This window comes from Schistocerca americana, chromosome X (assembly GCF_021461395.2).
Source record: "Schistocerca americana isolate TAMUIC-IGC-003095 chromosome X, iqSchAmer2.1, whole genome shotgun sequence".
Lineage (NCBI taxonomy): Eukaryota > Metazoa > Arthropoda > Insecta > Orthoptera > Acrididae > Schistocerca > Schistocerca americana.
In genome coordinates, this window is record NC_060130.1 from 873298151 (window position 1) to 873370239 (window position 72089).

The following is a 72089-nucleotide window of genomic DNA, read 5'->3' on the forward strand; positions in this document are numbered from 1 at the left end:
ACTAAACTCAGTTTTTGGCTCCAGTCTTGATATTTCGCTGCAACCCACACAAGTGTGCGGATATTTAGTTTTACTATCGCACGTCATGCTAGCCATCGACTGACTGACAGGCCTTGTACACCATTGGCCATTAAAATTGCTACACCAAGAAGAAATGCAGATGATAAACGCGTATTCATTGGACAAATATATTATACTAAAACTCGCATGCCGGCCGGAGTGGCAGTGCGGTTCTAGGCGCTACAATCTGGAGCCGAGCGACCGCTACGGTCGCAAGTTCGAATCCTGCCTCGGGTATGGATGTGTGTGATGTCCTTAGGTTAGGTATGTTTAATTAGTTCTAAGTTCTAGGCGACTGATGACCTCAGAAGTTACGTCGCACAGTGCTCAGAGCCATTTGAACCATTTTAGAACTGACATGTGATTACAAATGGTTCAAATGGCTCTGAGCACTATGGGACTTAACATCTCTGGTCATCAGTCCCCTAGAACTTAGAACTACTTAAACCTAACCAACCTAAGGACATCACACACATCCATGCCCGAGGCGGGATTCGAACCTGCGACCGTAGCAGTCGCGCGGCTCCGGACTGAGCGCCTAGAACCGCAAGAGCACCGCGGCCAGCGCCATGTGATTGCATTTGCACGCAATTTGGGTGCATAGATCCTGAGAAATCAGTGGCCAGAATAACCACCTCTGGCCGTAATAACGTTTTTGATACGCCTGGGCATTGAGTCAAACAGAGCTTGGATGGTGTGTACAGGTACAGCTGCCCTTACAGCTTCAACACGATACCACAGTTCATCAAGAGTAGTGACTGGCGTATTCTGACGAGCCAGTTGCACGGCAATCATTGACCAAATGTTTTCAATTGGTGAAAGATCTGGAGAATGTGCTGGCCAGGGCAGCAGTCGAACATTTTCAGTATCCAGAAAGGCCCGTACAGGACCTGCAACATGCGGTCGTGCATCATCCTGCTGAAATGTAGGGTTTCGCAGGGATCGAATGAAGGGTAGAGCCGCGGGTCGTAACACATCTGAAATGTAACGTCCACTGTTCAAAGTGCCGTCAATGCGAACGAGAGGTGTCCGAGACGTGTAACCAGTGGCACCCCATACCATCACGCCGGGTGATACGCCAGTATGGCGATGACGAATACACGCTTCCAATGTGCGTTCACCGCGATGTCGCCAAACACGGATGTGACCATCATGATGCTGTAATCAGAACCTGGATTCATCCGAAAACATGAAGTTTTGCCATTCGTGCACCCAGGTCCGTCGTTGAGTACACCATCGCAGGCGCTCCTGTCTGTGATGCAGCGTCAAGGGTAACCGCAGCCACGGTCTCCGAGCTGATAGTCCATGCTGCTTCAAACGTCGTCGAAATGTTCGTGCAGATGGTTGTTATCTTGGAAACGTCCCCATCTGTTGACTCAGGGATCGAGACGTGGCTGCACGATCCGTTACAGCCATGTGGATAAGATGCCTGTCATCTCGACTGCTAGTGATACGAGACCGTTGGGATCCAGCACGACGTTCCGTATTACCCTCCTGAACCCACCGATTCTATATTCTGCTAACAGTCATTGGATCTCGACCAATGCGAGCAGCAATGTCGCGATACGATAAACTGCAATCGCGATAGGCTAAAATCCGACCTTTTTCAAAGTCGGAAACGTGAAGGTACTCATTTCTCCTCCTTACACGAGGCATCACAACATCGTTTCACCAGGCAACGCTGGTCAAATGCTGTCTATGTATGAGAAATCGGTTGGAAACTTTCTCATGTCAGCACGTTGTAGGTGTCGCCACCGGTGCCAACCTTGTGTGAATGCTCTGAAAAGCTAATCATTCACATATCACAGCATCTTCTTCCTGTCCTTTAAATTTCGCGTCTATAGCACGTCATCGTCGTGGTGTAGCAATTTTAATGGTCAGTGGTGTAGGTATCCATCGCGGCACTGCTGATGATTCAGTTTGAAGACCCGGTGAATACTGGACGTGACACATTTACAGTGACAGTGTCACTGATTTCAGTCAGATGCACGTACGACAAAAATCATAGCGTACGTCTTCCTCCACTTGAAATTTGATGTGTGTCTTCATCTTAATGCCGAGTAAAGCTAATACGACAAAATGCTGGCTTTCTTGTTATTTTCCCATTAATTTCGAATTATTGTCACACTAAAACCATCGGACTGGTTGGACTACTATATTTACGCCAGGCGAAACAAAATAATCTTTCTACCATTGTTAAAATACAGTTCAGTTCAATGACGTCACATCTACCTAAGCATCGCTTTTCTATGATTAGTTTAGTAAGAACTTAAATCTCTCATATGAGTAGTGAATGCTCTTTGGTACTAGCAACAAGATTGTGCATTTTGCTGTCATAACCAGTCATCAGGTTCTACCCAACGTTCCTAATTGCTAAAAAATGTTTCTCACAATCACCCAGTTGTATAAAGGCGGCTAGATTTAATTTTCCTTTCGTTTTCAATTTCACTTTGTAATTTCGTTTACTTGAAATTGAAGAGACCTCACATGCAATGCTAGTAGAACTGTTAACCGACGTGGAAAGAATGGTTCGAGAAGGGGTCGCTATAACACAGTTCATAATATAGGATGTACTAATTAAAAATTTGAAGAGAGTCGTTGTATATTTGTAGGTATTACTAAGCGACAATTGTAGTACCGTTAACGTGAACACTTTACCAGAGAGGAAGTTTCTGTCCCAGACAGATCTTTTGGACTCGGACATCATCTGTTAAAAATATAACGCACTGCTCTGACATGAAAACAAACTGGTTACGTACGTAAGGCAATTTTTACTTGTGAGCACTATGGGACTTAACATCTTAGGTCATCAGTCCCCTAGAACTTAGAACTACTTAAACCTAACTAACCTAAGGACATCACACACATCCATGCCCGAGCCAGGATTCGAACGTGCGACCGTAGCAGTCCTGCGGTTCCGGACTGCAGCGCCTAGAACCGCACGGCCACCGCGGCCGACTAAAAAAAAAAAAAAAAAAAAAAAAAAGAGGACCGACATCGACATACTTTTTTTCTGTTTTTCTATAATGGATTTTCGTTATCCAAACACGCTTCGTATAATGAGAAGTCGACATACATGTATATTAAATGATACATGCTGCGAAAGCAATGCGTCATCGTAAATCAGCGAAAAATGAGAGCATATAAGGAATAACACTATCAAACTACATACATTAAAGAAAGAGACTGTCTAAAACGGGCCGTAGGAAAGCATCCGATAACAATGAAGCAGCAGAATAAATTTTACTAATGGAAAAAATCTCAATATTTAAACGCTGTATCATTAAAGTGATTTGTGGCAGACACATGAAGGAGGATTATAAAACAGTGACGTACTGTGGATATAATTGTGTCTCACATAGAAGCTGCGTTGTTGCGCATTGAAACAATGGCAACTGTTCTTTTCTGGACTCTACCCGTTATTTCAGACGGCATTTCTGTTATTTTGTGCCTCTATAGCTGGGAATCCTGTCTGTAGCTTATTGTTATTTTCACAGCACTCCCGACTGGTGTCCTTGTGCACTTCCGTAAATGTGTTGTTTTTATGTTCATTAGCCGAGAATGTTGGCAAGCGTCTTCGCCGCCTCCTGCGCGAGCAATGAAATATGTCTTCGTCGCGTTTGTGACGTATGAAGTTCGAGCACTGCCAAGATTTTCCATTGCAACACAACAGAAAAGTAATTTCAATGCGTAGCTTATTTGTCCTTTTTAAGCTTTAAAGCTACACCTTCAAACAGTCGACAGTCGCTGTTGCCCTACTTGCACTTCGAATATTCTGCCGGTTTTAATATCGTGTTATTCTGAGTTCTTCAGAATTTCGATTCGATTGGATTGGATTGGATTGTTTGGGGGAAGAGACCAAACAGCGAGGTCATCGGTCTCATCGGATTAGGGAAGGAAGTCGGCCGTGCCCTTTCAAAGGAACCATCCCAGCATTGGCCTGGAGCGATTTAGGGAAATCACGGAAAACCTAAATCAGCATGGCCGGACGCGGGTCAGAATTTCGAAACACGGTTAGTTTTAAACTGAAATACATTGATGTAAGAAGTACGTTTCTTTAAAGTTATCAAGTGCGATCAATGGTAAAATGGCGTTATTGGAAGCGATTGTGTTGGGGCAGTACTGCGAGTGGACTTCAAAAAGTAAGTTACACATCATTATGGCAGACCATGTAATTTTTATTGGATGCTGCACTACACTTCGGAGTGACACAGATACATGACACTATTTTTCAACATAATCACCAAATCTCTACAAAATGCATTCGGAACGCTTTACCAACCTTTCAGTTCCTCGAAGACAGAAATCCGCTTCTTTTTCACGGATCCAGTCGAGAATCGCTGTGTGAACATCATCGTCGTTGGAAAATCACTTTCCTCCAGACGTTCTTTCAGCTTGCCGAAAAGATGAAGATGGCATGTTGCAAGATGTGAACTTCCTGATCAGTATCACTCACGCCTATGCGGCCATGCTGAAATTGTTGGCCCCATTTCTCTACGGCTGGACACGACACAGCATTTAGTCCATATACCGCCAGAGTACCGCGGTCAGTCTGTGTGCAGTTAAATCGTTTTGCAAGCAGGAATCGCGCTATCACGCGTACGTGAACTTTGGAGACCGTTTCCGGTTGCGGAGCCATTTCATTCCTACGCTGTGACGCACGCGTTATCCGTACAATAGCAGAACGGTGTCTACAGGAAGCCTGGAACATTCTTCTGACAATGCGTTGCTCTAATTGCACAATGGTATTAGCGTGGGATGACATGTATAAGTTACTTTCTGAAGTCCCTACGTGTGAGTACTTACTTGTTCAAATGGCTCTAAGCACTATGGGACTTAATTTCTGAGGCCATCAATCCCCTAGAACTTAGACTAACTTAAACCTAACTAACCTAAGGGCATCACACACATCCATGCCCGAGGCAGGATTCGAACCTGCGACCGTAGCGGTCGCGTGGTTCCAGACTGTAGCGCCTAGAACCGCTCGGCCACCCCGGCCGGCCTGAGTACTTACTCTGTAAATGTACTATAACGTAAACGTTGCGAGCACATTCTGAAAACTATTGCTAATGTACCAGGTGTAGAAGTATTAAACCGAAATTTGGTTGCGATAGTTGCACGTCTGTTATTTGAAACTGATAAACAATGCTTTATTCAAAATAATGTCCATCGCTATTTATACATTTCTCCCACCTCTCCGGCAGGCGAGCCATTTTCGAATATTTTCATACGAATTGAAGCTTTGTTGAGCGAGAGCGTGTCCCAGCGGTGCAAACATGTGATAATCGGATGGAGCCAAGTCTGGAGAATAATCCGCATGCCTTAGTATTTCCCAACTGAACTCCTTGACGTTTCTCTGACCCCTTTTGCTGTGTGTGATGGGACCTTGTCATGGAGCAATATGACTTTGTGTCGCCTATTTCCATATTTCGGACGTTTTACACGTAATGCTCGATTTAAATCGATCATTTGCTGTTGGTAGCGATCAGTATTAACGGTTTCACCAGGTTTGAGCAGCTCATAATAGATGACACCCTTCTGATCCCAGCAAACACAGAGCATTGTCTTCTTTCCAAAGCGATTTGCTCTTGCAGTGGATGTCGATGGTTCGCCTGGATTCACTCATGATATACGACGTTTACGATTCTCAAAAAATATCCACTTTTCATCACCTGTCACTATTCAATGGAGAAACGACTTTCTTTTGTATCTCGTGAGCAGCATTTCACAAAACCCATTTTCTCAATTTCTGCACCTTTTCCATAGTTTTGAATCGAAGAGAAACAGCTTCCTGAGTCATATTCAATTCTCCGTTCCTGTTGACTTTTGAGCATCTTCTTCATCCAATAAGGCCTGTAATTCGTTGTCTTCGAACTTTTGCGGTGGTTTCCCGCGTTCGTCGCTTCTCACGTCAAAATCATCTCTTTTGAATTTTTTGAACCACTCGAAATACTGTATTTTCCCATGAGCATGTTCACCGATAGCTTCGAGAAGGATTCGATGCGAATCTGCAGCAGTTTTCTTCAGATTATAACAGAAAACCAACGCTGTCCGCAAATCGTAGTTCGTAGGCACAAAACTCGACATGTTTACGAGTCTGCAACAGATACCAATGTATGGAACTTGGGTTACTGTGTGTTGATATTCGTCGTCAGCCGTTACAGGAAGCAGATGGCGCTGCAGACACGGTCTCACGGTCTCTACACTGACGGCTAGCACCATCTGCAAGGAAATTCCGGTTTCATACTTCTACATCTGCTAAACGACGATACAAGAAGGATCATAAAAGAAATCAGAGTTTATAATCAAAATTCTGTTGCTGACAGAGAACGTTCGTGTGTACGAAAACGCTGTGGTGGTTTTGAGTAAACTAACAAAAACGTACGTTCATTTTTCTTATGTACATGGGTGTGGTTATATTTTATAATTAGACTGTGGTCAGAAGATTACGGGAATGAACCATAGGTCATAAAAGTGTACGCAGTTGGTGCATATGATCCATCAAATTATGCGCGTTCATATGAAGACAACGTATATGCATAGAAATTACATAAACTCTCTCCCAGTGAACTATTTAACCTTCATTTCACACTTTTCTGTCTATGAAGTTAAATGCTAGCCGTGAACGCCTGTAAATCTGCATTTTTACCTGGATGTTTTTCGTAAGAGTGAATCTTAAAATGCAATCACACGTTCAAATTAATCTATATTCTACTTTGGATGGCATTAGAATCTGTGACCACTCGCAATTCAGAATTTCATGTGTGCGTGTAGAAAACTGTGACCGAGAGGCTTTTCCATGAAATTGCCAAGCAAGGTAACACATTACTTAAAAGCCCTTTCCTGTCAGTGGTTTCCCTAAACAGTTTTAATTTATTAACAGTTCGATTTCTTCCTAGAAGCCATGGCCAATTTCCTATTGTCCAAATGAGTTAGTGTATCGTATTTAACGGTCACGTTACCAACATGACGTTAAAATCTAATTTTCTTTCTTTCATTGGAATAAAGTAGCATTAAGTGAAATTTTTGTACATACATTACAAGCTCCATCAAGGAAGTTTTTTGAATACGTATTTGAGTTTTCTAGAGAGAACGTACGCTGTGCATCACTAAGTTTCCTCTAACGTCACAGTCTCTTGATATTTTCTTACATGTTTTTAATTTCCCAACATAATTATGATTCAGTTGATAATTCAGAAATTATGTTTTGCAGCTTATGTTTATTCGATAACACATCAATGTATATTGTTCTGTATTTTCACATTTCTTTGGAAGTAAGCTTCCATTATCATTTGTTGTTTGCATCTGCTTAGAGAAATATGACGTAACGCATAGCGCTACGAATTCCTTGACGCTGGAAACGAGACTCGCGTACCTAATAAAATCACAGAGAAACTGTTCGATTTCGTTATTCTTCCCACTTCTTCGCGAAGGACGAAAAGTGTGTTCTCTCTTCGTCTGTTTGCCTTCCTCCTTCTCCACCTGTGTGGTGGGGGTTGGGAGGGGGGCGTCTAGATACCGCGGCGAGAGGGTGGGGCAGAGCGAGAGAGAGACAGACAGACAAAGAGAGAAAGAGCATCTAAGGATTATTCAACGAGTGATTAATTATGTTCGGCCTGCGACCCCACTTCTAGCGGGAAGCTCGGCGGCGCTGCGACTGTGGCATCCGGCATGTCTGCCGCACACGCTTCAGACCGGGTGAGTAAACGATAAATTCAAGGAGTTTTGCCCGCGCTGCCCAGGCCATAAAGCGCGTATATGATGAAGATACGTGACAGACACTTTGCTCTAAATAACGTATTTTTCAATATGAAAGCATTATACTCGACTATAGGAATTTAAATCCCATCATCACCATCATATTCATCAGGAAATAGTGCGGAGTTTCAGCTTTCGTAGGTGACGCTTAAACATTTAGCGTCTAATTACCATTGCACTTCTTTTAGTTTTAGTTAGATTTTCTATTGTGTAGTGACTGTTTCTCTATCAATGTGCAACCAAACTCCCGGTTAATTTCGATTTTTCCATGTTATTGCTACATACGAGGCCTCAAAAGTCTATTTGCGAAGTTCTGACGATAAACTAACTGATGGTGAAACATAAACAACTGCCCGAGTCAAAGAAGGGGTAGACCTCGTGCATTGCGTAAATTGCGTAGAGTGACTCCATACGTTGAGATACACAAAGTAGTTTATTGTGGTAATGAGTACCACCACTGTCATTGAATACCAGTCGCTTCCTCGCGCAAGTGGTGACAATGTAACATTGGCCACCAGTACATTATATATAATGTTGACATTTTGCGAACATATTTTTTAAAAACTGCTTATGGTAATTTTTGCTGTAAGTCTTTAAACGTAAAAGCCAGCTCTAAAAAATTGATCAACATTAATTGTTTCTGTGAAAATGTCCGACAAGAGTTTACGTTTCCATGAAAGTTCTTAGAGGATTGACAAGAGGTTCTGCTGTAACCCATAATCGTGTACACCTAATGTTCCAAATTAACGTAACTGTGAGTGCAAACTACTGACTTTGCCTTTTAAAGGATTAAGATTTACTTGTCTCATTGTCACGTTGCCTCTGCTAAAAAAATATGAATGTTGAGTTTTACAGGGATTATTCGAAGAATGAACAGGGTGTCCTTAAAGGCCCTTTACAACTTCAAAATTTTATTACAACGGCAGTTGTTGAAATATTTTAACAACATTTCTTTTACTGTAATCGGTGTTTATAAAAGTTTTTGACAGTGTTTAATAGACCTCTGAATGGGCGCCTTTAGTTGCCCGAAGCACATCAAGACGGTACTCGATGTCTTGCCATGTTCGCTGTAGCATAGCGTCATCAATGGTGGCAATAGCATTACGAATCCTTTGCTTCATGTCAGCAATGTCCCGTATCTGTGTTTGATACACGATATCTTTTACAGACCCCCACAAAAAAGTCCAAGGGAGTGATATCTGGCGAACGCGGTGGCCTAGTAATTGGCCCATCCCTCCCAATCATATGCCTGGAAATGTTTGATTGAGGAACCGACGATCATGCAGTCCCCAATGTGCTGGTGCACCATCTTGCTGGAAAATGATAGTTGGTTGTAAGTCAGTAAATTGTGGTGCTACATATTCGGTCAGAAGGTCTACGTTTACATATCTACATCTACATATATACTCCGCTAGCCACCAAGCGGTATGTGGCGGAGGGCACTATTCGCGCCAAACTCATATTCCCCATCCCCCTCTCTCTCTGTTCCACTAGCGGATCGCGCGAGGGAAAAACGACTACCTGAACGCCTCAGTACGAGCTCTAATTTCCCTTATCTTTGAATGGTGATCATTGCGCGATTTGAAAGTTGGTGGTAATAATATATGCTCTACATCCTCGGCGAAGATCGGATACTGGAATTTAGTGAGCAGACCCTTCCGTTTAGCACGTCGTCTCTCTGCAAGTGTTCAGATGGTTCAAATGGCTCTGAGCACTATGGGACTTAACTTCTGAAGTCATCAGTCCCCTAGAACTTAGAACTACTTAAACCTAACTAACCTGAGGACTTCACACACATCCATGCCCGCGGCAGGATTCGAACCTGCGACCGTAGCGGCCGCGCGGTTCCACACTGTAGCGCCTAGAACCTCTCGGTCATCCCGGCAGGCTATCTGCAAGTGCATCCCACTTCAAACTTTCTATGAAATTTGTAACACTCTCGCGATAGGTAAATGTACCAGTCACGAATCTTGCCGCTCTTCTTTGGACCTTCTCAGTCTCTTGAATCAGACCTAACTGGTAAGGGTCCCATACAGACGAACAGTACTCTAAGACTTGACGAACAAAAGTATTGTAAGCAATTTCCTTTGTTGAAGGACTGCATCGCTTCAGGATTCCACCAATAAACCGCAGTCTAGGGTTCAGCTGACCCGTTACTTGTGTAATCTGATCTTTCCATTTGAGATCATTTCGAATAGTCACACCCAGATACTTGACGGATGTTATCGCTTCTAAGGACTGCAGTTAATTGTTGAGTCGTTGAAGAAAAATGGACCAATTATTCGGTTGCACATGATTCCACACCATACATTCACTTTTGGACTATCCAGGTGAAGCTCCCTAGTGACATGGGGGTGTTCAGATCCCCAGATCCCAGATTCTCACATTGTGTCTGTTTAATGTCCCAGAAACATGAAAAATTGCCTCGTCACTGAAACAAACTCGTTTGAGGAATGCTTTGTCCTCCGAAAGGTGTTCCAGCATGTTGAGTGCAAACTCTGTCCTTTTTGGCTTGTAATTTGGCTCAAGTGTCTGTAACAGGAGCACTTTGTAAGCGTACAACCGTAAGTTCTTGTGGAGGACCTTATGAACAGTTGAACGTGGTAGTTGCAGCTGTCGGGCGGCAGTGCGGATTGACTTCGTAGGTGAACGAGTGAATACGTTTAAAACGCGATCGATGTTTTCCTCGGATGTTCTTGGTCACCCGCTCCTCTGTTTATCCAACACTGTCCCTGTCTCCATAATGGTTTTTTGCCATGCACGGATTGAAGGGCGTGATGGGGGATCTCTTCCATACTTCGTTATGAAGTTTCATTGAATCTGAACATCCGATTTTGTCTCAGTAAACCAGGACATACATTGTGGCTTCTCTTGAGGAGTTGCCATTTTATAGAGGTTCAATTCCTTCCATCAACAGAGTATCTGAAACACAAAATTGTAGTCTATACAAAAACTTTAGTAAACAGTGATTACAATAAAAGAAATTTTGTTCAAATATTTCAACAACTGCCGTTGTAATAAAAGTTTGAATTTGTAAAGGGACTTTATGGACACCCTGTATTTCAAAGAAAACGTGTATTTTCGACACAAAAAACGAAACTTCTTAAATTTTGCCCAGATGAATATCAATTAAAGATGAAGAATAAGTAATTACAGCCATTATGTAGTGGACATAATAATAAATATTAACAACAGTTTATTAAAGAGCAGATCACCAAGGATTGCGATGTGCTTTTTGCGAATTTCCTACTAACACCTTTCAGTAAATAAGGCAGTGATCGCTGTAAGGATCGCTACGGAGGTTAAGTAGTAAGCTAAGCAGTTAACCCAATTTCAACACAAAGCAGTCGGCGTAAGCAGAACTGAAGTTACTACGTGTATTACATTTGACTACCGAAGGTTGAGAGTGGAGCAAATGTAACTGTGAAAACAGTAGTGATTTACTCGCTGGACTCTGAATCGAGTAATAAGAGAAGCTGGAGCACTCAAAAAAGTAATTTTACTTCAGCAGTAAATGTCTAGTGACGGCCTACGTGTATGTAACAATGAAAAATTATGCAAATAAATACAAAAAGGTAGGCCCATATTGCATACGGGCTAACGTAACACGCTTTTATTGGTACGACATGACGGTGTAGGTCGTAAAGATTAATACGAGTAAAAACTGAAGTGTTCGAGGCTTAGTAACCCGAGGTATGAGAAACAATATTGCTGCCGACTTCGACCACTGAATATACTGTAAGGCTGATGATGCGACACTTCTCTGACGTAACTTTAAAATCACCTATAAGCTGTCTAGACGTGATGTTCTAGAATTAAGGACGTTGCGGCTACACGGAACCGTAATTTCAGTTAATGCTTTTTTTACGGAAATATTCATCACTTTTGCTGACTATACACTACAGAAGTCGGAAGTCCCTATAGCCACAAAAATCTTTGCAATACAATCGAGGCTACAGAGAATGTCAACATAGAATCTTTGCTGCAACTTCATACATACATGTTGTTAGTAACCTACTGGAACCACATTCTAACAGGATGCAGAGGCACATTTGCCTTCATCTTAACTATTCATGTGTCGCTAAGGATTGATAAAACGTTGGATTTGGATTCTGTGTTACCTGCGTATTTCGGTTATCCCGGGATTCGTTTCCATAAAACATACGGAGAGTGTTAAAAATATATCTCTATCAAGTATAAGAAATGAAATCAACATTTTCCCAAAAACCTTAAGTGAGATAGATCACCCATCACAGAACGGCAATTTTTTAGCGTTTCTTCCACAGTGACAAGTAATATTGAGTTAAATGGGTCAAAGCCTATGCAGATAAGAGATTAACGTTTTTCATACATCAGTCGATCTACAGATGAGTAGCTCTATGCAAGATCGTCGTGGTTTCAGAGAAGCAGCCATTTACAATATATTCCGCTTGAGTGTGGCAGCAATTGAGTAGGATAGTGTGCGCGTACGGGTTTTAGAACATTGTGCCGAACATCATCGACAAGTGGAATAGAAAGGAGAAAAAAAAATCTGTAAGCCTCAGCCTTACGAAAAGAAATCCATAAGAGTATGTCAGATTGCAGGAAAACTTTGGCCAACTTCTCTAACTAATTGTGCTCACACGCTAAAGAGGTTGTAGAAATTATAATTTGCAGCTAAATACAGTAGAACAAGGTTATATTTTAATAGACCGTTGGTGTCGACGTCATCAAAGATGGAGCAGAAGCTCATAATGAGCAAGGATTGAAAATTAGTCAGCGTCGTCCTGTTTTACGAAAAATCACACCTTGCCTCCAGTTATGTAGTGAAACCATGGAATACCTAAACCTGTACGGCCGAACGGGGAGTTGAACCCCATTCCTCCCGAATATGAGAGACCGAGCGAGATGTCCCAGTGGTTAAGACCCATGACTTGCTTTCGGCAGGTTTGTAGAAGCTCTCTTCTTTCTCCATAAGCCAGTTATATGTTGACTATGTCATCCTGTTCATTTAAGAAGCCTACTAAGCCTTCACCGGTTTCATCAGTAGGTCTATGTTATTCGTGTTCCTAGAATTACATTGTACTGGCTTCCACTGTTATTCCTCGTTCGACTCTCTATCTCTCTCTCTTTTTTTTTTTTTTTGTTTTTTTTTGTTTTTTACTTCCTTTGCCCTGTGACGAAAAATGTAAACGCCATGGGTGATCAGCTATATCCTCGGCTTACACCCTTCTTTACACAACTGCGTCTCCTTTACCAGCCACTTTTAATACTTAAATTTGGGTTATGTGAACATTGTTGAGTAATGATAAGTCTGTGTAATTTATCCTCATTTTTCGCAATATTTCGAACATCTTATTCCACCTAACGTTCTCACCGGCTTTGTGTGTGTCTACAGATGGCTTGAAAGTATCCAGATTTTTCATTACTGTTCCGTCCCAGCACTATATGCGTAGTCAGAATTGTTTTTATGATACTACCAATGTTCCTGTAACCGAGCTAATCTATGACCAGAACCTCTCGTTACTTCTTCTTCTACATATTATTCAAATCGATAGTGTATAAGAATAACACTTCAGATTCGAAGACGAAATTCTTCTTACTTTTCATGGAAATTATAATGTTCCTTCTCTTTACCACATTAACTATACTTGACGCCACTGAAGTGCAAGATCTTCAGTCATTAATTGATATTTTATTAGCTAGAATTTACTACCCGTCTCTTTAGTCAAGGTCAGTAACACACGCCTGTGCGGTAGCACTTGATTCGCCTGGTCATGTGAGAAGTTTTCACTGTCATATTTGGGCAGCAAGGGAAGGAGAGAGGGCATAAAATTACAGATGACCTGTCTTTGTGCCAGTGTCCTGGATTAAATTCCAAACTTCTGTGGAAATTTGTGGTAAGGACTATAGGACCAAACTGCTGAGGTCATCGGTCCCTAGGCTGACGCACTAATTAATCTAACTTAACCTAACTTACGCTAAGGACAACGCACACACCCATGCCCGAGGGAGGTTTCGAACCTCCGACGGGGGGAGGGGGGTACCACGCGAACCGTGACCCGTGACAAGACGCCGAAGACCGCGCGGATACTCCGCGCGCCCTCAAACCTCTGTCCAGCGTCTCATGAAGTGATGGATATGACGTTATCGCGGGTGATCCATCCATCGAATGGGCAACATACGCGCGCACTCATCACAGAAACGTACACGTAGCACATATACGTAGGCACAACTCTCACACTTCGCTAGCTTCTCTCGGACGTTATTTAACTCACGCAACAAAATAACTTAAATGGCGGTTATGCCGTCAACGCGTCGGCCTTTTTCGCGAATTTCTGCACTTCGTCGTTTTGTGGTAGGTTCGTATTGATTGCACCTAGACTTGTCACCCGTGATGATTTTTCCCAGATACGAATTGTCGCGGCAGGAGTGCGCAGGTCGTTATTTTTTGTTCAGGAGTCCAGATGTTCGGGCCAAAATTTGCACACCCATTTCTCTTCTTCAAAACATTCTGGAGAACGTCTTGAACAGCTGACATAGAGATGTTGCTTCACTGCGATTTGTGGCAGAACAACTTCGACACACAACTGTACACGTCCTCTACTCAACACTGCCTGGTCACAACCGACTGATCGAATGCACATATGTTGCTTACCGTTATCAGTTGTCGTTTATACGTCAGGAATAAAATCAGTCTCGTAACTACACTACTGGCCATTAAAATTGCTACACCAAGAGAAAAATGCAGATGATTAACGGGTATTCATTGGACAAATATATTATACTAGAACTGACATGTGATTACATTTTCCGCAATTTGGGTGCATAGATCCTGAGAAATCAGTACCCAGAACAACTACCTCTCGCCGTAATAACGGCCTTGATACTCCTGGGCATTGAGTCAAACAGAACTTGGATGGTGTGTACAGGTACAGTTGCCCATGCAGCTTCAACACGATACCACAGTTCATCAAGAGTAGTCACTGGCGTATTGTGACGAGCCAGTTGCTCAGCCACCATTGACCAGACGCCTTCAATTGGTGAGAGATCTGGAGAATGTGCTGGCCAGGGCAGGAGTCGAACACTTTCTGTATCCACAAAGGCCCGTACAGGACCTGCAACATGTGGTCGTGCATTATCCTGCTGAAATGTATGGTTTCGCAGGTATCGTAATGAAGGGTAGAGCCACCGGTCGTAACACATCTAAAATGTAACGTCCACTATTCAAAGTGCCGTCAATGCGAGCAAGAGGTGACCGAGACGTGTAACCAATGGCACCCCATACCAGCACGCCGGGTGATACGCCAGTATGGCGATGACGAATACACGCTTCCAATGTGCGTTCACCGCGATGTCGCCAAACACGGATGCGACCATCATGATGTTGTAAACAGAACCTGGATCCATCGGAAAAAATGACGTTTTGCCATTCGTGCACCCAGGTTCGTCGTTGAGTACACCATCGCAGGCGCTCCTGTCTGTGATGCAGCGTCAAGAGTAACCGCAGCCATGGTCTCCGAGCTGATAGTCCATACTGCTGCAAACGTCGTCGAACTGTTCGTGCAGATGGTTGTGGTCTTGCAAACGTCCCCATCTGTTGACTCAGGGATCGATACGTGGCTGCACGTTCCGTTACAGCCATGTGGATAAGATGCCTGTCATCTCGACTGCTAGTGATACGAATCCGTTGGGATCCAGCACAGTGTTCCGTATTATCCTCCTGAACCTACCGATTCCATTTTCTGCTAACAGTTATTGGATCTCGACCAACGCGAGCAGCAATGTCGCGATACGATAAACCGCAATCGCTATAGGCTACAATCCGACCTTTATCAAAGTCGGGAACATGACGGTACGCATTTCTCCTCCTTACACGAGGCATGACAACAACGTTTCACCAGGCAACGCCGGTCAACTGCTGTTTGTGTACGAGAAATCCGTTGGAAACTTTCCTCATGCCAGCACGTTGTAGGTGTCGCCACCGGCGCCAACCTTGTGTGAATGCTCTGAAAAGCTAATCATTTGCATATCGTAGCATCTTCTTCCTGTCGGTTAAATTTCGCGTCTATAGCACGTCATCTTCGTGGTATAGCAGTTTTGGCTGGCTCTGAGCACTATGGGACTCAACTGCTGTGGTCATAAGTCCCCTAGAACTTAGAACTACTTAAATCTAACTAACCTAAGGACAGCACACAACACCCAGCCATCACGAGGCAGAGAAAATCCCTGACCCCGCCGGGAATCGAACCCGGGAACCCGGGCGTGGGAAGCGAGAACGCTACCGCACGACCACGAGATGCGGGCTATAGCAGTTTTAATGGGGAGTAGTGTATTTGGACTGACGGCCACGTATACTTCCTGCAATAATGTTATAATCCTTCTGCGGCCTTGTCCACAAAACGTGTAGGATAGACAGACCCGGCTCGGTAGGTCGCATTTTGGAAGCAGGAGCGGCAAATGCAAAGACGTCACAGCTGGTGCGCAAACGCCAGCTGCCGTGAAGCAAGTGCGCAGTAAAGAAGGCGCGCTATGACAGCACAATATGTAATGAGGAATGCACCGCGCTGACCACTCAACCAGTACTAACTCACGTAAACGCAACAAATTCACGTATTTCCCGCCATTGTTCCTGTGATGAGTTTATTACGTAATAAATGAGAAAGCGTTACGGGAAGTGGGTATGAGCGAATAATTGGGATGTAAGTACGCCGGCGCCACACCCAGCCCAATTACTCGACGTCCGCTCGCCACGGTCGGCTCGCCGTTGGCATTCCTCCCACAAAAATCCCGCTCCGCCCGGGAAGTGCCGCTGCCGCTGCCGCCCTGTCCTTATGCAAAGCTGCCGCGTCGTCAAACTTCTGCGCAGATTGGTCAACACTTCGAGAGCGTAATACAGACGGTAGCCGAAGAATGCGGTACTAGAGATTATTAAAGCCACGGATGGAAAACAGCTCCAAGAAATGGCAGAGCAGATCTAAACTACTTCAGAGTTTATGAAATTGTGAGTGCGCCAGGAGATACGAGGCACAGTCATGCATCGAGAGAGCGCCTCAAGGCAAGAACACACTCCAGAGTGACACAACATAGTAAAGGTGAGCCGCCACATAGAGCGCACGGAACAGTGAATGTGTTACGTTTCCGCTCTGCGTCCCGAACGTCCGCCAAATGCGGATATAAGATGGCATCGACAATTAGTTCGCAAGAATCAACTGCGTTCCTCAATACAGTGTCAGGACTTCCATACAGTTGCCGCCCAGAACACTCCAACTGAACATTCTATTAGTTATGTTAGTTACCTTTCACTGTGTTAGGGACTAGACCAATGTTCATAGTTATATCAGCTTCAAATGCTTCAAATTGCTCTGAGCACTATGGGAGTTAACTTCTGAGGTCATCAGTCCCCTAGATCTTAGAACTACTTAAACCTAACTAACCTAAGGACAACACACACATCCATGCCCGAGGCAGCTTTCGAACATGAGACCGTAGCGGTCGCGCGGTTCCAGACTGCAGCGCCTAGAACCGATCGGCCACTCGAGCCGGCAGTTAGATCAGCGCAAGTGAACTTTTAACAACATTGCCACGCATCATGTTCACTCTCGTGGTAAATAATATGCGCCGGCCGGTGTGGCCGAGCGTTTCCAGGCGCTTCAGTCTGCAACCGCGCGACTGCTACGGTCGCAGATTCGAATCCTGCCTCGGGCATGGATGTGTGTGATGTCCTTAGGTTGGTTAGGTTAATTAGTTCTAAGTTCTAGGGCTAAGTTCTAGGGGCTGATGACCTCAGATGTTAAGTCCCGTAGTCCTCAGAGCCATTTGAACCACTTAAGTAATATCCAGCGTGATCAGAAACAGTCTGAGAAGCTTGACTGGGCGCTGCAGGGTAGGTTGTGCTAATAAATAACTGTTAAGAAAAAAATTGAATGCACTGCGCCGTTTCCGAGTTATTTAACATCGAAGTTAGCCAGTCGAATAGCCCCACGCACAAATTCAAGCAGCCTGCCAGAGACGGTCCTGCCAACCATGTTCTTCGTTTGGTTTCCTCATATTAAATTAGAGAGCGATAGTTTGTTGACAGCTGTGGGAAGTGTGAATCAAACCTACCTCTGTCATTATCCTATTACACCTCTATCCGTGTAAATTCGCAGCTAAACAAAAACTTCCGACAGGTTTTCAGCAACGTCCCTGGCAGGCTGCCTGAATTTGAGCACATAACGGCCTCATTAGCCAACTTCGATGCTAATTAAATCGGAAACAGCGAGACGTATCGAATTTTTTGCTTAACAATTATTTCTCTACACAACCTCCCTTGCAACACCCTTACAAGCTTTTCAGATTGTATCTGACCACACTGCATATTTGATTTTAATATATTATCGTAAATTATTAGTGATTTGTATTGTTTCCAATTTTGCTGTAGTTCGCCGAAACCTGTTTGGCCCTGCGACAAGGCTGTATAGTCGGCACATGGAAGCACCTACTTTCGGTGGATGTGGTCTCTCTTCGTGCGACATTTATGTCTGATGCCTAGAGTATATGATAGATTCAAAATACAAGAAAATAGGTGGAAAGGCAACTTAAATAATGTCATCAGGAGAAGGTGAAAAAGTTCTGAGTGGCGGGATGTTGTAATACGTACAATATGTTAACTACCATGGAAGTAAAACACACTGCCTGACAGAAAGCTGTGAAGCACCCACAAGATACGATCGGATGTCAATGTAACTCCGTTAACCATATGTACATAATCAGCGCCTATGTAAATGATGACAGTTGCAGTTCTCTCTGACGGACAGAGCAGCACCTGAGTGCATTATCATAGGTCCCGTTTAATGTTGTTGCCAAGCCTGTTGAAGTATATAAGGGTCACGAATAGCTTTCGAGGCTGTGTGTTCACTGTGACGGACATGGAGATGCTACATAGTCGTTTGAGACAGCGTTATCAGCACCTGGCAGAATTATTTAGAAGTGATTTAATCGAAAAGTTTATGCATTTGAGACAGATAGGTACTAAATAGGACAATATATCATACTGATGTCAGTGGTGGTTAGTAACCACACACTCACAGCTGGCTCAGCAATTTGTGGGCTCATGTCTTGATACACCATGTTCACTACTGTGAATTTTCTTAGTGCTGCATTACATTAATTATAATGTGAAATGTGTGATTAAGGAGGAAACGTAGACCAGTAACCACGGTCAGTCGTTGACAGAATTCGTGAGATACCACACACATTGTTATGGCGAACTGCACAGCATTACTGTTGGTTAACACAGCATACTGTTCAAGGAGATAAAGTGCTACCACCAAATTGTCTACAGCCATCATCATCATCATCATCATCATCATCATTTAAGACTGATTATGCCTTTCAGCGTTCAGTCTGGAGCATAGCTCCCTTATAAAAGTCCTCCACGATCCCCTATTCAGTGCTAACATTGGTGCCTCTTCTGATGTTAAACCTATTACTTCAAAATCATTCTTAACCGAATCCAGGTACCTTCTCCTTGGTCTGCCCCGACTCCTCCTACCCTCTACTGCTGAACCCATGAGTCTCTTGCGTAACCTTGCTTCTCCCATGCGTGTAACATGACCCCCCCCCCCCCCCCCCCCCATCTAAGCCTGTTCGCCCTGACTGCTACATCTATAGAGTTCATTCCCAGCTTTTCTTTGATTTCCTCATAGTGGACACCCTCCTGCCATTGTACCCATCTACTAGTACCTGGAATCATCCTAGCTACTTTCATATCCATAACCTCAACCTTGTTGATAAGGTAACCTGAATGCACCCAGCTTTCGCTCCCAGACAACAAAGTTGGTCGAAAGATTGAACGGTGCACAGATAACTTAGTCGTGGTACTGACTTCCTTCTTGCGGAAGAGAGTAGATCGTAGCTGAGCGCTCACTGGATTAGCTTTGCTACACCTCGCTTCCAGTTCTTACACTATGTTTCCATCCTGTGAGAATATGCATCCTAAGTACTTGAAACCGTCCACCTGTTCTAACTTTGTTCCTCCTATTTGGCACTCAATCCGTTTATATTTCTTTCCCACTGACATTACCTTCGTTTTGGAGATGCTAATCTTCATACCATAGTCCTTACATTTCTGACCTAGCTCTGAAATATTACTTTGCAAACTTTCAATCGAATCTGCCATCACAACAAAGTCATCCGCATATGCAAGACTGCTTATTTTGTGTTCACGTATCTTAATCTCACCCAGCCAGTCTATTGTTTTCAGCATATGATCCATAAATAATATGAACAACAGTGGAGACAGGCTGCAGCCTTGTCTTACCCCTGAAACTACTCTGAACCATGAACTCAATTTACCGTCAACTCTAACTGCTGCGTGACTATCCATGTAAAGACCTTTAATTGCTTGCAAAAGTTTGCCTCCTATTCCATAATCTCGTAGAACAGACAATAACTTCCTCCTAGGGACCCGGTCATATGCCTTTTCTAGATCTATAAAGCGTAGATACAATTCCCTGTTCCACTCATAACACTTCTCCATTATTTGCCGTAAGCTAAAGATCTGGTCCTGACAACCTCTAAGAGGCCTAAACCCACACTGATTTTCATCCAATTGGTCCTCAAAGTGTCTACAGCCGTGAAGTTAAAAACCTACCAGAATATGGTCAGGCTGTATTAGATAATGTGGGAGAATATATTGCTGCTGACTAATTTATCTCTAATGTTTATCAGTTGTCTGTAATAAACTAACGCAGAAACGCTGTTTAGCATGGACTTCACTAATACAAATAATGTGGGAGAACATATCGCTGCTGAACGAAGTTATCTCTTACGTTTATCTGCTGAGTGCGATAATCTAACGAAAAGATATCATGATTACGTTACAGAGAAAGTCTTTTCTCATAAAATATAGTATTCCAAATTGTCATGAATTAGCAGGATAGCCGGCCGGAGTGGCCGTGCGGTTCTAGGCGCTACAGTCTGGAGCCGAGCAACCGCTACGGTCGCAGGTTCGAATCCTGCCTCGGGCATGGATGTGTGTGATGTCCTTAGGTTAGTTACGTTTAATTAGTACTAAGTTCTAGGCGACTGGTGACCTCAGAAGTTAAGTCGAATAGTGCTCAGAGCCATTTGAACCATTTTTAGCAGGATAATACACACATTGGGCTTCGAAACGGTCTGTGTCTACACTCATTCCGCAGTCATACTACTGAAGCATTACAGGACTACCACGAAAGTGTACAAATATACCAGCAGGAGTACATACATAACGAAATCTGATTAACAAATCATTCAGTGCCACAATTAAGCCAGTATAGCTGACAGAAGCAGAAAAAGCAGGCATTAACAAGTGTGCAGTTCAGAAAGAATTCACCTTCAGATCTATAGGGTACAAAATCAAGGTACCGACAAAACTTAAGTTGACAAGCTGCCTTAGGGTCTCTTTGTTGATCGTCGATCTGGCTCCTAGTAGCTATTTCACAGAGGAAGTAAAAATCTAGTCTCCAGAGAGACTAGAACCGAAAAGTAACGCAGTCTTGCGCTTGAAGGGCGAACACTTTACTGTTAAGCTAAGATACAGCTACATCAGACATTACTCCCTTGTTTTCCCAATAATGGTTCAAATAGCTCTGAGCACTATGGGACTTAACTTCTGAGGTCATCAGTCCCCTAGAACTTAGAACTACTTTAACCTAACTAACCTACGGACATTACACACATCCATGCCCGAGGCAGGATTCGAACCTGCGACCGTAGCGGTCGCGCGGTTCCAGGCTGTAACGCCTAGAACCGCTAGGCCACTCCGGCCGGCTCCCAATAATGGCTAAGACGGAGCATTCGCAACGTAAATGGCGAAATAAGTTGCAGTTTCTGTTAGAACGAACTTCCTGGACTCAGAAATGTAAATTTGCCACCTCTATGTCATCCCTTAAGTGGCAGTAATTTAGAATATTTAATCTAAACGACAAGAAAAAATCGAGTGAATTAACCAGGATAATTCGGAATCTCTCCAGAAAGTAAATCGACGGTCACTTAGTTGTCTAATGTATTCTTCAATGTTGCCAGTTCTCCATCAGACTAGTGACAGGCAGAATACGTATCCTCAGCCTGATTGTTTCTTGAGTTGGCTGGCACTGTGGAAGGTCGTCCTTTGAAGACCCGCCATTGCTGGCTGTCACCACGTTTACCGAATGATGGAGTACTTTAAAGTATAGACTAATGACTTTTATTTGCATTTCTGTAGCTATGATTTGGGTCTAAATCGTAGTTACGAATAATATCCAGATGCACCGACTGCAACTCGAACATCATAAATAAAGAGCAGGGAAAGTTATTTGGGTGTCTCTCCTTTTCAGTAGCTGTCATAGGTATTCACTTTTAAGTATCACCCAACGCTATCAACATTATGAGTTAATAACATTCATTGTTATTATACGTATTTGAAAACCTTTTTCCTTATGAATGATTGCATTGGCACTGTCTAATACATAAGAACACAAAGGAAAAGACGACATGTCAATGTTTAGGGATGTTCGAATTTCTGGTAATCAAATTTCATTAAGTACAAATAAGGTATAGATAATTACTACAAAAGCAAACCGCGCAAGACAATCTTTCGCATCGACCGAAAAATAGAATTCAAAATCCGTAAAGATAATTAACCATGTGACTCATTGCTGCTCAAGTTCGATTCCGTCTTCTGATAACGTGTAAGGAGAAGCAGTTGTGATGAGTATATGGAACAAAGAAGAAAAAGTACCGGCTGAATTTGTTGAATATGTCATTCATTCAATAAGAACCAAAGAGGCTCGTTTAAAGATTATAATATAGCTGCTGATGATCCTTTGTCAATAACTGAGAAAAGCACATGCAGACTGATCGTTTCTATTTGAGACAACTTAGTACAAATACAAACCAATGTAATAAGAAGAGGTTACCCGCAGTGAGCGTGGGACGGAATTCCTGGGCAGTATTTCACAGTTAACGCATTATTCTAGGAGTTTCCCACTCGTTTCAAACTAACGACTGCTCTAGGCTACTACATTATTCATATGAGAATTATAGAGGTGTAATTGTTAAAACAGATTGCTATGTTAAATATTAGAACACTTGGGGCCGGATCTGATTCAGAGGATAACGCTAATTGTAATTTCATCTTGAAGACTATGGGAGAGGCTTTAATAATGCTTTTGTGATAGATTCTGCACACATCAACTTTCCTCCTGATACAATCGCTCATTGACTCTTGCTTAGTTAAAAATTAGAGGGTCACATAAAATGAAGGACAAACTGGCATGGAGACCTGACATTTTAGTCGTTATACCACTGTGGAATAACTTGAAAAGCTTAAGCATAGGTAAGGCAACGAATTTAAATGACATGAGGTTGATGAAATCTATTAAACATTTCGACATGAAACCTATATCATTTCTGATGACAGAGTTTATTTTCAGTAACACATATAGTGCTCACCTCTTTTTATCATTAATTCCATTGTACGAGTATTTCTCGATCTCACAAAAATATTGATGTCATTGACGTCACATACTTCCGAGACACCTAAAAAGCAAAGAAAACGACATAAGATTGTATTTCAACATCGCGCTATCAATTCGCTTGGTTTAATGATGCACGTGATAACTGATGAAGCAGTAGGCGAACTGTGACTGTCATTTTCTCAGAAACTATTCAGTGTTAGCACATAAAATAAGTGTGATTTATTTTCTCGCTTCTTTTAGGAAGTTAAGTTTCGACTTCACCGAGTGAAGTTTCGACTGTCATAGACATATGGCGTGTTACCCTAGTAAGATATAGTTTCAGGAATTTTCCGCAGTAACTCCATGCCCGCACATGAAACATGGCGTTCCTTCAGTATTTCCACAGAAGAAACATGTCTCAGCCAATCCCTATGGATCCCAAAAGTCTGTCCTGAGAGACTAATAAGCTATCGAAATGAATCCTACGTTCCTCAGGACTGCTATGATGATATTAGACTTGATAAAATAAGATTCAGCCGCACTCATTCCGTGGAAACTGACGTGTTTCATTTCTTATCATTTGTGGACTTCTTTATTTTATCTTTTCGACTATTTTCCTGAAACTATTTCATTGCTGAAGTTTTCTGTGAAACTGTAGGGTGATGGTTGGGGACTGCATCGCACTGGGACTGGTATGACAGTAGTACCATGTGGTGGACACTCCCCAATACGACCTTGAGTTACAAAAGTGTTTAGGAAATACTTCCAGAAGAAATGATTTAGGTTCCGTCTCGAAACGTTCAATTTATTTCATCAACCTAAGTTCATTTAAATTTTTTATCTTTCCAATGTTCAACTTTTTCAAGTTATTCCACACTGATGTAAATAGTGAGGCGTCTGGGCTCCATATCTACATGTCCTTCTGGTCTTACCCTATTTATGTGACACTCAACTTTTTAGTTAAGCAACAGCCGATGAGCAACTGCATCAGGAGACATGTTGATGTGCGCAGAATGTATCTCGGAAGCGTCTGTGTGTAAATTCCGTCCCACACTCACTGAGGGTAGTCTTTCCTTGTTACAGTGGTTCATCTTTGTATTAAGTTGTCTCTAATGGAAAAGATCAGTCTTCACGCACTTACTGACAAAGTATCACCAGCTGTTATATTGCAGTCCTTACCAGTGGTCGATACTTTTTCTCTCTTTGGTTTTTATTGAATGAATGACGCATTCGAAACATTACTGTCGGCACTTTTTCTTCCTTGTTTCACATGCTCATCACAACGGCTTCTCGATCCATGTTATCAGAAGGTGGAATCGAACTTGAGCAGCAATGATTCACATGCTTGATTGTCTTCACGACTTTTGAGTTCCTTTTTCTTGTATGGTATGTTCTTGTGGTGTGAAATTATATCTTATTTCACCTTATGAAATTTGATTACGAAATTTGGACAACCCTAAATATTGATATGTTGCATTTTCCTTTGTGTTATTATGTATTAGGTAGTGCCAATGCAAGCATTCATAAGGAAAAGTATTTTCAAGGATGTGATATAACAATTTACTCGTAATGTTAATAGCGTTGGGTAATGAAAAGAAGGGAATTACTTCTGGTGAATAAATTTATTAGTTTGCAGTTCCAAGAAGGCAAAAAACAAAAATACCTACGAAAGCTACTGAAGAAGGGAAACGTCTAAATAATTTTCCCTACTCTTTGTTTGTGATGTTCGATTTGCTGTCGATGCATCTGGATATTATTGGCAACTACGATTTAGACCCAAATCATAACTACAGAAATGCGAACAAAAGTAATTGGCCGTACTTTAAGGTACTTCAGAACACAGCCGGCACTGTCACGTCTTCAAACGACGATCTTTCCCAGTGCCAGTCAGTTCAAGAAACACATTGGCTGAGCAAAGGTATTCTACCTGCCATTAGTCTAATGGGGAATTGGCAGCATTGTAGAATACGTTTGGTAACTAAGTGACCGTCAGTTTACTTCCTGGAATGGTTCATAATTATCCCAGCAAATTCGCTCGATATTTTCTTGTCATTTAGACTAAATATTCTAGATTGTTCTCACTTAATGGATGACTTAGAAGTTACAACAGAAACTGCACCTTACTTTCGCCGTTTACGTAGCGAATACTCCATCTTAACTATCATTTGGGCAACAAGGGTGTGCTGTCTAATGAAGATGTATGTTAGCGTAGCAAAAATCAGCAAAGAAACCCTAAGATAACTCTCCCCTTAAGTTTTGTCGCTACCGGAATTCTCTACTCTCTAGTCCTAAAGCTGAGCCGGCACGGTAGCTCAGCGTGTTCGGTCAGAGGGTTTAGCTACCTTCTGTAATAAAAAAAAAAACTGAGTGAACGGATCAACGAGCAACCAGAACGTGTGTCATAGGATGTCCGCAACGAACAAAGTCAACGAACAATATAGAACAAAATGAGATTAAAAAAAAAAAAAAAAAAAGCAGTTCTAGGCGCTACTGTCTGGAACCGCGCGACCGCTGCGGTCGCAGGTTCGAATCCTGCCTCGGGCATGGATGTGTGTGATGTCCTTAGGTTAGTTAGGTTTAAGTAGTTCTAAGTTCTAGGGGACTGATGACCGCAGATGTTAAGTCCCATAGTGCTCAGAGCCATTTTTGAACCTAAAGCTGAAGATATTTTTTTGAACCGCACACTTGTTAATGCATGATTTTTTCCACTTCTGTCAACTGTATTGACTTAATGGTGGCACTGAATGATTTATTAATTGAATTTCTTTATGTATGTACTCCTACTGCTACATCTGCGTACTTTCGTGCTAGTCCTGTAATGCTTCGTCAGTATGAGTGTGGATTGAAATTAGACACAGACCGTTTCGAAGCCGAAAGTGAGTATTGTCCGACTAATTAGTGAAAATTTGGAATATTTTGTTTTACGAAGAAAGACTTACGTTATCACGATAAGTTGTAATTAATTTGTGTAAGTGCAGTGTACACCAACCAGCGTTTTATCGTTAGTTTATTGCACGCAGTAGATAAACATAAGAGATAAGTCTGTCAGCAGCAATATACAGTATTCTCCCACATTATCCAAAACATTCTGTCAATATTAGGGTAGTTTTTCCACTTCACGTCTATAGGAAGTATGTTAGCAGCACTTTTATCACCTTGAATGTCACTCTGTGCTAACAGACAGTAAAACTGTGCAGTTCAGCATAACGGTAAGGCGAGGGGTCTCGCGAATTTTGCTGTACATGGAAGTAAATACCTGAGAATCACACGTAAATTGTCACTGCAACCATTTCACCACAGCGCGAACAGAGCTCTTCCCGTAAACTCTTCGTCAATGATTTGTTGGGTCTGTTTTTTCAAGTTTTCGGAATAATTCAAACCGATGCAGCTTATTTCGTGTAAAGAAGCGGTGATGAAAAAACCAGTGGTACGATAATGCTTACAACGTAATGCGTTTGAAATAGCTACTGTTATTTTCTCACTTTTCCGGCGGTTATTTCACGAGCAATGAACGAAGTGCTGCTTCATGAATATGATTTGAGCCCATGAAAAAGTCAAAGAGAACATATTCAGTGACATTCTGACTTCATTTCACATAATGTAATTCACGTGGAAGGGAAGAACGACAGAGTAGTTTTTCGCGTTTTTTTTCATGTTTACAGATTGGTCATATTTTTATCCTTAAGAAATTGATTTAACGTTAATTAAGACTGCTGAAACATAGCTCCCAGGCAAAAAGGGAAACTCCTGTTAACGACGCGGATGTTTGTGACGGCACAAAGCTTGGATAAGCAAAACGAAACCGCAAGAAATCGGCGGCGTCCCTTTCAAACGTACTATGACGGCATTTACCTTAAGCGATTTAGGGAAACCATGAGAAACTTAAAGTTGCATAGCTGTACATGAATTTGAGCTACTATCGCCCGGAATGCGTGTCCAGTCTCTTCCGACTGCAGCCCATCGCACGGCGCGAAGTCGGAAGTGGGCAATTAATTTTGTATGGTGGCTTCCTGCTTATTGACCGACCATCCTCAAGCCACGTTGGCGCCTGTCTCTCGTCACCTTCCCCACGCGTCCATCCCGCCGTTGTTAGGCTTTACAGCGAGTCCGGTACCATTTCCATTGGTCCTTCGTGCTTCAACAACAGCCAGTTCACATTTGATTTACTTTTAGAATGCTGCATATTAACACCTAACGGAACATCTACGTCTTTCCCGCAGATGAGGTCACATATTCACGACCTACTTTCCCTTTTCACGTGTACGTCCTACAGTTAAACGCTTAGTTTAATTTTATAAAGAGCAACTTGAATATTTGTCTTCAATAACCGAGAAACAGTTTTTATCGTGTAATTACCTGACATTGTCAGAAAGCGTGCGATCTGTACATCAGTGTAAAAAACTTCCAAAACAGAAATTTTATCGCCCAGATCGCAGTTGATACATATCCTCATTACTAGTTTCGACAATGTTATATTGATATCTTCAGATCATCGGATACGTGTTAACAGACAGTAAAGCTGTGCAGTTCAGCTTAATGGTAAGGTGAGGGGTTTATCAATACATACACATCAGACAGCAGATTCACTTCCCTGTTTTTAATTGCCAGATGGCAATGTGCCACATGTATTGGCTTTATAATTCACGTATCCGATGATTTGAAAATGGCAGTATAACTTTGTCGAAACCAGTAATCAGGATATGTATCAACTGAAATCTGGGCAATAAAGCTTCTATTTTCGATTTTTTTTTTTTGCATTTGCATTAGTATCAGCATCCAATAATCTTTATTAATAATTTAAAAATGTTAATTTTTAATTTGTTTATTATTTCAAATTTAATCTTGTGTATTTTTTATAAATGCTCTCGGTTGAAGAGCGACGAGGTATCGCTGTCAGTCCACATTCGCCCGTCAGGACGATGGAATGAAATTACAGTACAGGAAAAAAATTGCATGTAGCTTAATTAATGATCACATTGTTTAAAACGACACCATCTTCAGACACCAGTCTCTACGCTGTGAACTGTAACGGATAACAGGTACATTACAGTGTACGAGTGAAATGGCGTGACAGCTGGAAATGTGGCCGGCCGTTGTGGCCGAGCGGTTCTAGGCGCTTCAGTCCGGAACCGCGCGACCACTACGGTCGCAGGTTCGAATCCTGCCTCGGGTATGGATGTGTGTGATGTCCTTAGGTTAGTTAGGTTTAAGTAGTTCTAAGTTCTAGGGGACTGATGATCCCAGATGTTAAGTCCCATAGTGCTCAGAACCATTTCAACTTGGAAATGTGTTCCAGAGTTGAAGTATGCAGGACTGCGAGATTCTTGTGACACAAAAGTTGCACGAGGTTGAGTGTGAAATTCTGGTGGTGACATATAAACCAAATGCAATGTCGTGTCCAGCCGTAGTGGAATGGTGCCAACAATTACACCAAAGCCGTACTGATTGGGTGTCGCTGATCAGGAAGGAGGGCCATCAACATCGAGCACAAATCAGTATGTCCAGCTAGTCGAAGGACTGATTTGCACCAGCCGCAGAGTGGCTATAGCGGACATCGCTCAGCAAATACACATCTCAATAGACTGAGCTCAATCCACCGTCCCAGATCGTCTGCAGTAACGGATATTGCGTTCACGCTGGGTTTCGCGATCACTGGCACCTGCACACAAAGGCGCAAGTTTTATAGCGTCTCTGGCCTTCGTTGAGTGTCACTCCGTGGAACGCACTGATTTTCTAAACTGCATCATTACGGGCGAGGAGGCACTTCATACTTGAAACAAAGACAGCGGCTATGGAATAGAGGCCAGCCTCCTCGCCTGTACGGAAGAAATGCAACGTTCCATCAACAGGGAAGCTCGTGGCCAACGTTTTCTCGTACTGTGGAGGAACTGTGTACACAGAGATAATAACAAAGGACATACCATTAATGTCGATACTTTACGTGCAACACAGCTCGCAGCGCAACACCATAAAGAAAAACAGGCTTGAGAAATTAAGCAAAAGGCGTTAGTCTCCTGCACCACAATGCAACACATCACACGTCACGCAAAAGACAAGGTTTGCTTCAAAGTTGTAGATGGAAGGATTGAAAGCATCTGCCTCACTGTCCAGCTCTTGCACCATGCCATTTCCTTCTTTTCGGTAAGCTTAAGGAACATCTGGGGGCAAAGAGATTTTCCAACGAGGATGGCATTCACCCGACGGTTCCCGAATGGTTCTATGGTCAAGGAGCGGATTTCTATTTTCGATGAACCGAACGATTGGTAGAACACTCTGGCCTTTGTATACTTAGACTTGGTGACTGTGTTGCAAAATAGTGTCATGTACACTATGTAACCAAAAGTATCCGGACATCTGACTGAAAATGACTTACAAGTTCGCGGCGCCCTCCGTCGGTAATGCTGGAATTCAATATGGTGATGACACCTTCCAAAAAATGGTTCAGATAGCTCTGAGCACTATGGGACATAACATCTGACGTCATCAGTCCCCTAGAACTTAGAACTACTTAAACCTAACTAACCTCAGGACATAACATAAATCCATGCCCGAGGCAGGATTCGAACCTGCGACCGTAGCGATCGCGCGGTTCCAGACTGAGGCGCCTAGAACCGCTCTGCCACAATGTCCGGCCATGCATTACAACTGAGCACTGGATTCAGTACTATTTAGGCACATTGCTTGCACGTATTATTGATGATAAGGATGTAGCTACTGATCCATCACTATGTTTCACACTGTACTCACTGCAATTTGTCCTTCAAAAACAAGTTGTTGGTAGCGTAGCCATAAATATTTAGTTGTATAATCCTACTCGATCTCCTCAAAGTATACTGTGCGAAGAACTTTCTGTTTTGTACCTTGGCCATCTCTCTGTGGCTTTGAACGAACCACATTCTCTTAAATTTATACTAACACCTGCAACGAAATTTTTCTCTGTACCTTAGTTCAGTTTCTGGGAATTACAGCCTCCGAATTTCAAGTTCAACAGTACTGAAGCTGTCATCACATTCGATGTAATTTGAGTGGCAACGTCCTAAGTGACACCGGCCGAAGTGGCCGTGCGGTTCTAGGCGCTGCAGTCTGGAACCGCGAGACCGCTACGGTCGAAGGTTCGAATCCTGTCTCGGGCATGGATGTGTGTGTCGTTCTTAGGTTAGTTAGGTTTAACTAGTTCTAAGTTCTAGGGGACTAATGACCTCGGAATTTGGGTCCCATAGTGCTTAGAGCCATTTGGCAAAGTGATGAACTTCTGTTTTCAGAACTGGGGAAGCGCACAGTGCACAGTCTTTCCGAATGCGTAGACAAATATCAAGCTTGACACCTACGTTACATGTAGGTCGCTTCTCGATTCAGTACAGAGAGAGAGAGACTCTGGAAGCAGTTAATTCCACAAATTATCTGGGAGTAGGCATTAGGAGTGATTTAAAATGGAATGATCATATAAAATTGATCGTCGGTAAAGCAGATGCCAGACTGAGATTCATTGGAAGAATCCTAAGGAAATGCAATCCGAAGACAAAGGAAGTAGGTTACAGTACTCTTGTTCGCCCACTGCTTGAATACTACTCACCAGTGTTGGATCCGTACCACATAGGGTTTATAGAAGAGATATAGAAGATCCAACGGAAAGCAGCGCGCTTCGTTACAGGATCATTTAGTAACCGCGAAAGCGTTACGGAGATGATAGATAAACTCTAGTGGAAGACTCTGCAGGAGAGACGCTCAGTAGCTCGGTACGGGCTTTTGTTGAAGTTTCGAGAACATACCTTCACCGAGGAGTCAAGCAGTATATTGCTCCCTCCTACGTATATCTCGCGAAGAGACCATGAGGATAAAATCAGAGAGATTAGAGCCCACACCGAGGCATACCGACAATCCTTCTTTCCACGAACAATACGAGACTGGAATAGAAGGGAGAACCGATAGAGGTACTCAAGGTACCCTCCGCCACACACCGTCAGGTGGCTTGCGGAGTATGGATGTAGAGAGAGAGCGAGAGTGAGTGAGAGAGTGGGGGGGGGGGGGGGACAGGGCACTATGGCTACTTAGTACACGGGAACAATTACGTGTATTTATAGATGCATATAACGAAGAGCAATGACCGCAAAACGTCAAAAGTAAAAAATATCACAGTAACCATTTTCGTGTGGAGGCACTATGTTGCGTCATTGACAAAGAGAAAAGCTAATTTACCCTTGGCTATTCCGAGAACTAGTGTATAGCTCGCGGGCGTCATCTGTAGTTGCCAGTTGCCACTGGAGCGCGCTGCGGTCGCATATGAGCACGTCACGGCTCACGCACGGTATGAACAAATTGGATCATTTCTGAGCGTTCAGCAGCGTAAAGGGGACCATGTAAGCGCGTAGGACATTGGATGCCGCGCGAAGCGGGCTTAACGCTCGCACCCTAGCTTTCGTTTCAGGTATTTACTTACTATGAACTACTACAACATTAAAATAAAAGTTAACTGGTCGGCTTTGGGTGTCTAATTTGCTCTTATCGTGTACAGTCCATAACGTTGAGCTACAGTGCTGCTGGTAACGTTCGACAGAATCGAGTGATCGTTTAGAACGCGTGGAAAAGAAATTAGGAAATGTTAGCAGAGGGGTATGCGAGAGTGGGCAGGCAGAATGCAGGGATTCCGCGAGCGGGTTGGGCCGGCTAGCGGGACCGCTCCGGAAGTTCGGGGACCCAAAGTACGTGCGGCACATCGGAAACACGGCACACGCTGCCAATAAGGCTGCGACCGGCGCCGCGCCTAAACACGGCCCACCTCCGCCAGCTGGCACGCGACACTGCGATCTGCAGGGAAGCCTTCCTACAGGTTTTGAACGAGGCAAAACCTGCAGTAACAACCTTTGTATGTCCCACGTCTGCCACAACGCTCAAAAAAAGTTTTATACCGCCGACATGATATGCATTGTACGCGTTTTTTGTCTGAAACATCTTTTGAATACTCTTTACGACAGGAAACCGCTATGTTCAACAATCTTTGAAATGAAGGTAAAAGTAAATCTCCTTCTTGGTGATTTTGGTTTTATGGGTACTAGGCCGTGATCTAAGGCACGCTTCAGTGTGTAATGTTTTGCCTCATAATGCTGTAATCACCTTCAAAATCTACAAAGGCGTATTCAATTTTCAATTTAAAAAAGCTCAGCAAGCCGAACTCTTTATACATAAGCGCGAAACGGTCGGGTCGTGACGTCGGCAAACCGCTGCTAAATTCTGCAGATTCACGCCGACGTGTGTTGTAGAGCTTGTATTGCAGAGGCCCGCTTTGAACCACTGACCTTGTCGAAATTTCCCAACGACACCGTAGGTGCAAACACAAGGGAGGGAGTCTCTGCGGAGAAGCCAGAGTAGCATATGGAACCTGAAGAGGGGAGCCGGCCGGTGTGGCCGAGCGCTTCTAGGCGCTTCAGTCTGGAACCGCGCGACCACTTCGGCCGCAGGTTCGAATGCTGCCTCGGGCATGGACGTGTGTGATGTCCTTAGTTTAGCTAGGTTTAAGTTTCTAAGTTCTAGGGGAATGATGATGGTTCAAATGGCTCTGAGCACTATGCGACTTAACTTCTGAGGTCGTCAGTCGCCTAGAACTTAGAACTAATTAAACCTAACTAACCTAAGGACATCACACACATCCATGCCCGAGGCAGGATTCGAACCTGCGACCGTAGCGGTCGCTCGGGTCCAGACTGTAGCGCCTAGAACCGCACGGCCACTCCGTCCAGCGGGAATGATGACCTCAGATGTAAGTCCCATAGCGCTCAGAGCCTTTTTTTTTTTTTTTTTTTTTTTTGTAAGAGGGGAAACAGCCTTTTCAGCACGTCTCGATTTCTGCACGTCTGTTCTAGAGATGGGTAGTTCGCGAACGAACGGCTGCAAAAGAACGGTTCACCAAGGTGAACGAAAGGACCGAAGAACGAATTCCAAGGAACGATCGGTTCATAGTTCACTTCGGTCGCGGCGGTCTACTTATAGTTCCCGGTAACGAGGAACGATCGGTCCATAGCTCACTTCGGTCGCGGCGGTCTACTTATAGTTCCCGGGAACGAGGAACAATCGGTTCATAGTTCATTAGTTCACTTCGGTCGCGGCGGTCACTTCAGCAGTTCTCGTTCCAGCCTCGTCCGCACTCGTCGTTCTTCGCAATGACCACCTGTCTCAGTTCCACTTCCGACTGCTGACTGCTCCTAGTTGTTCAACATCCAGCTGTTCGTTTATTCACTGCGCTCGCCCATTTTTTATGTGTTCCAAACTGTTCTTGCACTTGGTTCTGGATATTCGGCGTCCACGACCCGTAATCAAAAAGTATTTTATACTTACGTAAATTACATAAAAATTACGTTGTATCTAATAGGTACGTCTTTTCAGGTAACAAAAGGGAATATCAGCTCACTTCGTTATATCGATGAACAGCAGAAGACATACTTCTAACAAGGCAAGATTTTTTTGTTATTGATATATTTTTTGGTTTGTGCAAATGTGTGTGTGAAATCTTCTACGTCTGAACTGCTAAGGTCATCAGTCCCTAAGCTTACACACTACTTAACCTAAATTATCCTAAGGACAAACATACACACCCATGCCCGAGGGAGGCCTCGAACCTCCGCCGGAACCAGCGACACAGTCCATGACTGCAGCGCCTTAGACCGCTCGACTAATCCCGCGCGGCATTTTTTGGTTTCATCGAATTGATTTAGCAACTAACTTTCAATAATTGGCTTAATTTTTAGTGTAAGAAAATTCATATAAAACGATTTTCGTGTAACTTTCATACACAAAACATTACATTTAGGAAGGCTCTAATTATTTTTAAGTTTGGTTGTTTCCAATTTGCATTACCTGCTGGTTAGGTTTCTTTGAAAAAAAAAAGTGGGCTGTGGGTCATTTTGGCTCAGTAGGAAAAGCGGTGCCTCTCCATTTGAAAAGACATAGATTGCCATAAAATCGTATTTACTTAATATCTCAAAAACATTTGTTCAGAAGAAACTCCCAAACCAAAAACTTTATTACTGCGAATTAATTATTATTATTATTATTATTATTATTGCTGCATTAACTTTAATAATGCAACATAAAAACCTAGTTTTTACTAAGCGTGTGACGCAAGTATGATGAGAAAACCACATTTTATTTTATGCTTCCATTAAGTCTCTACTTCGCCTACGAACTCAGAGATAACGTGTAGTATATATAGGGTGTGAACGATTATTGTTTACAACGTAGCATAGCTGTGTAGTGGAAATCGAAACGAAGAATTTTATACAAGACACTTGTGGTCTATTAAGTTGGGAAACAGCCACCAACAGGCTTACAAGACTACATGAGCTACAGCCCATGCGCGTCGCGTGAGATTTTCATGTTCTCTTATCCAGCTCTCTACACATCGTCATCGATTGTTTCGCAATTGTTGCTTGCATTAGCTTATTATTTCTTCACTGCCTAATTACTACATGTTTATCTGTTTGTGATGTCTGCTCGTAAAGGGCAACACATCGTCCGTAATTGGCGAGCAGTCTGTACTCGGGGCCGGTTTTCCGTGCACCATCCTATATTATTTCCCTGCGATCAGCCACACAACGCTACAGTTGGCTAAACGAGAGGATCTGCAGAATCATAGAAATTACTTCCAAAAGTGTGTAAGAATTCTGTAATGAATAAAAACTTTATAATCCAGGGCGGAGGCAAGTACCCCCTCTTGGTGCCCTCCTACACGACTAGTTTTCAGTTTTTCATAAGAACCCTATACCAAGCACAAATGAACGGTGAACGAGTAAAAATGAACGGTTCCCAAAAAAGAACGATCAACAGTGAACTAGTTCCCAAGGATGAACGAGTTTGCCCATCTCTAGTCTGTTCTGGCTGGCCTTGTAACATTAGCCAGCATGCCTTTTCTGTACTCGTTCCGTGAACGGCTGAAAACAAGCAGAAACTGCAGCCATAATTGTTCCCTAGGGTATGCAGCTCTGCAGTATGGTTGATCGATGACGGCATTCTCTTGGGTAAAACATTCCGAAGATAAAAGGATCCTCCATTCGTATTTCTGGTCGGGAACTTCCGCTGAGGATTTTGTCATCAGGAAAAACAAAACTGGCATTCTTCGAGTCGGAGCGTGGAATTTTAGATCCCTCAATAGGGTAGGCAAGACAGATAATTTAAAAATGGAAATGAATAGGTTGAATTAGGTGTAGCGCAAATCAGTGAAATGCAGTGATGAAAAAAAAGTCTTCTGTTAGTGTGAATACAGGGTTATAAATACAAAATCAAGTAGAGTTCATGCAGGAGGAATTCTATCAAAGTATAAGAAAACAGGAACGTGGATAAGCGTCTATGAACAGCATACTAAACGCAATATAGTTGCCGTGATAGACATGAAGCCATACCCATTACAGTAGTACAAGTTTATATACCATCCAGCTCCGCAGACGAGGAAGAGATTGAAAGAATGTGTGATGAGACAAGGGAATTATTAAGGTAGTTAAGGTAAAGCAAAAATTTAATTTCCAGATTTATTTTCACTCTGCAGCGGAGTGTGCGCTGATATGATAATTCCTGGCTGATTAAAACGGTGTGCCGTACCGAGACCCAAACTCGGGACCTTTACAATTTAATTATGATGAGGAATCGAATTCGATAGTAGGAAAAGAAAGAGGGCAAAAATAGTGAGAGAACATGAAATAGGCGAAAGCAATGAAAGAGGAAGCCACCTGGTAAAATTCTGTACAGACCATAATTTAATGATTGTTAATACTTGGTTTAAAGTGTCATGAAAGAAAGTTGTTTCTGTGGTAGAGACCTGGAGACGCAGCAATGTTTCAAACAGATTGGATTATGTAAGACAGAGATTTCGAAATTAATTTTAAACTGCAAAACATTTCCAAAGGCTGATATGTAATCTGACCACACTTTACTGGTTATGAACTGCAGAGGAAAACTAAGAAAACTACAGAAAGGTAAGAAATTAAGAAGATGGGACCTCTATAAGTTGAAAGAGCCAAAGGTTCTCGAGAGTTTCTAACGGAGGATCAAGCAACGACTGAAAGAAACAGGAGTAAAGAAAACAATTGAAAGATGAATTAGTGAAGGAAGCAGAGGATCAAATAGGGAAAACAACAAAGCCCAGTATAAATCCTTGGATAGTGCAAAAGTTATTCAATGTAATCAACGAAAAAAGGAGATATGAAGATGAAGCTAATGAAACAGGAAAAAGGGAATACATACGTCTAAAAATATGTGATCAACAAGAAGGGCAAAATGACATAGCAGGAATGTCAAGACAAGAGATGCAAGGAAGTAGAAGCATGCATATCTAGGGGAAAGATATATGATGCATTATCGAAAAATAAAGAGGACTTTGAGTAAAATAGAAGCATCTGTATGAATATCATGTCCCCACATGGCAATTAAATACTAAGCAAGGAAGGACAAGCTGAAAGATGGAAAGAATATATACAAGGACTATACAAAAACTTTAAGGCAATATTATAGATTGGGAAGAGAAAGTAGACGAAGATAAGCAGGGAGATATGACACGGCGAGAAGACATTTACAGAGCACTAGAGGACCTAAGGCGAAACGAAGTCCATGGAGCAGATGACATTCCCTCACAATTACTGAGATCCTTGGGACAGCCAGCCATGATAGAAATTATTCCTTATCTGGTGGAAGATATATGACACAGGCGAAATACCCTCAGACTTCAGGAAGAATCTAATAATTCCAATTACAAAGAATACATGTGCTGACAAGTGTGAATATTTCCAAACGATCTGTTTAATAAGTCATGCTTGCAAAATAACGACCCACATTTTTTACTGGAGAACGGAAAGCCTGGTAGAAAAGAACTTCAGGGAACATTAGACTTATTTGAGTTCCAGAGAAATGTAAGAGCACGCAAGGCAATGCTGACCCTACGATTTACCTTAGAAGACAGGTTGCAGAAACGCAAACCTACATTCATAGCGTTTATAGATTTAGAGAAATCTTTTGCCAATATTGGCTGGAATACATTCTTCAAAATTCCGAAAGTAACGGGGATAAAATGCAGGCAGCAAAACGTTATTTACAACTTTTACAGAAACCAGACTTACACTATAAGAGTCGAAGGATATGAAAGGTAAGTAGTGGTTGAGCAGTGAGTGAGACAGCATTGTAGCCTATCGCCTGTGTTATTGTCTGTACATTGAGCAAGCAGTAAAGAAATCCAGGAAGTAATTTATAGAGGGAGTTATAATTCAGAGAGAAGCAATAAAATATCTGAGGTTTGCCGATAACATTGTAATTCTGTCAGAGACAGCAATGGACATGGAAGAGAAGCTGAATGGAATGAACAGTGCCTTGAAAACAGGTTATAATATGAATGTCAACAAAAGTAAAACTCGGGTAATGAAATGTTGTCGAATTAAATCAGGAAATTCAGAGGGTCCTACATTACGAAATGAGACACCAAAAGTAGTAGATGAGTTTAGTTATTTTGTCAGCAAAGTAAATGAAGATGCCTAAAGTAGAGAGGACATATAAGGCTCACTGACTATAGAGCGGAAAACACTTCTAAGAAAGAGAAACTTTTTAATATCGAATATAAATTTAAACGCTAGGAAGTCTTTTCTGAAGGTGTTTGTATAAATTGTATCCTTGTATGGAAGGGAAACTTGAACGATAAGGAGTTAAGACAAGAAGACAATGGAAGCTTTTGAAATGCGGTGATAAAGAAGAATGCTAAAGATTAGGTGGGTATATAGAGTAACTAACGACGCACTGAAGAGAATTGGGGGAAATGGAAATTTATGGCACAACTCGATTAACAGAAAGGATAAGACACATCTTGAAGCATGTAGAAACCGTCAGTTTGATAATGGAAGGAGAAGAATTATAGATAATTCAGGGGATAAACACAGTGCGGTGGTTGAAATGGATGTAGGTTGCAGTAGTTATTTGTAAATGAAGAGGTCTGCACAGGATAGAGTAACGTGGAGGGCTGGATCAAGCACATCTTCTGACAGAGGACCTCAACTACAACTCCAGAAGAGTTGGTGCCGTTTACTTAGTACACTACTCGCCATTGACATTGCTACACCACGAAGCTGACGTGCTACAGACGCGAAATTTAACCGACAGGAAGAAGATGCTGTGATATGCAAATGATTAGCTTTTCAGACCATTCACACAAGGTTGGCACCGGTGGCGACACCTACAACGTCCTGACATGAGAAAAGTTCCCAACCGATTTCTCACACACAAACAGAAGTTGACGCACGTTGCCTTGTGAAACGTTGTTGTGATGCCTCGTGTAAGGAGGAGAAATGCGTACCATCGCGTTTCCGACTTTCATAAAGGTCGGATTGTAGCCTATCGCAGATGCGGTTTATCGTATCGAGACATTGCTGCTCGCGTTGGTCGAGATCCAATGACTGTTAGCAGCAAATGGAATCGGTGGGTTCAGGAGGGTAATACGGAACACCGTGCTGGATCTCAATGGCCTCGTATCACTAGCAGTCGAGTGTACAGGCATCTTTTCCGCATGGCTGTAACGGATCGTGCAGCCACGTCTCGATCCCTGAGTCAACAGATGGGGACGTTTGCAAGACAACAACCATCTGCACGAACAGTTCGACGACGTTTGCAGCAGTATAGACTGTCAGCTCGGAGACCATGGCTGTGGTTACCCTTGACGCTGCATCACAGACAGGACCGCCTGCGACGGTGTACTCAACGACGAACCTGGGTGCACGAATGGCAAGACGTCATTTTTTCCGATGAATCCAGGTTCAGTTTACAACATCGTGATGGTCGCATCCGTGTTTGGTGACATCGCGGTGAACGCACATTGGAAGCGTGTATTTGCCATCGCCATACTGGCGTATCACCCAGTGTGATGGTATGGGGTGCCAATGGTTACACGTCTCGGTCACCTCTTGTTTGCATTGACGGCACTTTGAACAGTGGACGTTACATTTCAGATGTGTTACGACCGGTGGCTCTACCCTTCATTCGATCCCTGCGAAACCCTACATTTCAGCAGGACAATGCTCTCTGGATACAGAAAATGTTCGACTGCTGTCCTGGCCAGCACATTCTCCAGATCTCTCACCAATTGAAAACGTCTGGTCAATGGTGGCCGAGCAACTGGCTCACCACAATACGCCAGTCACTACTCTTGATGAACTGTGGTATCGTGTTCAAGTTGCATGGGCAGTTGTACCTGTACGCGCCATCCAACCTCTGTTTGACTCAATGCCCAGGAAAATCAAGGCCCTTATTACTGCCAGAGGTGGTTGCTCTGGGTACCGATTTCTCAGGATCTATGCACCCAAATTGCGTGAAAATGTAATCACATGACAGTTCTAATACAATATATTTGTCCAATGAATACCCGTTTATCATCTGCACTTCTTCTTGTTGTAGCAATTTTAATGGCCAGTAGTGTAGTAAGGCCCAAACACTGTACGCTTTCAGAGCTTCTTCTTTTCCGTTTAACTCTCATTTACGTTTTTGAGTTTGTACACCATCTCTGTGCATTCTACCATGGTTATGATTGTACCTTGAAAACATTGTAGTATCCGATAATTGAACGTGGAGTTTCCTTGGTCCATGATACCTGTGAAAGTGTACGATAACTTTCCAGTAAACATTTGTCCGCAAGTGTACGAGATAATTGCTAGTGTTTGGTTACGTGTCATCCTGGCTTCAGTATGAAGTACACTCCTAATCAGTACAAAGAGGGCTATAAGTACAGTTATGGTGGTCATCGATAGGGCAGCGGAGGCACATTTCCCAGTTGCTGTAAGACATCATCTAACGTGGTATTGTGGTCCAAGACAGATAGGGCGTGCAGAATCTGTACCTGACTTTTCTGTCTGGGGTCATCTCAAAAGTGAAGTGTACAGCGCTCCAGTTTAGGGAGTTAGGCCGAGGATTGTTATGACTTGTTAATATTGACGAGGTGATAATTGTAGAGACGTGTGAAGAGATGCATCCAGGCACTTGGAAAACTTCCATCAAATATTATGAGTGTACAGTAAATCGCAACATATAGCGTGCTGATATAGTATTGGCCCCAGTTAGATGGGGTGCTAATCGAGTTCATTCTGAAGTCAGTGAAGTCTCGTAACTACACGTTACCAACTATCTCGCAAATCGCTGGTTTGCGGACACATGTTTACTGAAACGTTCTTACTTCTGTTAACGTGTAGCCTTAGATTTTCTGCTAATTGTGATGCACCCTGTACAGACCACAAGAAAATACTTACATTCAACCATCTCACGAAATTTATTACACATCGTTATCAAGAAGGATTCTATGTTTCTAAGCCTCATTCTGCTACTGGACATTTTTCTTGTATACGTAATGGAAACCTGAATACACCCATTGCTCTAAAATATTTAACTATTCTAGTGACTATCTGAGACATCGCACCTTTTTATTCGAAAGTAGCAACAGTAACCTTATGATCTATATCCCGTTTCCAAACTGTTAACCAGCACTGAATATTCATTGAAAAGTGATTTTACCAGTAACCGCCGACTCCTAAGAACTCTAACTCTCATTTATAAAACATCTTCAGACGTCTCATTACTTCACAAATGAGTTAATGTGTTAAATATTTGCCTTGAAGCATGTAAGCGAAAAAAATTAGGAAAGGTTTGAAATTATGCTTGAAGTTTGTTGAAAGTTGCTAAGTGCTCTTGTTATGTAACACATTATGAATATGAACTTGGTAATTTGCGCTCCATTGTAAGTAAAATTTGGCTTTTCACGCATCTCAATTTTTATGACGTTATATCTCCTGAACTATTTGTCGTACGATGATATAATTTTGCAGTGACATTTAGAGATATATACGAATACTATCTGTAAACTGTGTTGTGAATATAATTAGTAATAAAGACGGAATAAATTAAAAAGTTTACCTGCATGAAGAGCGAAAATGTAGTAACCTATAAGCTACTTTTCTTTCAGAATTTTGTGGGAGTGTTACAGGGAAAAGTTACGTAAATGTTTTGAATTATATGTAACCTTTATTGGAAGTCGTTAAGTGCTCTCAATCTCAAGTATTGGATAGATGAAGTCCGTGTATTTGCGTGCCGTCAGTAATGCTGCCTCAATACAAACACACAATTTCTAACTGTAACACTTGTCTTATTGTGTTAAACTTTTAACATAAGATGATACCTCTTAATGAGTACATTATGACAACATTTTAATTTTAAATTCGGTCAATAATTACGTGTAATATCAAAAATCGAATTTTTGTTGCCCCTGTGCTGCAGCTGGTATCCCGGTATAGCATTTTAGTAACATACTGCAGATTATTTTTAATGCTCATAATCTCGAATGAACGACAGCTCTAAAGTGATAGTCCTATGTGGCCTTGTTAAAGAACTACACACTCGTCCTCTCCTGCATTTACTGGTTTGTGGCACCTGGTAGTGGTAGTCCTACAACCAAATCCACAAACAGAAGAGATTAACGACTGGTTGACTATTTGAACCGCTTTTAACCTTTGTAGATACACAGAAGTTATCAGGGCAGTAGCAGATGTTGTGTTGGGTTGTGATGTAACGTTCGGTCACAACTGGATAAGCGGAGAAGCTGCAGGCTTATCCGCTTTTCCGCTGCAGTGCGCACTGCAGACGTCGGCAGCATTAATGACCCAAGCCACGAGTCATCGTGCATCCTGACGTCATCTGCGACGCCCGTATGCACGGAATTCAAACGAGAAGGAACAGCGTTGCCTTACGACGAAATTCTCTCTCCAGTCTTCAGAACGACTTCACAGACATTACGTCTTCTCGATATTTACGCTTTAATTATCACTTTGTATTGTCTGAACCGGGAGCTTGGGGTTCGTCTAATGATTTTGATTTTCCATTGTTACAACTTTCATCATACGGCGTATCCTTCTTACACGGGAATATTTAATATCGCACAATTTATGAGATGAAAGAATAAACACAGCTATTAAAGGGATGCAATTCTTCTTACATGTTGGACAACACATTTTTGCTCTTCACTCTGTACCAACGGATCCGTGTGAAACTTTTGCTATTTTATAGTTTTAAATAATGACAGTATGTGGAATAAGTGTAGTCGTAGGGATAAAAGTAGTTTTGAGACACAAGAAAAAAAATCTTTAAAAATGAACCGAACGACCTGAAATAATAATCATGAATTTATGATGCAACCTTGTATGCACATTTTCACATGTCCAAAGATGTGTTTCGGACTCTGAATGGCCGGCCGCGGTGGACGAACGGTTCTAGACGCTTCAGTCCGGAACCGCGCGCCTGTTACGTTCGCAGGTTCGAATCCTGCCTCGGGCATGGATGTGTGTGATGTCCTAAGGTTAGTTAGGTTTAAGTAGTTTCTAAGTCTAGGGGACTCATGACCTCAGATGTCGACTCCCATAGTGCTTAGAGCCATTTGAACCTTTTTTTAAATTTTTTTTATCCGAAAAGTTTGTCCCGGCTTGTGCGTCGGGCAGGGACCAGATACTTCAGTAGAGTCACGTAACCTATAATTTTAACTTGACAAACATTGTCAGTTACAGCAAGCACGTTAGGGCGCAGTGGCAACAGGGAAATCACAATCAAAGGCGACAATGACAAATACATTGTCGTTCCGAAAAGAGTATTCGTTCAGAAAAGCCAATTTGTACGACGATCGAAGATAACGGATTACCACAGTGGTGAAGGTCATTATGTATGACAATGCTGCATACAAAATTATCCAGTTAATAAGTACTGTAAAACAAATGAAATGGTATTTCTAATAAGATAATATGAAAAGCGGGTATCTTATTCGTAACTGATTAGTTAGCTTTGTAAAACTTAGGTATGAAGCAGTAAATCTACGATGCCCTTTTGGATATGATAATTAAAGGTCTCTTTCTTGTTAAAATTTACTAGAAATAGTAAGTTTTAGCGCAAATATGCAGTGTCAGAAGCCGGTTAAAAAAACTTCAACGCTATCTCATTCATCCCTGTACGATTAGTATGTGCTGAGGAAAATGGATGTTGACTTCAGAAATAATACACACAATCAGGTATGGATTCAACATTTGCGTTTGTAGTTGCTGTTACTCAGAAATGAAAATAAGGGCTTAATGTTAACACCTGTGGAAAGTCATTCGTTTCTGGTACACAGAAAAAAGCACATTTTGTGGCATGCTTGCGAAGTAGAAATACGGAAGTTGTTTTACAAAAGTCAAGTCATAGCACACGGATAAATTTCGTACATATTCATACAGAAATGCGCAACAAACCTGAGGATATAGGTGATAATGTTTCACAAGTAGTCACAGGCACAAAATCAGTATTTCAGTACTTTCTGACGTTAACATGAGCTAAAGTAATTGCTTATCTAAATCAGACATCAGCACAAAGAAGCTTTCTACATGTCTGGAGTGCTGACACTCACTCAGGTTTGAATGGTACTGCTGTGGAAGTAGTTGTCGAATCGCTGTGTCCAGTTGGCGTACTGTCTCCTAACCGTGTAGTCGATGAATCTGTGGTGCTCGATACCATGTGGAGACCTCGTAGATGTCATGTGCCTTGGAGCCGTCTGGACGGAAATACATGCGCCGTTTTCTGGAACTTAGCAGTTGATCCACAGCTACAGTTCGTGGATAAAGTAGGATTCACCATTGCATTTGTGGCTTATATCGACAAAATTCTGATTGTGGTGTTTGCAGACTCCGGAAAGTATAGGATATAGATGTTACCGACCATACGCAGGAATGGTGCACAGATAACAAATTACGAAGTTGAATTTATGGAAAACATCATTTTAGAAACGACTGTCTTCATTGTTTCCATGCTAGAATATTAACAGCTATAAAACAAATAGTACGGATATAGCACGGATAAAAAAGAATACAGCCTACTTGGACAACGTTTTCATTCTCAAAACATATAGTTCCATTATTAAACGCAAGCGATCAGCTACATTGTAGGCACAACAAAATGTTAGAGTCGTTTCCTTAGGCCAACATCACTATAAAAGGAATTGTATATATGATGTAAGGTACTGTGTACTGTTTACAGGCACTGTACATGTTTTGCATAAATATCATTCAACCTCTGTAACTAATACTGGAACAAGACTGAGATACCGACATCAACGTAATGAAATTCACTATATAAAAAAACACAATTCAAAAGATACCGTTGAGGTAAGACACTTTTGAATAGTAATTCTACTGAAGTACGAAGACTTACAATTACGTATGAATTTCAGTCACATCTTTAATATATTACGTGATTATACTGTGTTTCTCCTTGTAACTCATTTATTTCAACTAAATGTGGTATAGTGGCTGCCACATTAATGTTGGTGTTAAAAAAGTCGTGTGACTAGGGCCTCGCGTCGGGTAGACCGTTCGCCAGGTGCAAGTCTTTCGATTTGACGCCACTTCGGCGACTTGCGCGTCGATGGGGATGAAATGATGATGAGTAGGACAACACAATACCCAGTCCCTGAGCGGAGAAAATCTCCGACCCCACCGGGAATCGAAGCCGGGCACTTAGGATTGACATTCTGTCGCACTGACCACTCAGCTACCGGGGGCGGACGATGTTGGTATTGATTATACAATGTAGGTGGAGTGGTATAGACGGGCTTGATACACATTCTGAGGGCACATAAGACCTTAGTATCACGGTTTATGTGGTGATGATAGAATGGATTAATTTAATATTTTAGTTTATCTGTCTTTTAATTCCATTCGTTATTTGTGCACTATCATATTCCTGTGCAACCACAGTCTTAATAAAGTTAGTAGCTGATTAGTTGAGACTTGCAGTTGCTAGTGCAGAGCACATATTTCTCGCATGCTACCAATGCTGGCTGGACAAGCGTTCTGTAGAAAATAATAGGAAGACGCCCAGTCTGGAAATTTTAGCCTCTCGAGTGCTGAAGCATGACATCGGCGTCGACAACTTACCAGATGAAACTGTTTAACGTTGAGGCCATCCGAAATTATAGGAACGTCAGCGTCAGTGATACACTGCCATTCGCGTTGTGTAATGCACTAAAATACAGGCTGAAACATTTGCATAATCTTTCAATGCCTAAAGCTACAGAGAGACGATGAATACAAGAGCGACAAGTCGCGCTGTGGGAAAAGATTAAAATGTCTATCGCATGAGCAGAACGGTGCCATGCATACATTCTGAAGCTTCATTCTGGACGCACGGCACGCATGATGATTTGGAGTGCATGTCATGGCTTCGCCGATTTAGACTGTTACATGCAGCATCTTCCTAACAATAACTGCAATGTGGGAGCCTGCATAATAGCGCAGCATATCGCTTCTCCCCTTATTTGCATTTATCCTTTCACATCGCCAAGTAAAAACAAACTGCCCGATGTTATTCGGCAACGGGTGTACCAGCGTCGTTGAGATTTCGATAGCAATGCCTATTTGTTTTCGTACTGTAAAGGTAGTTTTATGGTAACTCGGGGTGTTGTAATGGCAGTAACGTAGCACAGAAATTTTCGACCTCTATGCTTTTCCGATCATTCTTTCACAGTGACGCAAGCCTTTCTAGCAATTTCCTACCACGTCAAGGCAAAAACTTCATACTGTGCTTGATTTTAGGCAGTACAATGCGTTGTATACTACAGCTAGAGGATATATGTATAGAGAGAGACAATGTCAGTCAACGAATTGTCTTAGTCTCTCAGGCAATGTTATCTGTAAAATGAAAACAAGACCACTAAAATATTCACACAGTAAGAAGACGCTATAACGCTTGTATGAAACACAGAAAAATAATGTACAGCCCAGAGTTTTCTCTAAATCATATCGCACGCAGGCAACAACAGTGGCACAACTCAAAATTGCAATACTTCATAAAAATTGACTTGAAGAATTCTGTAAAACTTACATTCCATTATATTCTACACTAATCAGTCAAAACATTATGACCTTCTGGTTAATAGCTTGTTTGCCCATCTTTGAAACGAAGTACATTAGTGATTCTGCGTATGAGGGATCCGACAGTTTGTTGATAGGTTTGTGGAGATATGTGGCATTAGACGTCTACGCACAGGTCATATAATTCGAGTAAATAACGGACCTCTGATTCGCGTACGCGGTGATGACGCCCAATAGTGATCCAGATGGGTTCCGTAGGAGTTGCCTCAGGCGAATTTGGTAGCCGAGACATCAACATGAGTTCACTATTATGTTCCTCAAACCACCGTAACACGGTTCTGGCTCCGAGAAGATGACATAGCCGTTGGAGAAGGGATCAAGCATGGAGGGATGCAGGTGGTTCGCAACTGTCAGTGTGTCTTGGATTACTACCACAGGTCCCACGCAAGCGCAGGAGAATGTTTCCCATGGCATAATATTGCTGCCACCAGTCAGTGTCTGTAACGCGCTGCTGGTTTCGAGCAGCCCTTAATCTGGATGACGGCGTTTGTGGAGACGATCATCGACCTAGTATGGCAAAAATGTGGTACACCCGAAGAGCTGACACGAAAGTCGAATTTCAATGGTTCCGTTCCCACTGCAATCGTGATTGACGATGTTGTTGGGTCAACATGTGAACACTTACGGGTGATCTGGTGCGGAGCTGGATGTTCAACAACGTACGATGAACGGTGTGCCCCGAAACACCTGTGCGTGGACCAGAACTGTGCTCTTTCAGCAGAGATGCCACAAATCATCATTTCTCCGACTTTACAGAGCAGACAAGTCTCCGAACCCCACGTTCTGTGAAGAATAGTGGACGTCCAACCATTTAGCGCCTAGTGGTGATTTCACTGTCCTATCTCCTTCCGTAGATGCTCACGACAGTAGCACGTGAACATTCTACCAGCTTCACAGTTTTAGAGATATTCGTTTACAGGATCTGCGTAATAAAAAAAATAATCTGTCCTATGTCAAAGTTGCCTATGTCAATATATATATTGGTGTAATACAGTATGTCGTTGGAACCTTCATCAGGCAAATTACTACTCAAGTTAGATTTAAAAAAAGTGAGAAAAAAGTTTAAATTCTTGTATTACAGAAATACAAAATGGAAAATTGTAATTTATGAGAATTAATACAATTTAGTAAGGAACATTAATTACGTAAAATGTGAAGAACACAATTTACGAAGCCATAGAATCATAAATGGACTTATATGACAAAGAAACACTTTTCACGGAGAAAAGGGATTCAATATAAAGTTTCCTTGTTGCAGAAATTTCAATTTTTTTGTTGTACATTGCAACACACGAAACTTCGTAATCTTTACTACAACTGTAATCATCAAAACAGTGTCTGTTCCTTTAGTCGTGCACGTTTACAGTATATTGTTATGTACTATACAACCACTGAATAAACAGAGACATTGTAATAGTCAATGATATTAAAAATTACATTCAACTTACCGTATACACGAAAGGTTTCACAACTCAGAAAGTGCCGCTCTTCTTGAAAGACCCATGCACGCCTGCCAGTAGCAACGATGAAGTGACATTTTTCTAGTCGCGGCGAATCATGAAATACCCTGCAACAAAACTGACGCAATTACACTGAAGTGGACAAGTTGCGAGATAGAGATGTGACGATTTTTGTTGCACTTTGGGCTTTTAAAACGTGCGTGAATTCCTGAGGGACCAAACTGCTGAGGTCATCGGTCCCTAGACTTACACACTACTTAAACTAACTTATGTTAAGAACAACACACACACCCATGCCCGAGGGAGGACTCGAACCTCCGGCGGGAGGGGCCAAGCAATCCGTGACTTGGCGCCCCAAACCTCGCGGCTACTCCGCGCGGCTTTGGGCTCTTCACACGTATTTTTCTGTGACGTGAACTAAAAATTGCAGTTTATTTAACTATGTCACTTTTCTTGCTGAGGAGCGATATTTCAATATTTTCTATGCCTTTTAGATGTGAAGGGTAACAACAGTCTGTAGTTACCTCGTTAGAGGCGAATGTTCCTTGCACGGTAGTAGTTTTCCATTCTCCCAGAAGGAAGGAAGCTCAGAGTTTTATATAGCGTCGAGGATAAAGTCACTAGAGACGCTGTACAAGCCTGAATTGAAGAAGGTAATGAGCTGTGGACTCTTCTAGGCTTCACCATAACTCATTTGTAAAAAACTTGGAAATCTTAAATTATGGTGGCCGGTCGAAAATTTGAATCCCGTTGTTGATAAATTCGATTCCTTATCAGTACACCACCTCGCTCTGTTTTACCAGGCAAACGGTGTCAACATATTTACTTGAGGAAAGAGAGTATATCTCGACCCGGGAGTCAAAGATGGTGTCTTCTTTGTTTTTTTTTACGGAGGAGAAAAGGGGAAGGATGGGAGGAAAGTAGGTCACTTTTTTCCGTAGTTCCCTCTTAGATAATCTTCCGACGGCAGTTTCTTACCCATTGTGCAGAATCCCTGAAATACGATTCTACAATGTCTGAAAAACACCCGTTTTAAGTTGCCACAGTCTCTAAATTGACTCAAAGCGTTTTCCAGACACAAATATTTTTATGCACAGTAGTGGGTAGAAGTCTGCAGGTGTTGCTAAATGGTGAATAGTGTGGTCGTTCCAACTATTCGTACATTAAATTTTTCAGTTTTTTCCATTGGCAAAGATTTCCTACTACAATTCTGAATTTTTCTCACGATTATTTTATACAGTTGTTCAGAAGACTTGTTTAGTATTTGCCAGTTATTGTTAAATCCTATACAAGAAGGAGCTGTCTTGCATTCCAGAAGACACTGACCGTCATCTTTCCAGCAGATGGTGGGTGACTTCATCTGTTTTAAGCAATTCACCGTCTTTCAGAGACTGCTTTGACTGCTGTTGAGTTCCTAGCTGGCAGTGGCGAACCAGTGTCTCGACCACAATAACACGTCGGCGCGGAAAGCCAGTTGGATTCCTCCTAAAATGGCCAAACATTGTTGAAATAATTATTTTCTCATTTTCATTTTTTCAACACGCAACATAAAGTGCAGCCCGTCTTGCACAAAGAATTCTCACAGTTATTTTATAATGTGAAGTAAACTTACCGCAGTCTTTCCTCTGGTATATCTATAAAATCACATATTACAAACACCTATAATTATCCGTCACCACAGTGCGCTATGTCTCTATGCTTTTAACCCAGCGTTTTGTCACACTGGTGTTATAATGCACTCTCAATCGGGAGGAACACAGTTCACACTTCCTTACTGAGATTTAGATTTAGCCTTCTCCTAACCGCTTAAGGCAAATGCTGGGATGGTTCCTTTGAAAAGGACACTGACAATTTCCCTCCCACATCTTCCCCAAACTGAGCATGTGCGCAGTCTCTAGTGGTATTACTGCCAATGGGACATTAAACCCTAATCTTCCTTCATCTCTCGATGTTTCCACGTGTCATTATAGTTTCGGAACGTTCTACATCTCAGTCATCCTCAAGATAAACACAGCCACTTTGAAAACTAGTGACCCATTTTTAACTGTTTAAAATAAAGGGATTACTTTGCACTGTAATGGTAAGCACAGGCGCCAACCTAGAAAGGCCTTTTATCCTTCTCGGACTACTGCTCATTTTCTAGTAGTGTGTGAGATTCATATATTAAATGTATATATTGAATCGTCGCTTCAGTGTGCATATATTTATCATAGGTGCTTCAGACTTGAAAATATCACATAGAACCAGATAGTTTCATTTGATCAAAGCACCTATGCTTGGGTTTAAGGCAGATTACCCCTTTTCATTCGATAATGAGGTGCTATTCAAGTATAGTCGGGGAGCCTCTATAATACCGTTCAAGTCTATACCAGGTGGGCTGAGGCATCAACGGGAATTTTGATTGAGGAGGTAGGCGTGCTAGGGTAGTCCGTGCAGTTGCGTGAAGACACTTTGCCAGGGTGGCGTAGTGGTTAGCGCACCTGCCTAGTGAACAGGAGGCGCGGGTTTGAATCCTGGCTTTAGTACAATTCTTCATTCGTCACTTTCGTGGTATCGATATCTACGATGCCACGTCGTAGGTTGGCACTACGACACCGACACCGACGACAGCGCTCTCTAACCGGTGCTGTGCTCTACGAGCTCCGCTCCAGATTTAGCCCATTTCATCGAGAGCAGACGGCCTGGAACATCGCTTAAACTACAGTGTGTGTTGACTTGCTATCGAGACCTTGTACTACTCACGACGGGATGCAAGCAAAGTTATGTAACCATTTATTAACTTCTTTTTGTCTATAGTAAACATCTAATATCTTAATCGCAGTACCGAGGTGCTTGTACCCTCCTGTTCCTACTCGCTTTTTTCATTCGACCTACCCTTCAGTTTGTAGGAGCAGATCCACGCGCCGCCTTCCAGGCGGGATACAAAAACTTTAGTCTGTATATATACATTATATACGGAGTACTAATGACTGTAATGGTGTATGTAAAGTGTAGCGTCATGTCTGTGTTGTATGACAAAGCGAGAAGGCAAAGAGTACACATACCTTACACCTCTTAGCGCTGTCGGTCTTCTCGTCGACGGACGGATCATCAACAGTGCCACGTACCCTCACTTCGAGACACTACAGAGAGGTTTGCAACGTATTCCCGCGCATTTTCACAAACTCTAGTGATCAGCTAACTTACGCCACCATCTCTCCTTCCCTTTCTCTCCAAATACCGTTAGTAAAAGGTTTCTCCAACGATAATGATTCGAGTCCAGAGCCACCGCGTTAGCTTCCACGACTTGAGACGTAGATACGACATTGTTGACAATGAAGTAGAAGACTCCTTGTAAATCTTCACAGACTATGAGTGAATATCCTATGGCGGCAGATCGACCAAAACCAGCAGATTTATGGTTCAAATGGCTCTGAGCACTATGGGACTTAACTTCTGAGGTCATCAGTCCCCTAGAACTTAGAACTACTTAAACCTAACTAACCTAAGGACATCACACACACCCATGCCCGAGGCAGGATTCGAACCTGGGACCGTAGCGGTCTCGCGGTTCCAAACTGAAGCGCTTAGAATCGCACGGCCACACCGGCCGGCAGCAGATTTATGACGGCACACTGGTCTTGTTAATCTCTTTCAACGCAATAAAATCCGGACGAATATATTACAAAAGACGTATTAACACATTTATTCCGCAGGACAAGTTGACATTGTATTTACGCGAGAAAAACTTTCATTGGCATTTTAACTTGTCTTTCGCATACTCCGTCAATAATTGTTGTGTTTATTAACCCGGGATTTACAGTGGTAGAAAAATTTTATTCGCACCGTGCCTTTTGACTTGTGAGGCAGTTATCAAGGAAGAGGTTTACAGTTATGGCGGCAGAGGCGCGAGCTGGCTTGCCGCAGGACGCCGCTTAGTATTTGAGAGGGGCTTCGGTACGTCACATCCTGGACACCTGGAGTGCACTGCCCACTGCCCACTCGTTCTACATCCGCTGCCACCTCCACACTCCTCGCCATAACTCGCGATGCCCATTCCTTACGCGCACTTCTTCCGTCTTAGTGGACAGCTGCGGCGGCAGTTCTCGCAAACGGCGGAAATATGTCCGGCATTCAAAATCATCCTTCCTGCGCCGTCTGCCACTCCTTCTGGCAATGCGTTTTCGACGAGGAATATTCGTAATATAGCTGTAGACGAATTTGTGTTTTCCTTATTAAAACCACAAAAAACCTTAGGTGCTTTTAAAAAATAATAACTGGCTGGCTCTGAGCACTATGCGACTTAACTTCTGAGGTCGTCAGTCGCCTAGAACTTAGAACTAATTAAACCTAACTAACCTAAGGACATCACACACATCCATGCCCGAGGCAGGATTCGAACCTGCGACCGTAGCGGTCGCCCGGCTCCAGACTGTAGCGCCTAGAACCGCACGGCCACTCCAGCCGGCAAAACAATAACTACAAGCATATTTATTATAATAACAAGATTTTCTTACACCTGCTGGAATTTCATTTCCTCTATTTATTCTCATCGACAGCGAAAATTTGAAATATTTTCGTCATGTAACGTGCTCCATGTTAAAGGAAATCAAAATATTTGGGTCCTCCATCATTTTTTATACATGGTAGAGCCATCGATCCAAGTCAAGCAGAGATTTACTGGTGTATCTCCACCTATTCATAATACTAAAGTCTCCTTTGTTAACATCTGTATTTCTTTCAAGAAGTTTTTGCTTTCTTCAGAAGGTCAAAGTACGTATTTTTCTGGAGGCCAGGTAACAATTACAATGTTTTGTGTTGTGTATTAAGTTCACATTCATGACTACTACGGAGCTACAGACTTCAAATGGGTCGTCTAACTTTAACCCTGATACACATCAAAAACAAAACTCATAGCTCAAATTCCTTCGTGCTTTCTGTCTGTCTCTCTCTATCTCTCTTCCTCCGTCCCCCTCTCTCTTTCTACATGTCTCTTACACAGTGTTTCCATATGATTTATAATGAAGGAAATGAATTATATATATTTAGAAAATGCCTGTCTACACAAAGAGTAAATCGGTCTTAAAATTAATTCACAAACAAAATCCATCTGTTATGTGTATGCTGGCTGGTGCCTACAAAATCTCTTGCAAGGCCTGTGGCTTCTTCTATGCAATAAACTGGGAGGAATTTTTCCAAAACATTCAAATAAAATGTTGCTGCTTTCAGTCCCAAACAAATTACAATATTAAATCAGTAATTACTGTCCAAATACTGAAAACAAGATACGAAATTGGCAACACAAAAACGGATTAAAGGCGCAACATCATCATCCTAAAGACTTCAAAACAAGACATTTTTGAAACTGTAGCAACTAGACATTTTCGGAAGTACGGTACAAAAATAAAGAAGCATGTCATATCACCCGTCTCCCCTCAAGTCTTTCGAAAATGATAGGATTGGGAATGAATTCAAATCAGTTCTAACAATATTCTATAAATTCCTCATCGTGTAAAACACACTCACATACACATCTAATCTGCTTTTGCAGTTATCTCGCCTCTGTTTCAATTCCCATCTTTGCTCTTCCTACCATTCACTATCTCTCATACCCAGTCATACCTATAAGTTCACTATTAATAAACTCTGTTAATCTGTCATATTAATAAATGGTTTTTGCACCTTACATGATAGGTTTCTACATATTGTATTTCTGCACAATATAACAATATTTGTTTCTTTATGAAAAAAGACATGATTTCTAACTAACGGCCATGTTTTTAAGCTGTAATACTAACGTTCCTGTTTAATTTTAACTACTGACAAGAGTCGACGATATTGTTATTATTTCAAGAATGTGTAACTGAAACCATTATCAGAGATTTAGTTATGATTTATGACATGTAGTTATCGTGACGTTTAAACGTGAACTGGTGTAATAAAAGACAGTAGACGGAATTCATTATTAAGTTTACACATCTACGGCTTACAGGGTGGCTTCATGTTTTTACATGCAGTACCTACACCCTACACTGAATGATTACACAGCGAGTATAGCAGAATTAATTTCTACTATGATGGAGGCAGAGACTATGTCTAAAAAGTAAAACAGAAAAAAATTATCAGTCTACACTATTCCACTTTGCATATTCGCACCAGAGCTGAATCTCTGTTTATGAAATGATCTACTGGATCAGATTCTCTGAAATGTCAGAAACCAGAGCCAAGTGCAGTCGATCATAGCCACACAGGGAATTTTCTGATAAAAACACGATCATTTCTTCTTTCTTCTTCTGCAGGATAGTTTCCACATCAAAAGAAACTCTGTTCTGAAGTACCACACAATTGTGTTTGACAGATGTAGAGATACGTGCTGTCGACATTTCGTACAAGAACCCACCCGGACATGCACACAAGGTTACAGATATCTATTGCAGCCTTTCATGAGGATGGAGGCAATTCATTTCAAATCATGCCAACAATAACATTCTACGTGTTTGCCGGTGCCTATGACACTGGAAGCAGTGTGTACAGATTGATTTTTCTTTTACAATACGTGTACTTCTTACATTGAAGAGAAGACTTAATTCTGTAATGGAAGATTAGGATTCAGCTTCGTATCGACGACGGGATAGTAAGAAACAGAGTACAAGTTCAGAGAACGCTTTGATATAGAAGAATTTTTTAATGTGATTTTCTTCTCTCGTCCTTGAGAGTAAGGGTTGGCTAAGCATAGTGCAATTGCCGATCCACACCAGACAGAGTTTACAGATACACACAAGCTAAGTTTTTAAATATTAAAATTATGAAATATTGAAACATCTGTACAGTTATTAGAAAGGACTGTTGCACATTGAATATAGCGATGACCAAATATCCATTCTTTCAGTGCAGATGCACACCAAGCCCATTCTCTTGAGGAATCCGAAATGGCGAGTGCGGGCTTCATGGGTAGGCGACGCTACTCTAGCAGTGTGAAACAGGCTGGCTGAGAAGCGTGCTCGGATGGCCGAGGCGTTTAAGGAAACCTCTCGCATTGAACTGAAGATCCGGGTTCGAATCCGGGTCACATTGAAGATACAGTAGCGAGGAAGCAATGCTGCGTTACAGGTTCATCCACGTTACTTGTGTTCAACATACGCAGGAACCGCGAGATATTCTATCTTAGAAGCGTTGAAAGAATCTGACCAATTACATAGATTTTTCATGTTTCTTTCAGGAGATCCCAAAAAGTCGTGAAGTTTGCAGTGAAAGAAATCCGGACTGTGAGAGAGTGAGCCAGAAAAGGAGAACACTACAGCTGCACCTACAAAATATATACTTCCAAGCCACTGTACAGGGCGCTTTCTGGCGGGGGGGGGGGGGGGGGGGGAGGGGAAGGGGAGGGAGGGAATCGACCCCTAGATATCACGAGAGGCGGAAGGCCGCTATAAAAGGAGGCGGGGAGCTTTGAGCAGTGACAGCAGAAGGTGCCGATCAGGTGAGCTCCGTGACTTCGACCGTGGACAAGTCACTGGATATCGCCTGAGAAACAGACATACTAATTCTTTTAAAACTGCGCAAGTCGACTGTCGTTAATGTGACTGTGAAGTGGAAATTCGAAGAGACAACAACTGTTAAACCAAGACTACGCAGAGTTAACGTACTGATGGACAGGGACCGTCGAGAGCTGCGAAAGTTGGTTGTCAAAATCGTATGAAGCCACTTGGAGGAAACACTCGTGAGTTCTAAAATGCTACCAGCAGTTCAGCTAGGACAATTTCTCCGCGCATTGAGTTGAAAATAATGGGGTACAATGGTCGAGCAGATTCTCATAAGCTACACAAATGGTTAAAATGGCTCTGAGCACTACGGGACTTAACTTCTGTGGTCATCAGTCCCCTAGACTTAGAACTACTTAAACCTAACTAACCTAAGGACATCACACACATCCATGCCCGAGGCGGGATTCGAACCTGCGACCGTAGCGTTAGCACGGTTCCAGACTGTAGCGCCTAGAACCGCTCGGCCATTCCGGCCGGCTAAGCTACACATTTCTGCAGTCATTGCTACGCGACGATTAATGTGGTGTGACGAGCGACGCAACTGCAAGTGGAGGGCTGGAAACAGGTGATATGGAGTCATGAATCATGTGATACTCTGTGGCAATCCGATGGTAGGGTTTGGGTTTGGCGAATGTCTCGGGAACGATACCTGCCATCATGTCTAGTGCCAATGGTGAAGTACGGAGAAGGTGGTGTTAGTACAGAGAAGGAGGGGGGGGGGAGTGTTTCTTGTGGTTACGTAGTTTCCAAATGTGGAAAGATATGAACATATACTACTGGCTATTAAAATTGCTACCCCAAGAAGAAATGCAGATAATAAACGGGTATTCATTGGACAAATATATTATACTAGACCTGACATGTGGTTACATTTTCACGCAATTTGAGTGCATAGATCCTGAGAAGTCAGTACCCAGAAAAACCACCTCTGGCCGTAATAACGGCCTTGATACGCCTGGGCATTGAGTCAAACAGAGCTTGGATGGCGTGTACAGGTACAGTTGCCCATGCGGCTTCAGCACGACACCACAGTTCATCAAGAGTAGTGACTGGCGTATTGTGACTAGCCAGTTGCTCGGCCACCATTGACCAGACGTTTTCAATTGGTGAGGGATTTGGAGAATGTGCTGGCCAGGGCACCAGTCGAACATTTTCTGTATCCAGAAAGGCCCGTACAGGACCTGCAACATTCGGCCGTCCATTATCCTGCTGAAATGTAGGGTTTCCCAGGGATCGAATGAAGGGTAGAGCCACGGGTCGTAACACATCTGAAATGTAACGTCCACTGTTTAAAGTGCCGTCAATGCAAACAAGAGGTGACCGAGACGTGTAACCAATGGCACCCCATACCATCACACTGGGTGATACACCAGTATGGCGATGACAAATACGCGCTTCCAATGTGCGTTCACCGCGATGTCACCAAACACGGATGCTACCATCACGATGTTGTAAACAGAACCTGGATTCATTCGAAAAAATGACTTTTTGCCATTTGTGCACCCAAGTTCGTCGTTGAGTACGCCATCGCAGGCGCTCCTGTCTGTGGATGCAGCGTCAAGGGCAACCGCAGCCGTGGTCTCCGACCTGTCAGCCCATGCTGCTGCAAACGTCGTCGAACTGTTCGTGCAGATGGTTGTTGTCTTGCAAACGTCCCCATCTGTTGACTCAGGGATCGAGACGTGGCTGCACGATCCGTTACAGCCACGCGGAAAAGGTGCCTGTACTCTCGACTGCTAGTGATACGAGGCCATTGAGATCCAGCACGGTGTTCCGTATTACCCTACTGTACCCACCGATTCCATTTCCTGCTAACAGTCATTGGATCTCGACCAACGCGAGCAGCAGTGTCGCGATACGATAAACCGCAATTGCGATAGGCTACAATCCGACGTTTATCAAAGACGGAAACATGATGTTACGCATTTCTCCTCCTTACACGAGGTATCACAACAACGTTTCACCAGGCAACGCCGGTCTACTGCTGTTTGTGAATGAGAAATGGGTTGCAAACTTTTCTCATGTCAGCAGGTTGTAGGTATCGCCACCGGTGCCAACCTTGTGTGAATGCTCGGAAGAGCTAATCATTTGCATATCACAGCATCTTCTTCCTGTCGGTTAAATTTCGCGTCTGTAGCACGTCATCTTCGTGATGTAGCAATTTTAATGGCCAGTACTGTATTTAACATCAGCGTACATCACGTGCAGTGGAGGTACAGTTCAGAGACAGTGACTGTATCAGCGTGATGACATACCCTGTAATAGAACAGGCAATGGTTTGTGGACAATAGCATTCCTGAAATGGGCTGGGCTGCCCAGAGTCCAGACCTGAACCCAACGGACATCTCTGGGATGAGTTAGAATGTCGACTTCGCTCCAGATTCCTGCGTTCAACATCATTAATTTCTCTGGTTTCGTTTCTTGACGAAGAATGTAGTGCCATTCCTCAACAGACATTCAGACACCCTATTAGAAGTGTCTCCAGGAGAGTTCAAGCTGCCGCAAAGGCGAAGATGGACACAAGCCATACTAATGTCCACCAATAGGCGTTCGGAGTCTTTTGATCTGACACTGTACGCCTGTGCACGGGTCGTAATCTCTTTTATCCTATTCTCGTGACCCATACGCTAGAGATACGATACTGGCAGCAGAACTGGAAGATCATACTAGATTCTCTAAACTTACCCAACAGGGATACAGTACATCAATGTCGCCTTTCTTTCTCTTTCTCTTTTACTCTTACACATGTCCTATATCGGCCATTTACGATCCTAGCAGCGCGTCTCTGAATTCATTAGGTGTATGTTTTAATGTAAATTTGTCAAGGACTCTAAATACAGTAAAAGTACTGTAGAATTTCTCGCACCAGCGTCTTGTAGGCGATTTTCTTTACGTGTGCACAGCAATGCCCCGCAACCCTTCCAGCAATCGCTTATTTTAAGTCTACCTTCCATTTCATATCGCTTCTCAGTGTTACTCTTAAATGTTTACACTGTGTGGCCCTCCAAAATGGTTCACCACCAAATCTTTTAAACGTATGGTACCGGATTTGTACTATTTTTTTACGGGCGTTAACTTATACTAATCTATATTTAAAAATATCTACGTTTCATTACGTCAGATGGAAATTTTTTACGAGTATTTCTGCATTCTCTTATGATCGTCCAGTAACGATACGTTACTGTAGACTTCATCATAGTCAGCGAAAAATCTGATAGTCCTACTGATTCCATCTGACAAACCTTTTCGTAAATTGAGAACAATAATGATCCAATTACTGAGCCTTAGGGCACAACCGATGTTTTTCTTTTCTGTTGAATATCCGCAGTCAGTATAACGTACTCGGTTCTTTTAATCAACCATTCAACGCGCAAGTCGCATATTTGTGGAGATACTCCGCACAATCGTATCTTGGTAATCGGTCGACGCTGTCGAACAGTATCAAACGCCTTTCGGAAGTCTAGGAAAACTGGATCTCCAGGAACATGTTTGAGCTGTTATCCTGTAACAGACGGACGTCAGATATATTGGTCTGCAATTTTATACATACCTCCGTTAGTATCGTTGCAAAGAAGAGTACATGCACTTCTCCGCAGTCACGCAGAACTGTTCGCTCTGCAAGAGATTCTCGTTAAACATCAGCTAGGAAAAGGGCTGACTGTGCACTATATTCGGTACAAAGACTAATAAGAATTCTGGCAGGGTCTATAGCCTCATTCGATTTGAGCAGCTTTTATTGTATTTCAGTATCTATGATACTTATTTCAGCAGCTCTCATTTGAGACGTTGTGTGACGTTCAAACATGGGACTGATAGTTACATCTTTCAGTGTAGTTACAAATATTTCAGTTAAATAAGCTGGTAGGTTTGTATGCAATTATTAACTTTACATATGATGACACTTTCAAGCATTTTCAGATATGTCTTTCGCCACGATCTGGCTGTGGTATCTACCGTAAACTACCCTTATAGCCTTTATTACAGATGCACGAATTGCCATTAAGTGTTTTTGCCAGTTTATCTGCAATCTGTGCGAGGCCGGCCGGGGTGGCCGAAGGTTCTAGGCGTTACAGTCTGGAACCGCGCGACCGCTACGGACGCAGGTTCGAATCCTGCCTCGGGCATGGATGTGTGTGATGTACTTAGGCTAGTTAGGTTTAAGTAGTTCTAAGTTCTAGGGGACTGATGACCTCAGATGTTAAGTTCCATAGTGCTCAGAGCCATTTGAACCATTTTCTTCAGTGCGAGTGTGGCAGTCTCTGATTTGTAAACATTCTTCGAGTTTAAGCCATAACTGTTCTGCGCGTATAGGATTTGAACTAAATGTATTTACGAACAGCACCCCCAGCGCTAGCTCAGTGAACATGAAAGAGGAAGTAAACACTGATTCAAACAATCCCAAGAATGACTAATGTTAATGTAAACCGCATCAGGGTTGTACAGCTGGCCTGAAAACTGTTGAATAGGCGCTCAGAATTAGTACGCCTCCTCGCCATGTCACGTGGTACACGCTGTCGCTTACTTGTTCGTTTGTTGTGTGACACGGTCTTTGGAATAACGGATTGGCCTCCCCAAATAGCACGACACTGCAGAAAGTACAGTTTTTGGCCGAAAGTGCATTGAGACACAAATCACACAGCAACATACAAACTGAAATCATAGCGGAGACCATCACAGGTACTGGCGCAGCATGCCAGAATAGTAAGTAAAAAATTTACTCACCATCCATCAAATGAAATTGTCGTGGTTTTTTAATTACTAAACGAGTGTTCTGGGCCGCATCCATGGTCCAGAGATTGCAATAAACTCGCAGTGATAATCTGAACCCTCTGTATACCATCTAAATCGCTGACATTATCAGTTTAGAGGTTCACCATAAAAAATTTAATTTCAGTACATGATTTCGTGGAACAACTTGCTCGTTAATAGTGTTATAAGTCGAGTGATAAAGTAAGTAATACGAAAGTCAAAATTTGCTTTCTTCAACGTAACTAGTGGAAAACGGTCAAGAGGATTTTAGTTGTATGAGCCTAATAACAGTTTTATTTTCCTCAAGAAGAAAATTTTATATTTAGTTTAGTTTATATTCAGTTTCAGTGTGTAGAAGAAAAACCATGAAATTTGTGTTTTGTATAAAAGTACCATTGCTGGCTACTAACGCTAAAGTACTTAGTTTGTTTCCTGGTACGCGCCTTAAATTTTTCTTGGGTGGGATATCTGTCCATTCAGGATCGCGGATCCACGTTAAACCTAGAGACTTGCACCAGGCTGAAAGCTACATAACTCTTTTCTTGTCGAGTGTTCAAAGAAAAAAATAATGTGTTTCAATGTAAGATCCAAATTTTTCTAGACAGAACGGGCATGCATTACGTTAAGCAATAAATTTCTAGTGGTTTGACTTTCACTATAAAGCTCTACGCGACTAATGACGCAAATTTCCATATGATTGGTTTTCATGAAACACAAATTCACGTTTATAGCAACAGCCTGGACATGGCAGGTGCTTTGCAGCGTTTCTTTTTAAAACTGTGTGGCTCCAGCAGAACGAAGCCACACCAAAACGAAACTGTAAACTTCCTTTGTAAATTCTGTTGCAACCAACTCATTTCGCGCTTGTGAACCATCCCTGTTCATGATCAAATCATCAGACTTCTTTCATTTTGGTGTCAAAATGTATGGTAACAGCCCCATAATTTAGAAGAGATGTAAGTTAACTTTTGAAATTATATCACTGAATCTACATCTGTTACCAACATAACTGTTTGTAAACACTTCAAAACTTCGAAAGAATAGACCGAATGAATAAAGCCCGGGCGACGAATGGAACTGTGTACCTGCAATGAGTGATTGAAATCGCTGAGGGATTGAGCTCACGTACACCCACGAACTGTGACAGGAAAGATCGATGTCACGCCAGGCTCAGTCTACAAAGAAATGCCAAAAGAAATGGAAACGCGGAAACCATGCCCAGTGTACTTTGAAGACGTCAAATGGAGCAGTATAAGGATATGGGTTAGAACGGAATAGAACAATGGGTGTATGGATAATAGGAAATTCAACATTTTAACTCGTACAAGGCATGCTGCTTACAAAAACGCTGCGTGCCTGGGACCACAGGATAAGAGAGGATCATACACAAGGATAGAGGAGGGGAGGGGGGCAGTGCGGGGGATACTGGACCATGCAATGTGACGACAGCGTGGCATTGCTACCATATTGTCGACAATAGCAACAGCCTTCTGTAAAGATCGTCCACAGTATTGGTTCAACTGCTGACCACTACAGCGAATGGGCACTTTTCTTCGTCGACCGCTCGCCGCTGACTAGATTGACATGGGTATGCAATTAAGTCAACATGTTTCTCAGGAATCCACGGGCGTCTTAGACGGCATCTGAATACTGTCACTGATGGGATTAGTGAGAAAGTATAGTGTTTTTGGATGATTCTCACTTGTAAATTTCCTATAGTTATTTTAGTTGCAACACGATCCACAGTCACCACAAATAAAGGCTTGGCGTGTCGATTTGGATGTTATTTGATACATCGCACGATTTAGACTGCTACGCATTGAGAGTAATTTGGACAGCAACTGCTACATAAGGGAGGTTTTAGAAAGTGAGATACTGATCCTTCTTCACACCACTCCATACAGCAAATTCCCAGCAGGAGAACACCTACTGTGGAATACTTCGAAGAATGACAGCTTCCTCTAACTTCTGGGCCGGCACGATCACCTTACATGCCGTCCGGCGAAAATGTCTGCATTATGACTGGCCAGTGAGGCGTCACTGTTGGTCCTTCCGCAATTATACTTCATGCTTTGTGGACCAACATACAAACATTGCGGATGGATGAGCAGGAAAAACACATTCTGGCGCTGTTTCTACTGTATGACTCCATGCCTACGTTTAGAGGCTATGATTCCAGCACCAATTGCTTTCATACGATACTCGCAGTCAGTCATCAGGTGCAATTATCTCATTCAAGTCATTTGCGTATTGTCATCTGAGGTATAGAATTCATTTCTTTTCACTCTCGGCATTGCAGTTTTCACAAAATTTTATACATGTTGTGTCATGAATAACGTCAAGAAGGCAGACATTATGTAAAAAAGGAAAACAGTGTTTTTTTGTGAACTGGAACGCTACTCTTATTAATAGCATATATTGTACGAACCTTCGAGACTGACGAGCATGCATTTTAATTCGTGTGTATGTTGTATTATTACATTATTTTTTACATTGCATTAGTCTTATTCCATAGACTCCGATGTGGAAAGAAGTCAAGGATGTAAATTTTATGTAATCGCGGTATAACTTTTACTGTTTTGCAGTGCTAATATAACCCTCAAAAGAACCTAAAACATTTATTTTTAAGAGTTTTTGCGAAGATACTCTTTAATGCAATAGAAGTAGTTGTCTATCAGAGGGTTTTTTAATACAGTCACCAACTCCACCACAATACCCACAAGAAATTTAAGAGGCTTTAAGGAATTGTGCCCTTTCTGCTAAAATGTTCGCAGACGTTTTATTTGGTATGCTTTTCGCTTGTTTTCTTTTACGAAAGGGAATTATTTTGGACATTAATGAATATACAGGGTGTAATGAAGTTACGTGTACCAAATTTTAGGGTGCTTAGAGGATATAAAGAGAAACACCTTTTTATGTGACAGGAATGTAACAGGTGCACCGTTCACCGCTAAGGCTCGATGAACGTTTTGACGATACTGATGTTTAGAGGTGATGTTTAAACTGCCGTATGAGGAATATGAAATTAGGTATGTTCCTGAAAATGTCGTCCGTTTACAGTAACGCACTTGTGGCATCTACGCACTGACTGTTGCCTAACGTTCTCAAAAGAACAAGGTGTTTCACGAAAAATGACTGTTGCTCCAACCAAACGGGCAACCAGCTCTGTTGGTGTCTCGAACACGAAACGACTCATCTCCCCCCCACAAAAGTGTGGTAAAATTTACAAAAATATATTGATCACACGGCAATTTAAATACAGTCACTGAACATCACTAGAGTCATAACATTCATGGACCCCTAGCGTGGAAACGTTGAGCCTGTGAAATTTTTTACAAATAAAAGTGGTTCTTTTTATCTTCTCTAAAGACTCTAAAATTCTGAAAGTGCTGTTTCTTTAGACTCTGTATGTGTTGTGACACAGTTGTCAAAATACTTTATTTTCTCTGAAGAGGTCTCAGCAAGATGCTATCATTAGAAGTAGTTCTTATACCAGACGTCCGAATGCTGTAAAAACTATTCCTGTAAGTCTGATTTCCTCCAAAATTATTTCGTATCTCATTTGTGAATGGAAATATACAGAACAGACTAGTTTCTTCACCTGTATCAGAGATAATGCATACAACAAATGTTGTTCAACTAAGGAGCCTTTTTAAGTCTGGAGAGCGAGTTTTCCAATTACTATATATTGATCTACCTGTGGCGCTAACAGCTTCTTGTATTTCGTAGTCTGAGAAGACTATTTTTATAGATCGAGGAGTTTAAGAGGCGTGCAATACTGTATGTAGTGAGCCTTTTAAAAATTTAATGATATTCTGATATTTCGTTGACAACTTGTCACTAATGGAACTGGTACATGCAGAACCTCTGCTTTCTGTCATGTAGCTAAGATAAAAATTTATATGATTAGAGAGGCTTCGACCTATTTAAAAAGCAAGTGGGCGTGAGTGGAAGTGGATATTACATCTTTCCTTTTTATTCTGTAGCTGTGGTTTTACATGGAAGATGTAAATTTGAGTGTAGCAAGTTTACGTATACACTGCAGTCAGGTCTACTTCTGATTGCTACAGCTCCACAGCTCTAATACTATAACATTTTTCGAATGCTGAATGTCACAAGTGCTACACTTACACTCACGGTGAAGCCTTCTGCAACGAATACCGTTTTCTGCTGTAGCTTAAGTAATGCAAAGACAGACTTGATTATCTACTGTCTCACCTGATTATTTAATGGACATAAACTATGTAATTGCCACTTTAGATACTCTCAGGTGTCAATAAGAGATTAAATATTACTTCTTTCAGCTAATACAAGACAGGACAGAGAAGAAGACACATATTACAAAAAATAGTGAAATTCTATGTGGGCGATATTTAAAAATAAATACTGGCAATAATTTCGAATTCTTTTCATTTTTGTCAACCGTGTTGTGCATGTCTTTTGAACGCGTAGCGATATGATTTGCATTCCTTCCTTAACCACCATTCTTTTGTCATTTTGTAAATGAAAATCATTTTTTTGTGTCATCAGTCTTCCGGCCAGTACCTGGGAACTCATGATGATTTTTGATCGGTACTTCTGTCCAGTGACTTTTTAGAATCATATGAAAGCAAGCGCACTAGAGACCGCTATAAGGAGTTTCCTCCATTTCTACAGTTTTCGTTGTTGCTAGACATGAGAATGTGTTTTGTGCAGCATCTAAATATTTCGAGTTCTGCACATTAAAGTACTCTATAATATATTAAACTGTTTGGAATATCTAGTTAATTATTCAGTCACCGAATGTTATGGCAACAAAAATTCTATAAATTTTTAAGGCTGGTGATTTAACGTGTGGACGATAAAGCCGTACTTCGTTGGCCGTGCACCATCTTGTATCTTGACAAAAAAGAAGGTCTTTTACCATAGAACATGGAGTATTTGCAAATTAATTGATTTTCGTTGGTTCCTGTCTTGAAAATGGAAATTTGTGGTGGTTTCCAATTAGCTTCAGTTTCAAAATGTATTTATCTTGTAACCGGTTTTGGATAACACTTCTGTTGAACTCGATTTCACTTGGTGTGTTGATTTCAATTAGTGTGTAATACAGAATTAATGTAACAGATAGAGATAGTCATAGCCTATCCAAGCAACCAATTATAAGGCTTAGATAGTGTTCAGGTTGTTGATCTATAAACACACGACAACTCTAATTCGGAAACTCACACCTTAGAATTGCTGGAGTACCGAAATTCAGCTTGATTACAGCTATAGGTGATTTAAAAATGAAGTAATTAGGTTATTATTCAAATTTCCAGTCGTTAATGTGTTATGGAATTATTTTTGTGGAAGACCGACTGGTGTGTATAACAGTATCAGACTGCATCAAATTGTTATGAGAATTATATATTCCAGTGATTCTGAAGAACTCCTGCGAAGGGTTCGAGAAACCCGAAAAGACGTTTGCTGCAGTCTAACTGATATGTACAATAAAGCTAATTTCAAGGGCCTGCTCTTCCACCTGAAAGACAGAAATTTCTGTGCATTTTTTTAAATTTTATGTTTTATTGATGAATCGTAACTTAATTGGATTTCTGTAATAGAGCTTCGTCATTAGGAAATGTTTTAAGTGTAGCATGAAATTCATTTCTTGAATGATCACAAGGCACGAAAATTCAGTATATCCATTCTTGAAGGGTAAGAGGGAATTAGTTTGGCGTTAATCCATGTTACATGCTAGTGCACGTGTTTATTCATGGCGACGCATGTGGAACCGGTAATAATCTCTCTCTCTCTCTCTCCCTCTCTCTCTCTGTCTCTCTCCCTCTCACACACACAGACAGACACCTCCCTCTCTCGCTCTCCTGTTTTATTTCTTCTTCCTTTTCTCAATTTCCGTCTCCTCTGACATTTGCAGCTGATCTTTATCTTAAATGTTGTTCTTATAATTCCTGGATACTGTATTAGTAAATGAACATTGACAGTCGAACTTAGAGATGCTAAAATCCGGAAAAACGTTGCATTTTAAACACTGTTCCATAAATTTAAAGATGTATAATCGTCAAATATATGAATTTATTTAGTTATTTCAATGACTCTAAGAAAGCAAACAGTAATGTAAGTTAATTCCTAGAAAATAAAATCTGCAGCAAATCAGTTTTGTATGATTGTTACGATTCCATGTGCTTTTCCGATGACTAATATCATACTGAATTATCTAAATATTTATAGGAGATTACAGAGGCAGTTTGGACTTTTTAAGGTCTGAAAACTCATAGAAGATATCGTTTCAGCCTGATTTCCATCTCTGTTGTAAATGATGTGGAAGAAAAGCGGCTTTGGTCATGTAAAAAGAGATCAAGACCTGTTGCAGAAGCCACCGAAAATCGTCATCAAGTTTTCAGATTAGTATTTCATTTGAAATTCTTACAAAAATAGTGTTTCAGCCAGGTGCTTCCTCGATCGTCGAATTTTGACACGAATTACAAAATTTTTACAGCTCTGACTCACACACGACGCTGATACAAGAAATAACGGAAAGGTAAAACTAGGTTTTCCGATTTTGTAAATATGTAGGCAAGTAAATATTCCAAGCATAAGAAGAAATTGGTACAGTATTATCGGCTGCTAAGCACCATCGATGTTCGTCTGTGTGAGGTATTTCAGAGCGAAAAATGAAGGGTGCGAACATTTATACAGATGATTTGTAATCAACGAAGAAAGTGAAAAATGAATGAAAAACGTGATCAGAACGTTGCGTACCTTAGCCGTTTTGCAGTGCTGGTTCCAGAAAACGTTCTTCAATCAAACTCTGACTGCACAGGATCTTCATATCTGCAGTGAAAATATGCTACTAAGGACGAGATTCAATAATAGTGCAAAACATGATCCGGCAATACTATATGAAGGCGCGATTTATTCGTTCCACAGTAGTACTGTCACAAACGTTTCTCGGAAGACAATATTTTTAGAGGGTAAAATGATATCCCTTATACTTTTTATTTCTATTTTATTCCTTTGTCTACGACTTTCGTCATTTGGATATGCTCTGTATCTTGAATATGTTTAGCGGGGATATCCGTAACTGATAAAAGGACATCAGTCTTGTTAAAGAATCAGCTGAATAAGCCAAGTAGATAGTGTGGATGCACCCAGATCACATTTTGTTTCATTACGTAGGTATCATCCTTTTATCCATGGGCAAAAAAAATGGTTGAAATGGCTCTGAGCACTATGGGACTCAACTGCTGAGGTCATTAGTCCCCTAGAATTTAGAACTAGTTAAACCTAACTAACCTAAGGACATCACAAACATCCATGCCCGAGGCAGGATTCGAACCTGCGACCGTAGCGGTCTTGCGGTTCCAGACTGCAGCGCCTTTAACCGCACGGCCACTTCGGCCGGCTATCCATGGGCAAGTACCTGGAAGTCTGTACACTCGAAATGATAGAAACAACCAAATAAAGGGAATATATTAGGCACGAATTGATGTTACCTTCTTTTTTCTCCAGTTGTGTTACGTTTCATTCGACTCATTGTAGTAACACATTATGTAAGAGTGTTTAGAGATTACAAGCACGAAATCTGAAAGTAGTGTTAAGCCACGAATTAACTGCAGTGCGGGGAGATGCGAATGCGGCGCAGCTACTGCACACGTTGCCGCTCGGCAGGGTGCTTAGGTTTCCGCGTTCCTAGCGGAGCGCAGTACATTTCGGGTTTACGACAGGGCGTAGCCGTAATTAGTGAAGCACAGAGCGCGGAACGCCGCCGGGGGAGGGGTAGGGTGGGGGCGGGGCGGGGAGGGGGCGGGGAGGGGTCGCGGGGGCGTGGCCCACCACGTCACTTCCTGCGCCGCCCTTCCTCTGCAGTCCGCGACCGGCTCGCCAAACGCTCGCACATCTTCCCGTGTTTGTTCGCGCTGCCATTGTTCTACTCGGTCGCTACTGTAATAGCCCAGTTTTGAACAGACGAGGCCGTGTTACCTGGCTTACATTAGATATTTTCCACAGATTCAACTGGCTTTTAGGGATGCAGAGCTGATAAAAGACAAATTTATAACTCCTATACAGTTCAGGAAAAGTTTGTGCCCCAGTGGGTATGCAGCACAATGTCACTAACCATATACGAGTACATTCGAGGATCAGCGACTTTCTACACGTATATGCTAGGAAGCAGCTTGGGAAGAAGTAACCAAACGTCTGTTGACAGTCCTGAAATACATGAGAATGTAAAATTTTGACTCGTTTGTTACTGACCAAGATCTTTCACATATATCCCTGTCACATTACATGGCGAATCCGATGATAATGTCAGAGAGCTTTCTTACGACGACTTGATTCCAGCATATGATGGCGCTCCATCTAGTTGCACCTTAGCACAGGCCACAAAAAATGCATGTTGTACACAATATTGTGCGGCATTGTTGCCCGGCCACATTTATGGCCACTCTAATTTTAACCATTGGTTCCGCATCATTGCTGGTCACTGTTCCTCGCCAATGTTTGCGGAATTACATTTACGAGGCTCGAGAGCATACACAAGCCATAGTATTGTCGCGAAACGGATGGAAGCGAATTACTACAAGTGAGTGAGACTCTCCTGCATTTCCACTCCGCAGTGATTAAAGTTAGCAAGACAAAGAGAAATCTGGTTTTGTGAGTACGCTATTTTTTAAGTAATGGAACTGCTTCCTAAATTCTAACTCGTGGAATGATACTGGAAACATACCAATTCTCGACCTTCACCATAATGTTGAAACACCATTGTGAATGTATCGTAATTGCAGTTTATACTGTTGGTAAGACCAATACCAGTATGAGAGACTGTATACCAATTATCCCCAGATTGGCGGTCGACATTCGGTTTTTGGCTACTGGTGATTCATACAGAATTTTGAAGTAGCCTACTTCTAAAGCGCCCTTTCCATCGATGTACAAGAAAAATTTGCAACACTCTGGTACTAGGACTCAAATAATTTGTTCAAGTTAGTGTGAAGTATGAAGTTCATGGCTTCTATGCACCTGAGGCCAGAATTATGGAACGTGCAAAGCATTGTATACAAAGACCGTAATTAACAACAAGGCGGTTGGCAAGTTGCGGTCCATGAACACGGAGACGCACGTGATGTAGCTTACAGAAAGTTTAAAAATCTTAAAAAAAACTGTGTGGAATAAAATTACGGTTCACTTCTAATCTTCTAATACTAAGGTTGCAAGAATATGCTTTTTAAGATTGCGGTATTTGCATATATTAATTTCTATGCGCCATATCTCTAATCGCACATAAAATTCATGAATTTCGCTTTTGGCCACATCTACATTCCCTTATACAATAAACAAATCTATTGCCCCTACGTGCGCGCACCAGTTTTCAAAATGAAGCGAAATAATGCAAGGAAGCATGGGTGACGATGAGAGGGATTAGTTAACAGCAAAGTATGTAAGTAAATATGGCCCGGACATACGAAACATTCTCCACCCCAAGTGGATAACGCTGGCAACATCTTGGCAATAACCTGCAACAGGTCAGTCAGCAGTATTGCAGGGCCATACTTTAATACTACATATTGCAGTAGTGTTGATGGCAACGCTATCCGGCCGTACATTAATATGGTCCGTGTAAATACACCTTACAGGTAATCTCTGTAAGAAAAATTTAAGAAAGTGTCAATATTTTTTACTTTGTACAAGCAGGTGTGTAACACCTCTTGGGAATACTTTTTATATTGTCATGCGTATTGCTCATGGAACTTTGTTGCGGTAGTAGCTGTATAGAAATTATAGTGAAAGAATACATGTTCTCCCCGTCCAGCGTCCATATTGAACAGTTCTTTACAAAAATGTTGTTGTGTACGCTATAATATACTACAGAACTGTTATCTGCGTAAGTCACACAATTTTTAACATATTCCACGGCACATGTCAAAAGCTTTTAATACCATCTTCCGGTGAACGCAGTACGTTTTCACGCGAATAGCTATGTGTACGTGCGAGTTTTTTTTTTTTTTTCTTGGTATATCCTGTCATTTGTGTGGGACTGACCACAGTATTTTGCGTGTTCGATATGAAATATACCGCAGACTATCTGATTGATAAAAAGTCCACAGCAACTCATCACAAGCCTCTTAAAAGCTGAAGATGATAGTGTCAGGCCACGAAACTCGTTGTGGGTGTTACTCCAATCTGAGTGAATTATCTGTCACACACAGCTGGCTTATTTTATTATTTTGCTTCGATTTGCAACTATTATTGCTCCGGAATTGGAACACGCACCTTCAAAAGTAAGGTCCCTAGGGCTTTGCAATTATTATCTCCCAGATGATTCATACGTCCGCTCTCAAAAGTAAGATCCATCAACACTTTTTTTCTGGTTGGCTTATGTTGATATCATAGCACTTTAGCCGTCTATGAGATGCACTTTTGAAGGTCTTCAAGCACTGTAACTATAGAAAGAAATAATGTGACACGTGGATACAGAAACTTTAATAATAACTGTGATATCAATTTAGCCCGCTGTTGAAAATTGAAAATTTTTGAAAAATTTTAAGGCTTATTGGTTGAACTGTAACCTCATGAAAATAGTTGATAGGAAGTGAATATCTCATCTGTTAATCAAGATGAGCATTACAGAGTCTTCTTAGCCACATGGTTTAATTTTTTTCTTTACATTCATGTCAGATATCGACTCGTCGACTTCGGAAGGCTCATGATGTTAGTCTTACGACTAACACCTGTAGGAAAGAACAGCGCAACATGTAATTAGTGACAGATAAAAACAGCAGGTAATGGGAACTTGCTTCCGAAACTCATTGTGCCGACCTATCAGTAATAGCCTGCTGCTAAAGCCGAATAAGTACTGTTGTTTAATAATTCGGGAAGGACTAGTCTTTTCTTTTGTGTTATGGCTCTTAGTGTCAGGCACTCAGGACTCCCCGTTAAGTAAAAAAAGTATTTATTATTTACATCATTCTGATGGCGGGCAGCCGAAATACCTTGTTGTCACTACAATGATCTTCTTTAACAAAGGGGAGATTTATCATTCTAAAAACGACGCTACGTATTGTAAATGGACGACACTCGCAGACTTAACGGTTTAGCGTCACAACAATCTTAGACAGCGGCGATAGAGATTACTTAATTTTATCGAACGGAAAACTATTGCTTTTGAAATTATAAAAGTAATTACTAAATTATTTTTTAAAAACAGACGACAGAGGGCTCTGCACATTACATGATTTTCTGGATAAGAATGTAGCTCAGTTGGTCAGTTTCGCATGTTATTGGTCACAGACCCCTAAGTTTAAAAGTTTACTAACGAAGAAATTTCGTTTTGTCTCGAGTATTATTACTTTAGCCACACTATCTGTGGTTCGGCTTAGAATAACATATTCTAATGACTCGGAATAATGCTCGTGGCAAATAAATCGTGGCTTATCCTGAGGACTCAAAAATTGCGTTCTTCTAGCTGTTATGGCCAGTACTTTCAGTCAATATTGTTTGAATGATTTGATTGAAACTTAACAGTCGTTGGAAGGACACACACAGCTAAATCAGTGTGAGTGTACATAAGGTATTACGATGTCTGTAGCCAATTTTACAACTTTCGATATAATGTTTCGAACCCGTCCTCGATTTCTTGTTTCTTCCTGATAAATTATACCGTACTATAGATCTGATGGAAAATCTGAAGAGCAAATAAAACATTGTGAATCTGGTATTAAAGTTCACAACTAGGAATCAAGACGTCACCACATGCTTGGTAAAATGTTACTGAGTCCTTCTTAGAAATGAAATAGTAGGCAAGCTAGCCAAAGAAGTCACTTACAGAGGAGAGAGGTGACATATAGGAGTGCAAACTTCAAACTAATAAACAGAGAGAAATGGAAGCAGAAGGGCAAGACTCCTTGTAATAAAAAATTCGATATTATGCCAAAATAAACCCGGCACTGTCGTCTAAGTTCTGGCACGAGAAAAGTCAATGGTCAAGAATATTCAAGAGTGCTAGTACACACCTAACCTTGAACCACGGCTGCTACAGGTAACACCTACAGTTCATCGCATTGACTTGAGTGTATCCCCATTATACAGCTGCGGTAAAGAGAATGGCAATCTTATCTTCTTTGGCTGTCCAAACAAATATAATATTAGAAGCCAAGCGCCACAACACCTGTGCTC